Raw genomic sequence first — 72,089 nt, 5'->3', positions numbered from 1 at the left:
TCAAGGGATAATTCACGTGGTGCCCCTGAGGTTTGGCTTAATTCACGTGGTACCCCTGCTTTTAAGAATGTGCACATGGTGCCCTTAAACTTTCAGTTTAGTGCACCACTTGCCCTTTTTTTGTTTTCTGTTATAACGGCGTTAAGTTCCTTGCCTTTCCCCTCATATCCTTACCTTTCCCTCTTATTTCCCTCTGAAACTAATAAACTAAATACAACTCTACCACTTCCTCATAAAGACAAAACAAAACTACAATGATTATTGAATCCATTCCAAGTCGCCTTCGTTGTCAATTAAATCGACCTTTTGCGTCTTCGTTGAAAGTGTTTTGTTCATTAATCAGATCAGTTAAATCGCCCTTGGTGGACAAGATTGAGGTTGACAATTGGTATTCGGTTTCGATACCGCATTCGAATCATGGGTTAGGTTGTTTGATGGTGGTTGCGTATCTGGGTTCGCCTGAACTGGTAGCGACGGTTGAAAGGCGACGGTTGAAATACGGAGCCATGGTGGTCTCAGCTTGGTGGTGCAAGTCTGGTGCGACGGAGAATGGTGGTGCAATCAGATATGACCAGCCTGCCATACCTAAAGGTTGTTGTTAAAGAAGCCTTCAGAATGCATCCGCCACTGCCTTTATTTATACCCAGAAAAGATGGTGCTGATATTAACTTCTCCGCCTTTACTGTTCCAAAGGATACACAACACAAGTACTGGTCAATATATGGGGAATGGTAAGAAATCCCGATTTGTGGGAAAACCCTTATTCATTTGAGCCTGAGAGATTTATGGGTTCTGAAGAAATTTGGGATCATCTTGGAGAAAGCTCAGCATCTAAGGCAGTTCCAGTTCATGTCTAAGACATGACTAATTGTGACTTGTGAGCATTGCTTAACTATAATGTTATTTTAACGAATGCTTTTTCCAAATTAGTAAACAATTTCGAATTTGATTTGGCTGGTTGGCTCACTTTATAATACATTCTAAATTCTAATACAATCTTAAATACATAATAAATAAAGTTGCATTTTTTATATATTTAAATAGAATGAGGTTGATAAAGAAAAGAAGCTGGAAAAGAGGGAGGCGAAGTTGATTAGTTCAGGAAGGTGAAGTGTGATTGAAGAAGACAGTAGAGATATGGTTGTATAAAATGAAATGTGTGGCCAAAACTAACGCCGTTAGAACAGAAAAAAAAGGGCAGATGGTGCACTAAACTAAAAGTTCAGGGGCACCGCACATTCTTAAAAGCAGGGGTACCACGTGAATTAAGTCAAACCTCAGGGGCACCATGTGAATTATCCCCTTTTTCAATTCGTCAATATTAAAAAACTGGTATGAATTTATATTTAATATAATTTGTATGAACTTGTATAAACTGAACTTATAGAAACTGAATTGAACTTATAGGAACTGAACTGAACGAACAGAACTTGTAAGAGCTAAACTTATAGGAACTTGTTTTTGCAGGATTTTCCCTGAAAGGATCCGGCTTGATTATAAAGTAATTAGGGTATCTAGTTCTGTAAGTTAGGGATAAAATTATAGAAGAATTATAGATGGAGATCGAATATAGATAGTGTTGTTGTATTTCTTTGATAAGCTGATTACAAATCTTGTATGTAAGTATGAGTATTCAATAGTGAATAATGAGAAAAAACATATCTCCTTTACAAATTTTAAATAGTGCTATTTATATTCTTCAAAAATTAACGTTGGATACCACCCAACGTTCTCCTTGAACGTTCTCAGTTGTTAGCTAGAAAATAGGGCACGTTTCCTATTTATCCGCTTGACCCAGTCTTCTTCAACAAACTTTGGCTTATCTTCCTTTGCACGATCTGGTACGTGGAAATATACTATTCTTAGAATTGGACTTGGTCTTCCGTGATAATAGGGCATGTGTATAACTGTCTTGCTTGCTTGCTGATCAACCGTCTTGCTGGAGAGTTTCATCAAACTATCTTAGTATCATTATCAGGCTTTTCTTCCTGGACCTTAACAGCTTATTTATCCTCTGGTGTTCTTCTCCTGTCAAATAATAACTATACTTGCCCGGACCCTAGTTACCCCAGTCAGCCTAATAAGGCCAGGCTAGGTTATAATCAGACCAGGCTAAATTGGGCCTAACGGAACTGAAGTGAACTTATGAGAACTGAACTTATAGGAACTGAACTGAACTTAAAAAAGCTAATAGAAGTCCAACCGAATATATTAAACAAGATTCTCCCATATCTTCCTTATCTTCACATATTCACAAATAAGCAAAGTAAATAATTCATATTGTGTAAATTAACGTTGGATACCACCCAACGTTCTCCTTGACCGTTCTTAGTTGTTAGCTAGAAAATAGGGCACGTTTCCTATTTATCCGCTTGACCCAGTCTTCTTCAACAAACTTTGGCTTATCTTCCTTTGCACGATCTGGTACGTGGAAATATATTATTCTTAGAATTGGACTTGGTCTTCCATGATAATAGGGCATGTGTATAACTGTCTTGCTTGCTTGCTGATCAGGCGTCTTGCTGGAGAGTTTCATCAAGCTATCTTAGTATCATTATCAGGCTTTTCTTCCTGGACCTTAACAGCTTATTTATCCTCTGGTGTTCTTCTCCTGTCAAATAATAACTATACTTGCCCGGACCCTGGTTACCCCAGTCAGCCTAATAAGGCCAGGCTAGGTTATAATCAGACCAGGCTAAATTGGGCCTAACAATTGTCCCTTGACATTTTACCCGTGCTGGATCAGGCCAGGGGTGAGATGTTAATTTACCGGGCTAAACAAATAAAAAGAATCAGATTTATTCAAGGACTCTTAGACTTCTAGTGAGCGTTAAACGCTGCAACGGCTAACTGTATGATGTCATGCTGACAGTTTTGCGTTTTCTAGGGTTTTTGCACCGTTACTCCTCTTCTATAAATACGGTATTTGTGATGAGTTTATCTTTCACCAAATTTCTTCCACTTTCCTTGCTAAATTTTCTCTAAAATTCTTCCCTATTTCCCAGGAATTCCAGTTTGCTAACTTATAATTTCTCATAAAATTCATCATTATAAACAAAACAACGAAGGATATGGGAGCCAAAAAGCGTCCTGCTTCCCAGAAAGATGCTGCTGAGCCTGAACCCAAAGATATCCATGAGGAGGAGGTGCTTGAAATTGATCCTCCTGCTCGTGCTATAGCCTTTAAATATCACGACTCTATTTTTTCTGCTCTTCAATCTTTGGATCCTTATTTCCCTGAAGAAAACTTATTGAAAACGAACTATGATAGGGTTTTAAGGGAGAAAAAATTAATTCCTGATTCGGCTGAGGTTTGGATTCCCGAGTCTTGTCCATCGTCGCCAATTGGGTGTCACCTGGTTGGTTTTGTATTTATGAATGGGCGTTCAAAGCAGGTTGTAAGTTACCTTTTACTCCTTTAATGATTGATACTATTCGTGCTATGGAAGTATCACCTTTCCAAATCATGCCAATGGTTTGGAAACTTGTCCACTCTATTGAAAATCTATGTGCTAAGCATAATCTTATAATTACTATTAATGATATCAAGGCCGTATATCATATGAAAAATCCTTCTACTGGTCGTTTTAATTTGAGAATTAAGTCAAAAATGTCTCCATTAATTACTAACCTGGATTCTGGAGATGATAAAAGCTGGGCGAAGACTTTCCTGTTTATCCGGACTGAGAGTCTGGGGTCAGGCTTTGATTATTTATGATATCCTCCTTTGGAGAGTGGTAGGTTTCCTGTACTCTTAATTTGCAATTTATATTAAACGAAATTAGGATATTTAAGTTTTACGTGTGCATTTTTTGGTAATATTTGTAGCTCCTGATTGGAACTTCGACCCTCTTGACGAGGAGGTCAAGTTTTTCAAGGATAGAGGCTTTTCTTTCTATTCCCGAGGAAGAGAGGGCTTGGCTCGCCCGATCTGGGCGGGGATTTATTGCCCCGGTATATGAAGACCAAGCTGAGTGTGGTCAAAGTACCCAAAGGCAAGCCTAGCTCCACTGCTCTTTCCTGTATTTCTTCTATATGTCTTTATGTTGATTGTTGTCTTCTTATCGCTTCTCTTCTGATATTTATGTATATTCTTTATATATTTAGTATTCAGGTCTTCTGCTAGGTTGGCCTTTACGCAAAAGATTTAAAGGCAGGGGTGGCTAGGATTGCTGAACAGTCCAAGAGCCAGGAGGCTAGTGGGAGTGACAAGACGCTTGACATTTTAATTTCGATGTCCACCTCCCGGGATCCACCCAGGCTAGTATCACCGAGGTCGTTCGGGCTTCCAAAAGGAGGAGGGAAGATGTTATTCTGAAGAGGAAGGGAGAGAAAAGAGCCTATTCAAGCTCAACCAATCGGAGTGTCGGGCGTGTCTCGCTAGGATGGACGACATGGATGCTTTGCCGGGCACGATAAATGAGTTTTTCGCGCATGAGCGGCCGCTTTTATCCGCTAATACCCTTGAGTCTTCTACTAAAGTGGTTTCTATCTTGTCTTCTCTTGTGACAAAGGCTGCTGAACTTGCTTCTCAAGCAAAGGAGGTTAGTTGTAAAGGGATATTTTAACTGTTATGTGTTCTTTGTGTTGTTTTATATTTGACTGATTGAGTTTCTTGTAGGGATTGGATGCCGGGTTGGCTACTGCTTGTCGTCCCACTCGGGGATGCCTGGCTAGGGTTTCCAGTTTGGAAGAGAAATTAGATAAAGTTAATCGTGAGCTGCACACATCCAGGGGCAATGAGGTTGTACTTCAATCTCAGCTGGGGTCAGCTAGAGAGGCATCCAGGGCTGCTTTGGTTTGTGAGGTGGCTGCAAAAAACGCTGAGAAGGTTGTCAGGCAAGAGTTGGAGGCTGCAAGGGAAGAGCTGAGGATCACAAGGAAGAGCTGGCGCCGAGAAGCGATGCGGGATCAGCTGAGGAAAAATGAAGAGCTTGGTGCTGAAAAGGAGCTAGTGGAGGCGCGGCTTGCTGATGCTGCTCAGTATTTCTTTGGGAAAGGCCGGGTTGATGCCATGAGGGATCCGGAATCGGCCAAGCTAATGGGATCCGGATCGGGATGAGACAGCTCTGGACACTCAGTATCCTGATTTGGCCAATATGGGTCAAGAAGAAGAAGTGGATTCTCCTCCTTCCAAGGAGAAATCTGGTGATCAGGAAATGGTGGATGGTCGTGAGTCGGTTATAGGTTCGAAGCCTGTTTAGATTCATTTTTTTTTTTTGTCTTGGCCCATCCGGGGGGGTGTTCCTGGAATGAATATTTTTTAGGTATGTTTTGGCCCATTCAGGGGGGATGTTCCTCGAATGGATATTTGTTGGGTATGTGGTAGGACCGGCTTTTTTGGATGAATAAATATTTGGTCTTTGTTGGTTTCTTTTTGTGTTTTGATAAGGTACATTTGTAGTGTTGGATGTGTACTGGATCTGGCCAGTTATTCGACTGGATCGGGCCAGTTTTTTGCGCTGGATCTGGCCAGTTCATTGTATTGTGGGTGGAGTTATTGCCTGTCTGGAGGACTTATGTCCCCTGCCTGTCTAGAGGGCTTATGACCCATCTATGTTATACAAGCTAGGAAAAGATTTTCCAGATTTGTATATTAAATTGAGCTCAATATTTTAAGGCCTGTTTTTGCAACTGAACGTTGGGTATCAGTTGGATATTAGTGGGGTGGCCCCCAATCTTTAAGATTTGTTTTAAGTAAAGTGCAGTATGTAAAACAAATATTGAAGATTCTACTCGGTAAAAGGAAATATGAGAATATTGACAAGTATTTGGGCACATAATTGAAGAAATTATATAAGGCATTTATTCATATAATAACAAGTATCATACATTTAGTTTCATATCAGGCCAGGCAAAAAATGTTAAGATGAAAATTATACCTGACTGGGAGATATATTTTATATGTGAAATAGTTTTAAGTGTGCAATATTCCAAACTCTTGGGATCATTTCGCCGTCCAGGGTTTGTAATCTATAAGCTCCCTGGCCGACTATTGAGTCAATCAGGTAGGGACCTTCCCAGGTTGGGGCCAATTTGCCAGCATTCTTCTCTTTTGTGTTTTGAAAGACTTTTCTGAGGACAAGGTCTCCTACCCTGAATACTCTAGCTTTGACGGTCTTGTTGTAGCTTTTTGCAACTCCTTGCTGATATGCTGCCAATCTAATGCTGACTGCATTTCTTAGCTCTTCCGTCAAGTCCAGGTTATCCTCCATTAGAGGTATATTGCTTGTTATCGTATTCAGCCGCATCTGGGATGGAATGTCGACTTTCACTGGGATTACTTGCTTCACATCCATAGACCAAGGAGTAGGGGTTTGGCATGTGGATGTTTTAGGCGTGGTTCTCACGTCGGCCCAGAGAACCAAGGGGAGCTCTTGACCCATCTACCTTTCCTTCTTTCTAGCTTCTTCTTTATGCAACTGATTATTACTTTGTTACTAGATTCTGCCTGGCCGTTAGCTTTTGGATATCCTGGTGTGGAGGTTACCAGGTTGATGTTCCATTGAGCACAGAAGGCTGCTGTTCTTTTTCCCACGAATTGCGTGCCATTGTCGCATACTATTTCAGAGGGGATGCCATATCTACATATGATGTTGTGTCTGATGAAAGCTATGACATCCTTTTCTTTGACTTGCCTGTATGAATCAGCTTCTATCCACTTGGAGAAGTAGTCAGTCATTACTAGCATATAAACTTTTTGCCCGGGTGCTTGAGGTAGTTTCCCTACTATATCCATGCCCCATTTCATAAATGGCCAGGGTGCGAATATAGAATGTAGTTCCTCAGATGGCTGGTGGATATATGGTCCGTGAATCTGGCAAGCCTCGCATTTAGAGCTGAATTCCAGGTAATCGGCCCTCGAAGTGGGCCAATAATATCCTGTTCTGAGTACCTTGCTTTCCAGGCTTCTTCCGCCCTTATGATTTCCACAGTATCCTCCATGGATTTCTGATAGTATCTGTTCAGCTTCTTGTGGTTCCAGGCATCTGAGGTATGGTCCTGCCTGCGATTTCTTAAAAAGTACGTTGTTAATAATTGTATATGAAGCAGCTTTTATTTTTAGTGCCCTGGCATCTTGCTTATTTAGGGGAAGGATTCCCTGTTGTAGCCAATCGTAGTAAGGTTTTGTCCAAGAATTGGCAACATATATTGGGAAACTTTCATCTTGCTTGTTTATTGCAGGTTCTAATAAATGTACGATGGGTATTTTGTCAAAGTCAAGGGGACTGAAGTTGGATCCTAGGCCGGCTAAGGCATCGGCCTGGGTATTCAAGTCCCTGGGAATTTGGTCAATATTAAAATTGCGGAATTTTGATTTTAAGTTTTGGACAACTTCCAAATAAAGCATCATTTTTGAGTCTTTTGCAGTATATATTCCATTTACTTGGTTTGAAATAAGAAGGGAGTCAGTACGTACCTTTAGGTTTTGTACACCAAGGTCAATGCATACCTTTAATCCAGCTATTAGGGCTTCATATTCTGCCTCATTGTTGGTAGCTTCAAATGAACAGCTTATAGCATGTACTATCTTATCCCCCTGTGGTGATTTTAGTACTACCCCCAGGCCTGTGCCCCTTATGTTGGTTGCAACATCGACAAATAGGGTCCATTCTAGGTCTGTTTGGTCGTTGGTCAGTCTATTTACTTCTTTTATTAGGTCGGGTTCTAGGGCTGGACTAAAATCAGCCACAAAGTCTGCTAGTGCTTGTGACTTAATTGTTGTCCTTGGTTCAAATGTTATGTTGTATGTGCTTAGTGGGTGACCATTTGTACATTCGTCCTGGACAATTACGGTTTCCTAAGTACAGACTTGATAGGAAGATTGGTTCTGACTATTATAGGGTGGATTTCAAAGTAAGGTCTTAACTTTGTGCAACTCATAATTAAAGCTAAAACGTATTTTTCAAGCGAGGCCATACCGATCTCGCATCCGATGAGCGTTTACTTACGTAATAAACGGTGTTGTTGTCCGTCTCGCTTCTTTGACCAGGACGCACCGACAAAGAACCTGGATCGAGATATACTTGTCGTGGGTTCATCTATTACTAGTTTTGCCAGCAAGGGAGGAGAGGATAGATATGTTTTCAGATCTTCAAAGCGCTTTGATGATCGGGGGTCCATTGAAAGTCCTTGTTTTTCCTTAGCGAGGTTATAGAATGATTTGCACCTTTTCGATGATCTTGAAATGAATCATTCAGTGCGCTATCCTTCCCGTCGCCTTTTGTTGTCTTTGACTGTCTTTGGTGGTTCTAGCTCCAGGATGGCTTTGATCTGCTTAGGGCTGGCTTCTATCCCTCTTTTTGTCACCATATAGCCCAAGAATTTGCCAGCTGAGACTCCAAAATGGCACTTCTGTGGATTGAGCTTCATATTGAATTTCTCCAAAGATTTGGAAGGCTACTTCCGGGTCTTTGGCGTGGTTTTTGCCTTTTTTACTTGACTACCGTGTCGTCTATGTAGACTTCCATGGTATCTCCTATTTGATCTTTGAACATCATGTTGACTAACCTTTGATAGGTTGCACCTGCATTCTTTAATCCAAAGGGCATAGCAGTATAACAGTATATTCCTCTTTCAATGATGAAAGTTGTACTTTCCTGATCTGCAGGGTGCATCTTTATTTGGTTGAATCCACTGGAGGCATCCATGAATGTTAACATCTCGTGGCCTGCAGTGGCATCCACCATTGCATCTATGTGTGGCAGGGGAAATGGATCTTTGGGACAGGCCTTGTTTAGGTCGGTGTAGTCTACACAGACTCTCCATTTGCCGTTTTTCTTTTGGACGACTACTACATTTGCAAGCCAGTCAGGGTACATTACTTCTCTGATCATTCCCATGTCCAATAGCTTGTCAACTTCTTGGTTGATGATTTCATGCCTCTCTGCAGCAAATTTTCTTCTTTTTTGCTGTACAGGCTTAAAGGATTTGTCAATATTTAACTTATGGGTTATAATATCAGCATCTATACCAGTCATATCAAAATGTGACCAAGCAAAACAGGACATTTTAGTTTTGAGAAAGCTGACCAAATTGGGTCTGATCGAGTCTGGTGCATCTGACCCTACAAGTAACTTCCTGTCAGGGAATTCTGGGTCTAGAATGACCTCTCCTGTTTCCATCTGTGATTGTGCAATATATTCTTTCCTGACAGGTGACTTTAATTGCTATGCAAGGGACTTACCTGACTTTGAGGGTTTCAAAGCCTGGGTGTAGCATTCCTGAGCCGTCCTTTGTTCTCCCCTGATGGTGGTTATCCCCCATTCGGTTGGTATTTTCACACATTGATGGTATGTTGATGGGATTGCTTTGACGTTGTGGATCCATGGTCTGCCCAGGATTACGTTATATGAGGATAGGCAATCCATTACCCCGAATCTTTCATATGAAGCCACGTCTTCCACATAGGTTGGCAGGCTAATTTCTCCCAGGGTGTTCTTTGTTTCTCCGCTGAACCCTACCAGGACACTGGATTTCTTGATGATCTTCTCTTCATCTATCTTCATAGCTTTGAGGACGTCAAGCATCACCAAATTGATTGAACTGCTCCCGTCTATCAGGATTCTTGATACCTTAGCTGTGCCAATTTGCATGGTAATTACCAAGCTGTCATGGTGCAGATCTGATATTCCCTGCAAGTCTGAGTCATCAAAAGTAATAGCAGGCAATGACTTAGATCTAAGAGGGGGCTGAAGTCTAGACTCCCTGGATATTCTTTTGGCAGCCGAGCTGGTCAGACCACAGATTTCTGATCCTCCATTTATGAACTTGACTTCATAGATGGGGGGAGGAGGAGGAGGATCTCTGTCGTTCCCTGAATCTCTCTTGTTTTGTCCTTCATCTTTGTTCTTTGGCTGCTGGATTAAGTCCTTCAGATAACCTTTCTTTAGGAGGTATGCTACTTGTTTCCTGAGTTGGATGCATTCTTCTGTGGTGTGCCCGATGTCCTGGTGGAAGTCACACCATCTCGTTGGATCTTTCCTGGGGTTGTCGGATTTTTTGGGCCATCTGACCGTGTCCCCCAAGCTCTCCAGGCGTTTGATTAATCCTGCAGTATTTATAGAGAAGTTATATTCAGGAATAGTTGGTAGGCTAGAAAGGTTACCTTTGTGTTCTTGTGCCATGTTGACTTCAGATCGCTTAGGCCTGGAATAGGGTGCTGATCTGGGGTTGCCTCCTTTCTGGTAGGAGCTTTTCCTGTTAGTGTGTCCATAGCCTTGCTTTCCTCCCACGAGTTTGTTCTCAAGTTGAGATTTTCCTCCAATCGACATGTTCTAAGGCGATGGATTGAACAAAGGGCAAAGGTTGGGCGTGCTTTTTTGGTTAAGTCTGCATAGATGTCACTTTGTCAAGCGGGACTCCTTGCCTGAAGGCTTCTCTTTGCTTTTTCTTCGTCACACCTGGGAATGGCTACCTTCTCTTTGACAAATCTTGCCAGAATTCTTTGAGAGATTCTTCAGAAGTTGCTTTACCCTGAACAGTTCTTGGGTCTCTTGGCCATGTCTCTGCTTGCTTGCGAATGTTGATTGAAGGCATTGACCAATTCTGCAAAATTCTTGATGCCTCCATTTGGGAGATTGATAAACCATTGTAATGCTGCTCCGGTCAGGGTTGTACCAAAGCCTTTACACATGCAGACCTGCCTGAGTTCACTGGGTATTGAGGCAGCCAACATCTTCTGTTTGAATATGGCAACGTGATTTTGTGAATCAGATGTTCCATCATAAGTTCTCATGGACGGAACGATAAATTTCTTGGGGAGATCAATTTTTGCAATCTCATCCGCAAAGGGTGAATCAAATGAAGGCTGTCAACTTCTACTTCAGCCACAGGGTCTGGCACACCAGGTATATTTTCTATTTTGTTGTGTAGTTTTTGAATTTCCTGAAGCATAGCCATCATTATTGCTCCTTCAGTTTTGTTTGTTTCATCATTGGGGATGATTTGAGTGCCGGATGGGGTATCCTTCTCTGGAGTTCCAAAATTAAAGTCAATGTTTTTGATCATGGATGAGAATGGGGTTCCTGGTTCGAATCTGGTCTTGGAGCCTGAAGCCTGATTTTCCAATTTCTTCTTCAGTTAGACTCGATTCCTTCGATCTCATCGATTTCGGCTTACGCTTGGGCTGCCTTTTCTTGAATTGTCTCGATGGGGCATATTCGCACCGGCCCGACCAAGTCAACATATTGAGCAAGGTCAAGGGTATCCATAGCAAAGTCAAACGACTTAGACGGCCTTAGCCGATACAATCCATCGGCTGTCACACACAGGTCTCGGCCGACAAACTAGCCAGCCGGGACACATATCCGCGTACTCATATCCAAGACCCTCGGCGAGCCCACCACAGGTCCATCGGCCGAGGGTACAACGGTCTTTCCACCTAATGAGCCACGTGGCCACTTGGCCACTACGTGACAAAAGGTGAATGCCTATAAATACTCCTCAACCTTCATTGAGGAAAGGATCCACAAATTGACCTAATAAACACTATTCATCTGGTAATATCTTCCTTATCTCTCTACAATACACTCTTAGCCAAGTAACCACAATTTACCTCTCTAAGTTCACTGACTTGAGCGTCGGAGTGAGTACGCTCGGCCAAAGCCGAGCCCTCAGTTTGTTCATCGTTTCAGGAGACCGCAGGAAGGATTCTAGCAAGAACATCATTCTACTAGCAACGAGTGGTATCAAACATCTGCTCTGGATTTACACCCGGAACAATTGGCGCCGTCTGTGGGGAAGTCACACTAAAAGCTAGTCACATTCATTCCCAAACAACAAAAACAAAAACACAAGAAAAACCCACCCCAAAAGCTAAGAAGATGTCAAAGCAACAAATAGTCGTGACCGACGAAACCGAGCTACCCCAGGATGAGACATTTCACCATTCTGGAGTATTACAACCCTCCACCGGCGGAGTAATCCAACCGGAAGTCGGAATGCCGATAACACCGGACACACCGCCGCCCGTCAACCAGGTCACCATCATGGGGCAAGTGGTTGACATAGCAAAACAGAAGACACTCCTAGACCTGATTGGGAGTGCACCAACTCACGCAGCTCGCCGACACAAGCGCGAAACCGTCCAAAAACCAGGGCCCGGGCGTGACTCCAAGAAATTTGAACGAAGCACTCGGGAGAAGCGGACCTATCAAGACGCCGGAGGAGCCCAGAGTGGACGTGGTGAACATAAGTCCATCTCGCACTCGGGAGAGGACTGCGTCGCCGCAACATCGACGGGGAACACCCCGGGGGAACCAGCGAAGTCCGACTCAGGAGAGTCGGAGAAGAAGTCCGAGTCGAAGAAGGAGCCCTCCCCGCTACGAGGAGAGAAGCCGGACTAGGAATGTGAGGAGTCGGTCGCCGCGTGTCATTCGACACGTGATCAAACAGCCCCTCAGTGACTATGTCCTAGACACTGCCGTGCCACCCAAGCTGAAGTTGCCGGCGCTCACATACAAAGGAGATAGTGACCCAACCGACCACGCTGAGGCTTTTGAGTCTCACATGTCGGTTTGGGAGCAGCCCGACGAGGTCTGGTGCCGGGTCTTCCCAACGACTCTGCATGGGATGGCTCAGAGTTGGTACAAGGGGCTTCCCGACGGCTCGGTATATTGTTTCGCCGACCTAAAGGACGCCTTTTTAGCCCAGTACTCTTGCAACAAAAGGACGGTCGTGGAGACGTCGGACCTTCTAACTATCAAACAGGAGGAGGGCGAGTCTCTACGAAGCTACGTGAAAAGGTTCGACGGCAAGGTTCAACAGATTCGGGAGATCAACCCCGAACTGGCGGCTTTCGCACTAATGAAAGGCCTCCCAAAGGGAGACTTAAAAGACGAGCTCATCAAACACGGGGGTTTGGGCATGAATGCCGTCAGGAAGATGACCGATCGTGGCCATCAAAGTAGAAGACTACCACAAAACACGGTAGGCCCCAGCGAGACCGAGCCCTCGAGAAAAGAAAAGCCGCGGGAGGACAGCCGGAAGAAAGGCGCCGTGGCGATAATAGGTCACGGTCCGATAAACCCACCAGGAAACAGAACTCGACGGGCGCCGGGGGGAGTTCAGCACCATACTACCGAAAACAGTACAATGATCACACCCCCCTGGTCGTATCCGCCGCAGAAGTCTTCGCCCTAAGCAGGAGCGAAGGTCAGAAGTGGGAAAGGCCCCCTAGGCCGAGGGGCGACGGTGACACAAGCCAATACTGCGAGTACCACGGCTCCACCGGCCACTTAACAAACGATTGCCGACATCTGAAGGATGCCATTGAGGAACTGATCCGGAAGGGGAGCCTAGGCAAATATATTGCCGGCGGATCAATTAAGAGACCCGCTTTAGAGCGGAAAGGAGTAATTAATGTCGTCATCGGGGACAACGAGAGCGGCGAGTCCACTCGTAGGTACAAACGGCACCTAAATGAGCTATATCAAGCCGTCAACTTTGTGCCCAACTTAGCAACCCCCGCTTCCAACATCCCCGATATGACCATCGGAAAGAAGGATTACGAAGGAGTCGTCGCTCCTCACGAATGACCCGCTTACATCCCACCTGGACATAGCCAACCACTTGGTAAAAAGGTGCCTAATTGACACAGGCGCGTACACAAATATTATGTACGGAGAATGCTTTCTTGGCCTCGGTCTGAGGGTTGAAGACTTGACCCCCTGCACCAGCCCGTTGTACAGCTTCTCTGGGGCCGGCATGGTACCCCTGGGGTCAATCAGACTGCCGGTAATGTTCGGAGAGCGAGGTGCAGCCAAGAACGTTACGTCGGAATTCGTGGTCATTGACGGTTCATCCGCCTACAACGTCCTCATAGGCCGAGACACCCTGAGTGCGGCCGAAGTCATGGGTGATGTCCATCCGGGCTCTGACATTGATGTATGTCTCGGACCGGGGGGAAGCGCATAAACTCACCTCGAAGAACGAGGACGATAAGGTGGTGAATATCCAAGTATCCGCCAGAGGGTGCAACCTGCAATCCTTCAGTACGGCGAAGAAATCAGCAAAGGGGAAAAGCCCATCCTTACGACAGGATAGCAAACCCATGGATACCACCGTCGGCATGGTAGAGGGAGCGGAGACCGAGGAGGTAGAGATTGACCCAGGCCGCACCGTGACTATCGGCGTCGACCTGGAACCAAAATTCAGAGCCGCTCTCCTAGATCTGCTGAGGGAAAACAAAGACGTCTTCGCCTACTCAGCGGCCGAGATGCCAGGCGTGAGCCGGGAGGTAATTATTCACAAGCTAAACGTACTTCCCACCGCTCGCCCTGTCAAGCAAAGGATGAGAAACTCCTCGGCCGAGAAGGATGACGCCATCAAGGCCGAGGTAGATAAATTACTAGAGGCGGGCTTCATCATGCCTTGTACTTATCCTGAGTGGTTAGCCAACGTCGTGATGGTAAAGAAGTCATCAGGGGCATGGAGAATGTGCGTAGATTTTACCAACCTTAATAAAGCATGCCCCAAGGATTGTTACCCTTTGCCTCGGATAGATAGCTTAATCGACGCCACGGCAGGCTACACCATGCTGAGCCTGCTAGACGCCTTCTCGGGATATCACCAGGTATTCATGGATGAGGAGGACATGCCTAAATGCGCATTCATCACCGCGAACGGCACATACATGTACAAAATGATGCCGTTTGGTTTGAAGAACGCCGGAGCAACATATACAAGACTGGTAGACAAAGTATTCCAGAGCCAAAAAGGGCGAAACATTGAGGCCTACGTCGACGATGCCATTGTGAAGAGCAAGTCTGACAGCGAGCACCTGGCCGACTTACACGAGACATTTTGCTCACTAAGGAAATACAAGATGAAGCTCAATCCAATGAAGTGCAACTTCGGTGTCCGGGCAGGTAAATTCCTCGGTGTGCTCGTCAGTGCCAGAGGCATTGATGCCAATCCAGACAAAGTCAGAGCAATCCTAGACCTGCCGGAGCCAAGGAATCGAAAAGAGGTTATGATACTGACCGGAAGAATGGCGGCCCTAGCCCGTTTCATCTCTCGGTCAGCCGACAAGAGCACCCCATTCTTCAAAGTATTGAAAGGAAATAAAGACTTCAACTGGGGGGAGGAACAGAGCACGGCTTTCCAACAGCTAAAAGCCCATCTTCAGACTCTCCCAACGATGTCCAGGCCGATACTGGGGGAGACGCTATACCTATACATAGCAGTTACCTCGGCCACGGTCAGTGCCGTAATCGTCAGGGAAGAGGACAAGCAGCAACACCCAATCTACTTTGTCAGCCACACATTGTTGCCCGCCGAAAGAAACTACCCGCTTGTTGAAAAAGCAGCCTTTGCTGTCGTCATCGCCGCAAGAAAGTTAAAACCCTACTTCGATGCCCATCCCGTGACGGTCCTGACCGACCAGCCGTTAGAGAAAGCACTGGAAAAATTTGAACAATCCGGCAGACTCGTCAAGTGGGCGGTGGAGCTATCCGGCTTCGGCATTCAATACAAACCAAGGCCTTCAATAAAGGGGCAAGCACTTGCAGATTTTCTGGCCGAGTGCACATATCAAGAGGAGATACACCCCGGTGTATGGGAGGTATTCACCGATGGGTCCTCCACAACAAGCAGCGCAGGCGCCGGCATCCTTATCATCAGCCCAAACGGGGACGAGTTTGAGTACGCTTTGAAATTCACCTTCCCAGCCTCAAACAACGAATCCGAATACGAAGCAGTGATAACAGGGGTCGAACTAGCCAGGGCCGCCGGAGCAGAACACATTGTTTTAAAGACAGACTCACTGTTGGTTACCAACCAAATCAGAGGAGAGTTCGAGGCGCGAGACGATGGGATGGTAAGATACCTGGAAAGGGTAAAAGCCGACACAGCAAAATTGAAGTTCTTCAAAATTCAGTGCATCCCCAAGTCCGAGAACAACCGGGCCGACGCTCTCTCCAAACTTGCCAGCTCAACCATCAAGAACATCACCAAACCGTCTGGTAGATATCAGGAATACGAAGAGTATCACCGAGGACGTTGACATAATGGGCAACGTAGAGACCGAGACAACATGGATGACTCCGATAATGAAGTACAAAGTTACAAGTGAGTTACCGGGGGACCGCAATCTCTCGGCCAAGATAAAAAGAATCGCCGCGAGGTATTTGGTGTTCGAAGGAGAACTATACAGAAGGTCCGTAATAAGACCACTCTTGAAATGTGTCGGTCCAACCGACGCAGAGCTAATACTGACAGAGATTCACGAGGGCATATGCGGACACCACATGGGGGCAAGAACGCTAGCCCACAAAGCTCTCCGAGCCGGCTACTTCTGGCCCACCATGCTTCGGACTCGAACGAAGACCAAGAAGTGCGCAAACTGCCAGATGCATGCCCCGGTGATACACGCTCCTTCCCGAGACCTGCAACCGGTGCTTAGCCCCCTCCCCTTCGCACAATGGGGGATGGACATGCTAGGGCCATTTCCAACGGCCTCCGGAGGAAGGAAGTTCTTGATCGTCGCCGTTGATTACTTCACCAAATGGGTTGAAGCTGTAGCGGTACCGGCGAAGACCACAGCGGCCGTCAGAAAGGTAATCTGGGAAAATGTTATAACCCGTTTCGGATTGCCCCAAGTCATGGTATTTGACCACGGCCGGGAGTTTTGGAGTGACCTAATAATGAACTGGTTAGAAGAGCTTGGCATCAAGTTTGCATACTCCTCCGTCTCGCCACCCACGAAAGCAACGGACAAAGCGAGGCGACCAATAAAAAACGATCCTCAACGGTTTGAAGAAGACAGTGGAAGACCTTAAAGGAAGGTGGGCCGATGAACTACCCGGCGTCCTATGGTCCCTACGAACCACGGAGAAAGAAGCAACGGGGTACTCCCCTTTCCACTTAGTCTATGGATCCGAAGCAGTCCTACCAATTGAAGCGACGGTGCCAACATTCAGAACGGCTACCTTTAACCCGGTCGAAAATGAGGAAGGCCTTAAAGCCTCCCTAGAGCTGGTCGAAGAGAGCCGGGATACAGCACGCCTCAACTTAGCAGTATACCAAAACCGTATGAGAAGGGCCTACAACCGAAGAGTCCACAAAAGGGACTTACAAGTAGGAGACCTAGTCCTAAGAAAGTCGGCCGCCACCAACAAAGGAAACATTCACGGTAAACTGACGGCCAACTGGGAGGGTCCCTACAAGGTGGTTGAAGAAATGAGGCCGGGTACATACCGGCTGACAGACATGGAGGGTGTGCCTTTGATGAGCCACTGGAACACCGACAACCTGAGAAAGTACTTTGTGTAGCGGCGGAGGTGTCAAAACCCAGTGTGGACACCCCAACGCATAATCTTAAATAAAGAAACAACCAAGTTTTCCATCCAAGTGCTTGTCCCCTCCATAGTTGCCACCCAATGAAGAATTGCTGCCGAGCCATAACCCCGTTACCTTGGCAATTGGCCGAGAGCGACGGGGACACAATGACCGGCACGCTTGAAGAATTGTCTTTGCTTAGAGCCATGACCCCGTTACCTTGGCAATTGGCCGAGAGCGACGGGGACACAATGACCGTGCGCTTGAAGAATTGCTTTGCCGAGCCATAACCCCGTTACCTTGGCAATTGGCCGAGAGCGACGGGGACACAATGACCGTGCGCTTGAAGAATTGCCGCCGAGCCATAACCCCGTTACCTTGGCAATTGGCCGAGAGCGACGGGGACACAATGACCGCACGCTTGAAGAATTGCTGCCAGCCATGACCCCGTTACCTTGGCATTGGCCGAGAGCGACGGGGACACAATGACCGTGACGCTTGAAGAATTGCCGCCGAGCCATAACCCCGTTACCTTGGCAATTGGCCGAGAGCGACGGGGACACAATGACCGTACGCTTGAAGAATTGCTGCTTGCGAGCCATAACCCCGTTACCTTGGCAATTGGCCGAGAGCGACGGGGACACAATGACCGGTACGCTTGAAGAATTGCTGCCGAGCCATAACCCCGTTACCTTGGCAATTGGCCGAGAGCGACGGGGACACAATGACCGGCACGCTTGAAGAATTGCTGCCGAGCCATGACCCCGTTACCTTGGCAATTGGCCGAGAGCGACGGGGACACAATGACCGGTACGCTTGAAGAATTGCTGCCGAGCCATAACCCCGTTACCTTGGCAATTGGCCGAGAGCGACGGGGACACAATGACCGCACGCTTGAAGAATTGTCGCGAGCCATAACCCCGTTACCTTGGCATTGGCCGAGAGCGACGGGGACACAATGACCGTACGCTTGAAGAATTGCTTTGCGCCGAGCCATAACCCCGTTACCTTGGCAATTGGCCGAGAGCGACGGGGACACAATGACCGTGACGCTTGAAGAATTGCCGCCGAGCCATGACCCCGTTACCTTGGCAATTGGCCGAGAGCGACGGGGACACAATGACCGGCACGCTTGAAGAATTGCTGCCGAGCCATGACCCCGTTACCTTGGCAATTGGCCGAGAGCGACGGGGACACAATGACCGGCACGCTTGAAGAATTGCTGCCGAGCCATAACCCCGTTACCTTGGCAATTGGCCGAGAGCGACGGGGACACAATGACCGGTACGCTTGAAGAATTGCTGCCGAGCCATAACCCCGTTACCTTGGCAATTGGCCGAGAGCGACGGGGACACAATGACCGCACGCTAGAAGAATTGCTGCCGAGCCATAACCCATAACCCCGTTACCTTGGCAATTGGCCGAGAGCGACGGGGACACAATGACCGGTACGCTAGAAGGATTGCTGCCGAGCCATAACCCCGTTACCTTGGCAATTGGCCGAGAGCGACGGGGACACAATGACCGGTACGCTTGAAGAATTGCTGCCGAGCCATGACCCCGTTACCTTGGCAATTGGCCGAGAGCGACGGGGACACAATGACCGGTACGTCAGTACATAAAAGACGTTACTCAGTTGAGATGTGCATTCAAACCGCCTCGGCCATACCAAAGGTAAAAATGAAGGCACTCAATTAATAACGCAAAAGGACAAACAAAGGTGGTTGATCAACGCCTCGGCCAAGCCAAAGGCCAAAAGGATAAACTTTGTTAAAAGAGCTGAGAAAAGAATACAGACGACGGCCGTCCCCATAGGGGCAAGCCTAAACACAACCTACCAAGAAAGTTGTTTTTTTTTTTACAAACAAGGAAAAAGAAAAGCAAAAGATTACAATCATATCAATTGAAGCGCCAAAAGGTGGCAGGGAGGAAAGGCTCAATAGTTGGCCCCCGAACAGCTAAGGCTATCCGAGACGCCGGGTGAGTCTGGTGACAACCGCCCGTCTCCCTATGCCTGATGCTGCCCTCCATCAGAGGCAGCAACGTCTACGGTGGCCGGCTCAAAAGAAGGCCCGACATTCTCAGCCTCCTTTTCGGCCTCCTTTGCCTCATAGGCCGCCTTGGCCAACGCTATCTGAGCCGCCTTCGCCGCCTCCTCCTTCTCAGCAGCCGCTGCTTCCGCAGCCTCAGCCATCTCATCAAGGAGCTGGTCATATTTATCCCACGGGAAGCCATCGGGGACAGAGCCTGCCTCCACGAGCTTCCTGATTGCCGCCTTAGCCGCCTCCTCAGCTTGGCCCCGGAATTGAACGCACATGTTAGGGAGGAGATCATCTTGAAGCATTTCAATATCCTTCTCCTTTTGAGCAATGATAGCCTGTGCGTCCCCGAGCGCCTCCGCCTGTTTCTGGAACTGATCCTTCCACTCGTCCCTCTTGGCAACCACGGCGTCATAGGTTTCCTTATACCTATCCCGCTCCGCCATCATCTTGGCCGTGGCACCATCAGCCTCCTCAACTTTGGCCCTCTCGGCCTTCAAAGAACTTCTCGGCCTCCTCCACACGCTTCTCGGCAAAGCAACGAGATCGCGCTTAGCCTTCGCGGCTTCCCCTCGCAGCGAGAGAGATCAAGCTTGAGCTTTGCAATCGGTGGCCCAGTTGGGCCGCGGCCTTTTCCTGCTCCGTGACGAGGGAGCCGGCTAAACGGATCCACTTCCCCAACTTCTTGTATAGTCTCTCACCCTCCGCCACGAGCTCGGTGGGAGGAATTTGCTGAGCTGAGGAGTCAACGGTGACATTTCTATCACCCGCCTCTTCAGGGACCTTCTCAGGCCGCTTCTCTGGTTGCCGTGCAGTCAGAACGCCGGCTGCCGATGATGGATCTACAAAAAATTTACACAGAGCATCCATGTCACCATGCATTGATACATCGGAAAGTCTGTCATCAGGAACGTCCAACGAACCGGCTAAATCCGAACCACAAGTTAGATCCGTACCAGTTCGGACCCTCTTACTCTGAGGGCTGGTGGAGGCAGGTTCCTCCCCGGCAACGTTGGAAGCAGACGGTGGGTCCTTCCTCTTCTTCGGAGAAGGGACCTTATCAGCGGTCACCTCCTCCTCAGGAATGTTGATCACCTCCACATGATCCTCTTGGACCACCAAGGGCGAAGAGGGAGTTGGCGTTGAAACCGCCGCCGACTTCGACGCCGCCTTCTTCGATCTTTTCGGCACGCCTACAAGAACCCGTGCCTGGGCCGTCTCCCGATCCAACCCCCTAGTCTGCTTTTCCATGACTTCGTTGGGGGATAGCCTGCGATCTTTCGAATCAGCCGTAGGACGCAGATTGACAATCTTCCCGTCCTTGTCAAGCCCTAGCCTCTTCAAGTCCTTCTCAGACAGATCCCGCCCAAACCGATCTGCAAAAATCATCAAACAAGAGTTACATAAAGGAAGTAAAACGAGGCTCTGAAAAAGGAACATAACAAGCAAAGGTGGGCCTCACACCGACCCCACTCACCCCAGCTGAGGGCCGGTATGAGGCCGACGCGGCATAGCAGCTCATCCTGGACAATGATCTGAGTCGGGGGTATCCATCCCTCCTTAGCATCAAACAGCTGCACCGCCCGCTTCTCATCCACAGTAAGGGGGACAAAAGAAACGTCCATCTTAACTTTGCCGCCCCGGATGATGTGTTTCTCATACTCATCCCGGGTCTCACACCGTAAGTGAACGGGGCTCTGGAATGACCGGGGCAATGGGTAGTCATCCGGCACCTGGACGTACACCCATCGCCCGCGGCGCTTTGCAAGAGGTGAGTTTGTTCACGAGAGACGTGCCCGCTCCGCTTTGTACGCTGTACCACCCCACTTTGCCGGATTTAGACGGCCGAAGACTATGGAGGCGGCGAAACAAGTTAACTGATGGGACCTCCCCCCTAAAAAGACAGATCCATACAAAGCTGACTATCGTCCTCATGGCCAACGGATGCAGTTGGGCCACGGCGACGTTCATAGCTTTGATAATGGCCATGACGTGCTCATTCAAAGGAAACCGGAGCCCATACTCCAGATGCCTAATGTACACGCCAATATGACCCGGGGGAGGACAAAGACCGCCCGACCCTCCTTAGGGATAACAATCTTATACCCCTCACCAAAGGAGAAATGATCTCCGAAAAGAGTCTCTCCGGAATCGCCTTGCGAATTTATTTGTAAATGCACGGTCGAGGCCGATCGTGCGAGCCTCACCATGATCCGGGACAGTCGTCCTTCCCCAACAACGGAGCCCCCTCATCATCAGCATCATCCTCATCCTCCAACTCCTCCCGGAGGGGCGAACCAGCAACGGGAGAGAGAGACCTAGGGCCCCCAAACCTTAACGGGACGGCTTCTAGTATCTCCTCTTCGTCAAAATGCGACGGGGAACCCCTCGGCGCAGAAGTACTAGCCCCGGCATCAACGGAAGACATGTTCGCAAATTACTAACGAAATAAGAGAAAATTTGTTTGATTACCTTGAAGAAATACACTCGCCGGATCGAAGACCGAAGATTTGAAGAAAGGAAAACCCTTGAGAGTTTAGAGATGAAGATTTTGGGAGAATTTTCGAAAATTTGAGGAAATGAAAGTAATGGCCAAAATCACGGAATAACTACCCTATTTATAGGGGAAAGCCCATGAAGAGGGACCAATCAGGGAACGGCCCATGAAGCGTCAACCAATCAGCAAGCAGACACGTGTCGGACATGCAACCACGGAATGTCAATCGTTGCAACAGTTGAATGTCAATCAATGCTACAGTTACCAAGCGTATTCAACACGCTCATTCACATCTCTTCGCCTGTTCATCTCCCGCAACAAATTCCTAAGCACCCGCTCTCCGCCGGCCACACGATCGACCAAGCCATGAAGCACCGGCCGGGGGCAATCAGAAATGACCGGCACTCTCAGCCCTGGTCTCGGCCGGCATCATCATTCTTTCCCACATCGGATACCCTTCACGCATCCATGTGGAGGGGGGATATGGTAGGCCTACGAATGATCAAGCCGATGCATCAGAAGAAGCCGACGCAGAAAATTTTTTGCATAACACTTGCGCAGAATATACACTCAACATACATCGGAGCCATGCCACGGCATAGACTACGCTGGGGCAAATTGATGGGGCATATTCGCACCGCCACCAAGTCAACATATTGAGCAAGGTCAAGGGTATCCATAGCAAAGTCAAACGACTTAGACAGCCTAGCCGATACAATCCATCGGCCTGTCACCTGGGTCTCGGCCAGACAAACTAGCCAAAGGGACACATATCCGCGTACTCATATCCAAGACCCTCGGCGAGCCCACCACAGGTCCATCGGCCGAGGGTACAACGGTCTTTCCACCTAATGAGCCACGTGGCCACTTGGCCACTACGTGACAAAAGGTGAATGCCTATAAATACTCCTCAACCTTCATTGAGGAAAGGATCCACAAATTGACCTAATAAACACTATTCATCTGGTAATATCTTCCTTATCTCTCTACAATACACTCTTAGCCAAGTAACCACAATTTACCTCTCTAAGTTCACTGACTTGAGCGTCGGAGTGAGTACGCTCGGCCAAAGCCGAGCCCTCAGTTTGTTCATCGTTTCAGGAGACCGCAGGAAGGATTCTAGCAAGAACATCATTCTACTAGCAACGAGTGGTATCAAACATCTGCTCTGGATTTACACCCGGAACAGTCTCCAACTCTTTGATTTTAGCCAAGGCAGCCGTCAATTGTTGTTCAGGGGTGAGTTCTACCATTTTTGTATGTGAATATTAAATGAAGAATGGCAAAAGAAATTTTTTTTTGATTAATGAACTAGATGCCCCACGGTGGGCGCCAATTGTTTTTGCAGGATTTTCCCTGAAAGGATTCGGCTTGATTATAAAGTAATTAGGGTATCTAGTTCTGTATGTAACACCCCGATTTATGAAGGAGCCTTTAGCAAGACATTCCCTAATAAACCGGACTGTTACCATCTCGGTTGCCCGAGGTAGTGAATAACAAATTAAACTCCAAGGCAAATTATATAATTACTTTAATTTAATTATTACAAAACCTCTTTTACATCAAATTACAAAGAACTAACATAAAAGAAAGTGAAAGTCTTCTAAATGATGATCTAGCTACTAAGTCTTCTGATCCAGTGTCTCACGCCCATCAAGCTCCCATCCTGTCTCATAAACTCAAAGACCGCTCCCAATATTTGGATCGTCACAGGTGTTCACGAATACACAGGGTCAACCACGAGGTTGAGTAGGGAATACAATGAAACAACAAAATATGATATGCATGCTCCTCCGTCACCTCCATCTCCATCTCAACTCATATCTCATAACCCGGAACACCCAGCCATACCGATCCCCGGTAGACTATATATCGACCGTAGCCGATCTGCCAGCTCGCACCTGAGGACACCAGGGCAAGTCCTGCAGAACCCGCCTGGGCCTTATCACAACATCATCTTCACCACACCACATCACCACAACATCCTCCATCTCCAATGCATATGAATGCTCGAAAGAAATTAATGCAACACAATATATATATCATTGAACTGATCAATCATAAAATCATGCCGGTTACCAAATGTTGTGATAACATACTTAATACGATCAATTCAGTCAATCACCTTCCAGTATATGAATCATAACGTAAATCAACAACCACGAATCAAGTCAACGTTCACAGTTTGGTCATATGAAACACAAACAAGTCAACACAATTCAACATCAACGATAATAAGTCAAGTGTATTTCCCTACCTTTTCGCAATCCAAGCACGCACAAGCAATCAATTATGATCCTTCACATATCCATCACCTACATAACATAATTATGTATAATTACCACCTACTCAGTCAATTAATCATTCACATAACCTAGACTCATCGTAATTTTAACAGGAATATCAACTTAAAGAACAAACACGACTTTTCCTGATTTTCCTGCACATGGCAGACTCAGTATAAAATGAATAACTAATTCCAGAAATTTCGAATTGATGCAAGGCCAATTGAATTGGAACCCCATGAGTCTTAGCTACAAATTATATCTAACGTGTTTTTCTCAAATTCCAAACTTATCAAGGGTTTTCAGACTGATTTCCAAAAACTGACAGGAACCGTCGCATAAAAAGTATTGATTCATAAAACGAGTTTGACAAATGATTTTTAAGTAAAACCAACGCCTAACACATCTAAACTCTTTAAATTAAATATATGAAAAAGACTCAGCACCAATTCAATATCTAAATTATGTTTTAGAAGTAATCTTTTAGCCTCTACTGATTCGCGGACTTTTTAGATAGACGTTCACAAATAATTTCTTTAGGAAAAACTACACGGTGAAATGCTACCAATTTTCACAGGCATAAACTAGGCTTGGAATAAATATGAGTCTCTTTTTTAGCTTTTTGCATCCCACGACTTTAAGACAGGTAAAACACTCAAATAACACAGACCAACGAATCTGTAAATTGCTGTAACTATTCTATTCATTTATCTCATACAATTTATAATCAAAACCCCCAAACCAATTTCTAGGGTTACGAAAACTATTCCAATACTACTATAATTATGCTAATAATTGAATAAAGAGGTAATAGGATAGTCTACTTACGAAATAGGATGAGAATAGGTTGAGAATCGCCTCGCAATGCCTCACGCGGCTCCCTTCACACACGGCTCCCTCTTCTCTCTTTTCTCTCTTTTCTCATGATTAAAGTGAATATGGTGATAGGGAGATTAGGGTTTGGTTAGATGAGTTATATGTATAGGATAGTTGTTATTAAGACGATACGGGCCTAGCTCAGTTAGATTAATTAAAACCCGAGTCACATAGTTACCCGAGTCACAAATACACTACACGACCCAGCTGGTAACTCGGCCTAATATAATATCATATTAAAATACCGGGTATTACAGTCTACCCTCCTTAAAAGAAACTTCGTCCCGAAGTTTACCCTCTCTTCCAACCAACGCAAACGAATTATGAAACACATATACAAAAGTATGTAAGGCACCCACCAAATTGAATATTAAACGCAGTATTACATTCCACCCTCCTTAAAATAAACTTCGTCCCCCGAAGTTTAACCATAACAAACACATCATGTAACACTCCAACATAACCCACACAACGCATAACCAATATAGCCAAACTGAGAAATCACACATGAAGGTATAAAGATTTTACAATCCTACCCTCCTTAAACATGGTTACGTCCCCGTAACCTTCATTATTATAACAAAAGTTCTCAAACTACTGCTAACAACTGAAAGAGGATAAAAGATTCACATCTCACGCTCAAGTTAACTAATCCCTACTAAAGACAATCAATATACAAGCTCTCCCCAGGAAGCTACGATTCACTTTGCCTGACCCATCGCCACGGATCGGAGCAAAAGCCACGTTGAATAACTTAAGACATTTCAGTATTAATCTAGACACTCTTCATATCAATCAATACATGCAATAACATTCACAGGATCTGCTTGTCAATCTAATTTATACATTACTACTCAGGTTATAAAGATGAAGATGCCTAGGTGCTCACATATGGTTCATGTCAAATAACATCATTTCGTCAAGGTTACTAAGCAAGATCACTAACGTAACATACCACGATAATCCTATCCGGCGTATTCTCGTGGCAGCATATTTTCCAAGAAATATTGGTAACATTTATTCATGTGAATAATCAAATTATGAATGGAACAATGCTTTACAAGGTTACCAGCAAAATCATTAGTAATTATTCATTTCACTAATCATTGTAATCTCATACCTTAGAAACATAGGGAATCAATCAACATAAGAAAAGAATTAGGGTCACAACTTAATAAATTGATTTATGAAAATTTGTAACCTAATAGGTCCAGTCTGACTGTCCTCTACATAATCTTGTCTGATTTAGGTCAAGACACGAATCACCCATAAAATGAAGACAACCAGTTTAAGAAAGACTTATCGTCCTAGAAATATCTTTAATCCTCATCACAAAGGGTTGGGATTTATTCACGAATGATGAATGCACATTGATTGGCAAATTTTACAAGCTTATTGGTCGAGTCAATCAAGCGAGTAAACAGCGATATTGGAAAGTTAACATACAAGACTATCATACATAAAATTTTGTTCTTGGTGTTAAATATATTTAAACTGCACCCAACACAATGACATAAAAGATTAAATGTATTTAACTACACCAATTTTACAAATATTCATTACATATCATGCTAATATCAACATACCATGTTAACACATAACTCACTTAAATCACCACATTACATTTCCCGTTTTGACATTCGTAACTAACCACAACCCACCAATTCACTACATGAACGAACAACCTGACTAAATTAACCCACTATTTGTGACTCCGTTCTAGCTTCATTCCTCCAGACTAGCAAATATCATGAAACCATACAACCGTATTAATCGGCCGAAATCTCATTCCGAATTTATACTCACACGACAAAATTTAACTTCATTTTCAAAACTTTTACTTTCATACTGGACGGTGAATAACTTCCTTAACATAAATCTTATAACAGAGCCGTCAGAGAATCCATTTAACTCAAAATCAGATAAACTTAATTCAATTCCTTCAAACAATACAAGCTTAGGTGTCGACTCATATTTCATAATTTACAGGTTCATCTCATTCATTTCAGTCCTATCTTTACTAATGAACGACTATTACCTCAACATCAGGATTTTAGTCGCACTTCTTTACTCAGTTATATTCACGGCTAACACGACTCCAGCATTTAATCGGAGACCTTTTAGATAGTACACATTCCCTGGTGACGTCTCATCAAAGCATACGATTCGTACCATAATGTAAAGCGAGTAACTACAAATTAACTGTGTTCAATCAGAATTTTACCTCTTTGTTACAGATCTATTTATCACAGGTTGCATGGTCACACAAAAGTATAAGTACCAACTCAATCACATGTTAAATTTTAAAACGATTTATCACGTCATAAGAACTAGACAAGAGTCTAACCATGTAGTCAATATAAGAAGATTATTAGTTTAGATCGGAGGCACATTATAAAATTCCCAGTTAAACTCCTTACGGAACCATCGACTGTGCGTCATGAGTAATTAACTTAATAATGTAGAAGTCAAATAACTGAAATTACAATTGAGTATTAATAGTTATATGATTCACAATAACAACAAAATTACTTCCATATCACACATATGTTTAACATTTTAGCAACCATACCATTCAATTGTATCCATCAACTCAGTATAATTCATTTTCAAAGAAAATAAAAGATATCGCATAAACAACTTAAACATGTACATATACCATCATATAACTTGTAAAACATTATCTATGACAACAGATTAGCAAGGTGAACAAGTTCTCTGGTTTGCACGGTTTGAACAAATAGGCAACTCGCGGCTCAATTAAACGTAACTATAACGACTATCATTTAAACATACGCATGGCATGTGAATCATCAAAGGGTTATCACATTATAATTCGACGGTTCGAGAATATATTTCAAATATCGTAACTATATCAACTATATTTCAAATATCGTGACAATTGCAACAATCACCTTAGCATTTCATGACAATACAACTATGAGCATATCCAAAGAAGAAACAACAACACTATTTTATTATCATATCATAAGTTTAGGCTCAACTGAAATAGATTAATGCGATGAAAGTAATAAGTATAACTATAGGCACACAGACTCACATAAAAGACATTAGAACTCAGATGACATCCTACATGTGTGAACATTTAGACATACTCATTACTACCATCCATGTGTAAACATTTAAACATAATTATTATAAATATTCATGCGAGTATATTAGAACAATCAAGTTAACATTTAACGCCACCAACTTTACCAAGATATGACAATATAGTTTTATATTTATATATATCCGACCACCATACAAAAATGATGAACACACCAGAGATATTACAACATGCCAAGCATATATAACATATGCAAACAACTGGGCTCGTATAAAATATTTCACCCTCGATTAAGAATCAAATTAAGCTATTCAATTTCACTCATACTATCATGCCAACAATGTTTTCAACTAAACTTTAATTTTATCACTTGTTAAGATACATAACTACTGAACATGCGTGCTACTATCATCATATAAAAACATTATAAGGTCACATTAATAAGGCTCATGAAATAACCAAACAATTGTATGAAGACTTAACATAGAACGCACATTTTACAAGTCATGATTCACGTTGTAACTTCCAAAGACCACGAACAAATAGCCGTTCGATTAAAACTTGATTCATATTACTTTTATAAAATACGGAGAGTTAAAAACACAGGGGAAAAAGAATTAGGTCTAAAGCACAAGAATTCCATTTTTAAAGAATTTTACAACTCAGTTGGTCCAGACAAGTATGTGACAGCAATTGGTCCGAAACTTGGGTCAGTTTGCAAAACTTACCATTTAATATAGAGACATCAAGAATTTTCGTGGCTTATAAATTTGAAAACATATGCGAATCTTCTGATCGATGGAGTTGGAATTATGCAAAAATTATTTCTACAATTTAAATGGGGATTTTTACAAAATCGTTGGTCAAAACATCACTGCACAGGAACTTCCTGACCACAACCCACTAAAATGTTTATTACTCCCAATCCGTATATCCTATAAGCATGAAACCAACGCCAAATGAACACTAACTCACGATGATACCTCTCATAAAATTTTCATCCATAGACAATAAACAGAAAAGAAATGGCAGTAAGGTCAGTTAAAGAGTAAAATCAAACAAAACGAGTTTCAACACTAGGTCATTCTTTACTATGTTACAAGCTCTTATGAACATACTATGTATATTAACCCATCCCAAATTAAATCTCACACTTTGTACTTACGTAAACATCTATCCCATAGAATCCCTTCGCATCTCGATCTACTCCTTACATCTAAATCACGATTGCTATGACTAGAAACATGCAATTCAATAGTGTTTCTGATTACTATCACAATACTATACTAGCATGGCTTCGGGATCACATAACCGCATATCGCTAGACATAATAGCACTATCAATACGTCATTCAACATCCATCCAGATAAATATCATCAATTCGCAATTATTTTCACGCTCACGATTATCACAATCCAACACTTCATTGATTATCAACCTGAACACGAAAATTTATTTCTCATCTCCACAACATCATATGGGTCTTAAGGTGTACACCCACTCGATTATATCCAAGGTTTTCCTTCTAACTACCCCATTCACTCGATTTCTCTCGGGTTACTTGGTTCAAAACTGAGAGGCAAAAGAGCACGCATTAAGGGCGCCTTCTTAACCGCACTGTGAGCTCCTAACAGTTTATTCCCAGGGGTTCATTTTATTTAGACACGTCCTACGTTCATTGGGTTCATTGGTTTAGGCCTGAGGATCGTTCTCTCTGATACCACTTTGTAACACCCCGATTTATGAAGAAGCCTTTAGCAAGACATTCCCTAATAAACCGGATCATTACCATCTCGGTTGCTTAGGTAGTGAATAACAAATTAAACTCCAAGGCAAATTATATAATTACTTTAATTTAATTATTACAAAACCTCTTTTACATCAAATTACAAAGAACTAACATAAAAGAAAGTGAAAGTCTTCTAAATGATGATCTAGCTACTAAGTCTTCGATCCAAAGTGTCTCACGCCCATCAAGCTCCCATCCCGTCTCATAAACTCGTCAAGATCGCTCCCAATATTTGGATCGTCACAGGTGTTCACGAATACACGGGGTCAACCACGAGGTTGAGTAGGGAATACAATGAAACAACAAAATATGATATGCATGCTCCTCCGTCACCTCCATCTCCATCTCAACTCATATCTCATAACCCGAACACCCACCATACCAATCCCAGAGACTATATATCGACCGTAGCCGATCTGCCACTCGCGGTGAGGACACCAGGGCAAGTCTGCGAGAACCCGCCCGGGCCTTATCACAACATCATCTTCACCACACCACATCACCACAACATCCTCCATCTCCATTGCATATGAATGCTCGAAAGAAATTAATGCAACACAATATATATATCATTGAACTGATCAATCATAAAATCATGCCGGTTACCAAATGTTGTGATAACATACTTAATACGATCAATTCAAATAATCACCTTCCAAAGATATGAATCATAACGTAAATCAACAACCACGAATCAAGTCAACGCGTTCACGTTTGGTCATATGAAACACAAACAAGTCAACACAATTCAACATCAACGATAATAAGTCAAGTGTATTTCCCTACCTTTTCGCAATCCAAGCACGCACAAGCAATCAATTATGATCCTTCACATATCCATCACCTACATAACATAATTATGTATAATTACCACCTACTCAGTCAATTAATCATTCACATAACCTAGACTCATTGTAATTTTAACAGGAATATCAACTTAAAGAACAAACACAACTTTTCCTGATTTTCCTGGACATGGCAGACTCAGTATAAAATGAATAACTAATTCCAGAAAATTCGAATTGATGCAAGGCCAATTGAATTGGAACCCCATGAGTCTTAGCTACAAATTATATCTAACGTGTTTTTCTCAAATTCCAAACTTATCAAGGGTTTTCAGACTGATTTCCAAAAACTGACAGGAACCGTCGCATAAAAAGTATTGATTCATAAAACGAGTTTGACAAATGATTTTTAAGTAAAACCAACGCCTAAAACATCTAAACTCTTTAAATTAAATATATGAAAAAGACTCAGCACCAATTCAATATCTAAATTATGTTTTAGAAGTAATCTTTTAGCCTCTTCTGATTCGCGGACTTTTTAGATAGACGTTCACAAATAATTTCTTTAGGAAAAACTACACAGTGAAATGCTACCAATTTTCACAGGCATAAACTAGGCTTGGAATAAATATGAGTCTCTTTTTTAACTTTTTGCATCCCACGACTTTAAGACAGGTAAAACACTCAAATAACACAGACCAACGAATCTGTAAATTGCTGTAACTATTCTATTCATTTATCTCATACAATTTATAATCAAAACCCCCAAACCAATTTCTAGGGTTACGAAAACTATTCCAATACTACTATAATTATGCTAATAATTGAATAAAGAGGTAATAGGATAGTCTACTTACGAAATAGGATGAGAATAGGTTGAGAATCGCCTCGCAATGCCTCACGCGGCTCCCTTCACACACGGCTCCCTCTTCTCTCTTTTCTCTCTTTTCTCATGATTAAAGTGAATATGGTGATAGGGAGATTAGGGTTTGGTTAGATGAGTTATATGTATAGGATAGTTGTTATTAAGACGATACGGGCCTAGCCCAGTTAGATTAATTAAAACCCGAGTCACATAGTTACCCGAGTCACAAATACACTACACGACCCAGCTGGTAACTCGGCCTAATATAATATCATATTAAAATACCGGGTATTACACTGTAAGTTAGGGATAAAATTATAGAAGAATTATAGATGGAGATCGAATATAGATAGTGTTGTTGTATTTCTTTGATAAGCTGATTACAAATCTTGTATGTAAGTATGAGTATTCAATAGTGAATAATGAGAAAAAACATATCTCCTTTACAAATGTTAAATAGTACTATTTATATTCTTCAAAAATTAACGTTGGATACCACCCAACGTTCTCCTTGACCGTTCTCAGTTGTTAGTTAGAAAATAGGGCACGTTTCCTATTTATCCGCTTGACCCAGTCTTCTTCAACAAACTTTGGCTTATCTTCCTTTGCACGATCTGGTACGTGGAAATATACTATTCTTAGAATTGGACTTGGTCTTCCGTGATAATAGGGCATGTGTATAACATCTTGTCTTGCTTGCTTGCGATCAACCGTCTCTTCTTTGGAGAGTTTCATCAAGCTATCTTAGTATCATTATCGGGCTTTTCTTCCTGGACCTTAACACTTATTTATCCTCTGTGTTCTTCTCTGTCAAATAATAACTATACTTGCCCTGACCACAGTTTACCCCATCGACCTAATAAGGCCAAAGCTAGGTTATAATCGAGACCAGCTAAATTGGGCCTAACAGAATCAAGTGAACTTATGAAATCGAACTTATAGGAATCGAATCAACTTAAAAAAGCCTAATAGAAGTCCAACCGAATATATTAAACAAGATTCTCCCATATCTTCCTTATCTTCACATATTCACAAATAAGCAAAGTAAATAATTCATATTGTGTAAATATAGCTAGTGTATAAATCTTGTCTATAGGCTCTTTATTCTAACCTAAATTAGAAGTCCATTAGTCCCTATATATACCAATGTAAATATCAGTATAATGTATCCTTTATACATTCAAAACAACTCTTCCTATAGAATATGGCCTTGCTCACTTAAAAGAGAAATTATTCCGCGGTCTTTCGTTCCAAATCTCTTCTTTCAAAGTGCAAACAAGGCCTCGCGAACAATGTTTCTGGTCTTGTAAATGAGTTAGCTATTGGTTCTGACTTCTGGGACGAATACAATGGTTGGGGATATTACTCACTAGTTAGTACGAGTACTTAATTGCAAAAATCTATAGAGTACTTTGAATTTATCTTCATTATAGTTTTTGCTGAGCAAATGATTACAATGTTGAAGATTTCGTATTAATAATGCTAAAACATTTTATTGATAGGAATATGAATCATGAAATAATAGGGGGAATATAACAAGTAAATAATCTCTTAATCTTAGGCTAACTAACAGAAGGTATGAAGTAAATCACATTGTTGACACAACAATTGTAAGCCTTGCTAATTTTCAAGTCTTTGCCAGTGTTCTTCCAGATGCCCAGGAGTAAACTTCAGGAGGCGTGACTCTTCCATTCGCCATCAAATTCTGGTATTGATGACGGATACTGTTCTGGTAATGTTGATTCTGGGCCCCACCTTCATTATCCTCGTCGCAGAGCGGCAAACGGTCAAATGACGCATTCATGAATGTAGCTGCCATGATCACTACCGGGCCGGAAGCAATGAGGGCTCCGACCACACCCCCTCCAGCCACTTGACCCTGAGGGCCAGCCAAGTAGACAGTAAGTCCAGTGACGCCCGGTGGAGCTGCTGGTGGTGGGAGTATTGACCCGAGTAGGGACAGAATCTCGAACCGACCATGAAGGGTCACAATTGCATTTGGGCCAGATGAGGTTGGGTGTCTAAGGGTCACATTGGTGACATACCCTGACCCACTGAGGATGCAAACACCTCTTTGCTTTTTCCTAGCAAAGGTGATCAAGCTCTCATTGACATCACATCCCGGACTTACCTCCATGGCGTGGGCCGTAAGCGTGTTCGGGCTATCCCTTGTAATGATAATGGGTGGTTTAGGCTTGTTCTTAGACCCCGCTGGCCTGCCACGAGGCCTTCGGATAGTTTCAAGTGCTCTTGAGTCGTGTCCTGGCTTGTAATGGGTCTGATCCTTGATCCCATTTTGTTCGACCGAGTGTAAAGTCATGTTTGTGCTTCCTGACATTTAATTTTATGTTAGAATGACAATGGATTATGATTAGAGCAAGGGAATTAGGGGGTTTAAGTAGTAAAATTATTTCGATAAATTAATGTATAGGAAACTGAAAAAACCGAAAAGAATGATCAAGGAATTAGGAGAGAATTAAGTTACACCAACTTTAATAATCTAGTTATATATAGGTGTTACCTGCTAAATTCTGAAATAATGAATTTATCATATCAATTGTGTTTCTCAACAGACACTTTAATCTATATAATTAGCAGTCCTTATTAGGAATGTAATGAGCATGTTGTGTGCTCTTTTCATACTATAATTGGAATTAATCGACTCATTTATTTGTTACAATCAAAAGTTACAAGGAATGACATTAGATTCGTCGGACTTGGTAATGGTAGACGGGTATGGATCAAAATTTTATACCCGGTGTATATTAGGATGTAGGATAATCGAATCCCGATGTCTTATTTAGGATCTTAACTCATTCAAGAGAGAATTCCTCGGAACCCGATGTGAATAAACTTGTTTTTGGTTAATTAAGTTCAGAAATTTTGTACGATTTCCCGGTTAATGCACCGACAGGGTACGATTCAAATTTGTTTCGTTCCTCCAAAACTATTCCACATGTAAAAGTCAAGCACCCCAAAACTTCGTTCAAACTTGTCATCTACGGAGTATGTATAATTTATACTCCTTACCAACTACAAGTACTACGTCCGGGCCCATCTTGAACTCCGGATGAAAAGTTATTTTCATTTTGGGACGTATTTATCCATAGTTATCTATTTCCATTTTAAATAGTTTTTTGTGGCTCATCTCCCACGTGCAAGTGGAGTATGTGTTTTGTGTTGTCCAACATACCCATTTCATTTTCCTTAGTCGAGCAAGCAATAGATAACTATTGATGGAAACGGTGGGAGTAATAAATAATTCCAACTATATTCCTATTAACTACACTACACTCCAATTCATATATAGTATAGCTCACTAGGTTACATAAATATCATTATCATTATGGCCAACTCTTCATCAATACTATATCTAATCCTTTTGGCCTTCCTCCCCACCTTGACAATCTCATCTACCCACCACCACGACCGCCACCGCCACCATGGGCTAAAATCCATACATTTCACTCTCTACCAACACGACGTCGTTAACAAGACCGACTTCTTAATAGTTCCATCTCCCTTTGGAACCAATATAACCCAAACCACATCTCCTTTTGGCACAGTTGGAGTTATTAATGACAAACTCACTCTAACACCCGACCCGACTTCAAAAGTACTTGGCAGTGTTCAAAGCATATCCATAACCTCGAGCTTTGATGGACTCGATAGCTTATCAATTTGTAGGATCAAGCTTGAGTTGGAAAATGGGTTAACGGGTTCGCTTTCGCTTCTTGGTGTTGTTAATGCACTTAAGACTTCTGATAATCCTGTGGTTGGTGGTACAGGTGACTTCTTGTTTGTTCAAGGTTATGTGACTGCTTCCCCTGTTTCATTTCAGGGGTTTACTTATGTTTATAAGCAGGATTTTCATTTGTTTTGGCCTCCATATGTGATGGGGTTAAGTTTAGATCCAAAATAGATGGATTTGTCTTTTTGAATCAATGTTTGATTTCAACTTAATGAGATCTCGAGTTCAAGCATAATCAAACAATAATGTGATGATCATTTGGATGGACGAATATGAAGTTGTTAGTCGAAATAAGTTTCTCGCATGTGTGACATTATTCGGCTCGAATCAAACAAAGTGAAATGGTGCAAAGACAAAAATTGTTTTTTTTTTTTTTTTTTTGTTATTGTAATTAAGGAACAAAACAATATAATTGTATGAAAATTAATGAGTTGATTGGAGTATTGTGTATATTTTGATCATTGTAATGAGTCCGTATTTTCTACCCATTTCGTGTTCCATGTTATGTCCCGCTGTCTCATCATTTAACACATAAGCATTAAACATTAAAAATAAGTATTTACATATTATAAATGATGAAGTGTTAGAAGATTGAGGCCATGCGTAACAAAATAGGACACAAAGTAGACTCCATTATGATGGGTTTGCTTAAAATTGAAAAAAAAAATCCATGTAAAATAGAATAATGGAAAACGACATTAAAAGCCCGGCCCAAGTTACTCATAAATTATTGCTATAAATTACAAAACAGCAACTCTCCTATAGAACCGTCCTATACTATAGGACGGATCCAATAGAAGACTTAGCCCATTAACAACAATGAAAACCGCGAACAAAATATAACCCACGCCACCTTCTGACCTTCCCCTACCCTCATATGCTTCATTAACTCCATTCAATCTCACCTCCATTAACCCCATCCCAGCCCTCTCCTCAGTCCCTGCCTCCATGACCCCTGTAGTCACCGAATTTTTGCCCATTACCTTCCCCCTACGAACTACCCCATCACCCTTCCATAGAAGAACGTTGACGCACTCGACGGCAACGATCGTCTTTTCACCTCGGAGCCATTGTGATGACGATTAACAACAATCAGGTTTGAAATATAATGGTTTTAACTTGATTAATCATGTATTTATATTGAAAACTTTTGATTTATCATATTATGGGTTTTCTATTTGAAATGAATTACTGCAAAAATAGCTTTTGATTTAATGGGTTTCAGATTTTAAAATTAAAATTCAATGCTTCTAAACTTAAACACTTATACTTTTATATTACAAACTCGGAATTTTAAGTTGAAAACTAATAGGTTCCAAATTACTAACACTCATACTTTTATGTTGCAAACTCTGAATTTTAAGTTGAAAACTGATGGTTCCAAATTACTAGCACTCATACTTTTATATTGCAAACTCTGAATTTTAAGTTCAAAACTGATGGTTTCAAATTACTTTTAAATCACGACTACATTTAACTCTGGATTTTAACTTGCTCATAATACAACCAAAATTTTAAATTTGAGAATTCCTAATTTTATACAGTAGTATTTTGTTAAGAATATTGCTTTATTTTTATCATATACTAAAGCTTTTAGATATTGGCTACTAATTTTAATTTGAAACTGAATGTTTTAAAGGAGAAATTCATGGCCGGAGTTACGCCAAGGGGTAGTCTGGAGTTACGTCAAGGGGATAGTTTGCATCACTGAGGTGGTATCACTGGGATGACGTACCATGAGAGCAAACATTGAAAGGTTGAGAGAAGGGAAGTTAATGTAAAATCGTGGGGTGTTGGTTTCGTGATTTTGTTTTTAATATTGGGCTATTGGAAAATGGAATGGTCTTATATTAAGAGACCGTCTTATACAACAATTTGTGATTATAAATTATGTATTTTATTCCAATCATTTATTTATATTAAATAAAAATATGTTCTAATAATAAAAGGATGAATAAATAATTATGAAGGATTTTGTACTTTACTTTGTTAATTTGGCATATTTATACAGCCACATGCCAACGTATAAATAGGCGGTGGTTCGGTCAATACTAGAGAAATTTTGTGTTTGCATAATAAGTTCATGATGTACCAAAATTGGTTGGGGGTGAATTGTAAGGGTTCTTATCTTTTGAATAAGTGATTAGCTGTTTGATTTTTGACTTTTGCGAATGAAAAAATTAAATTTGGGAAGGGTATACCCATTAAGTTGTCTTTAGTATTCTGAAAGAGATTGTTCCAACTGTCGGGAGGAGATACTCCTAATGAAAAAAAAAATTAAGTTCATCATATCTTGTGTGGCAGTGCAAAACCAAACTAATAATGGATTTAAAATTCATTTTATAATGATTTTGCAGAACTCTTCTTACAGTTTTAAACTGGATAATGAGTCGTCCTTTGGATTTAAAATAATAAACAAATATGTTTTGGAACAAGGCATACTTATTTAATCGACTTTTAAGATAAAACAAGCATTCTTGAGAAAGTGTATTCCAAAAGTAGATTGAAAAGCAAGGGTCCAACCCAAAGGAAGGTGGTTTTATATTCGGTTTTCAATTATTTAATTAGAACAATGCAATTAATTAACAAAAGAAGTATACAAAATGAAATTAAAAGCAATAGAAGGCAAGCAAGCAACTAATTGATGGAAATTATCAAGTTTTTGGGAAGAACTTAACCCAACTCAATTGATGAGACACTTTAGGTGATCATTGACACAATCAATCCCTTAATCATATATTATTGCCCTATTATTGGGATAAATCCCTTAATGCTCTTAATAGAAGGCAATAGCAAAGAAATCACACTTAACCAATGATCCAACTTGCTAATCCCTCTAGTAGAAATCACATACATAGAGTAACAAACAAGAAGATGAAGCAATATGATCTAAATAGGGGTGATTAACACAATAAGCACAATTAATGAGTACTCACAAATTAATCTCTTGCTTGATTATTAGGCCAAAAAGAAATCACATTCATTAACCTAATAAGAAGAGGTTGCAAGAATGAAATCACAAGGAAAACACACTTAATGATTCCAACATGTAAATTAGGAACTTGATTTGATTAAGCAACAAGGAAATCATACTTATACAAGAGATTAACAACAATAATAATAATTAAGGAAAGATTAAAGTGTCTTACAACCAAAGATTACACCTTTGAGTTGGATTAAGAAAATGGATTAGTTCTCCATTCTATATCTAAAAACCCAATTGAAATGTAAACAATCTAAATATTACACCTTGATTACCACAATAATGTCTAAGATAATGAAAACCAAATAGTATCCATCTATATATAGTCCTAACATAAGAAGGAATAATGGGCTTTAAGATAAGTGCAAGCCCGTAATCACCAACGCCTATTCCTAGAAAAACCGCACGGTGCGGATTTTGAGGCTGAGAAAACCGTACGATGCGGATTCTCTGCCGGAGTCGTGTCTTCAATTTTTCTTTTGTTTGTTTCTTTGGATGACTTCTGTGGACAGCGGGCCGCCCACGGGGGCGCTTGGGTAGGAAAAGAGAAACACGCGTTTGCATTTTTGTATGGAGTCGCCACCAATTTTTATGGGAAATTGGAACCGTTTGAATACCTCGTGCCATGTCAAGACACAAAGTAAAGACATGAACACTAAGCAATCGTTACCCTTAGCATTCTATGTCTAGAATGACTCTCGTGGATGCCAATGAACACGGGTGTTCACAGATATCTGGAGTAAGGGGTGAGGGTACGTATTAGGAAGCTCTTTTGATCGAACACCTAATCCCGCCCGCCTCGATAGCGGCCTCTACTAATGATTAGGGAAGTTATTCATACTTGATATATCGTCGGCTATATGCATGCAATGCGACATCCAAGTTTTAATCCTAGCATGTGAGAATTAATACTAAGTCGGTAAACACGTAATTAGCATACAATTGGGTCGAAGTAGGATTTAATGTTCAATTACATGTGAAAACATACAAACAATAAAAGAAATACAATAATTATAAATTACAATAATGAAAATTACAATAATTACAATGGATTAGGCGATTTATGTCGAAAATACCTTTAAAACGGATAATTTGAGAAAACGAATAAAAGAAAGAAACAAATTAACGAACAGGAATTAGCGTGATATTACGGATAATAGTTAGTTAATATGTAAACTAATTAAACTACGTCAAGCGAAAACGGAGTTCGGGGACGAACTCGGCCCGAAACGAGCGCAGTGAGCTGCGTCCTTTGGAATAGCGCGCGAACAACGCGTCTTTCCTTGCTGGCTCGGTCTGTGAAGCCGTAATTGCAAGCCGTTAATGTCAATTGGTAAATTTAATGATTGATTAAATTATTTACTCGGATGAAAGTTATTAATAGATTATTTACATGCGATTAATGGGTCATAAAAACAGTAAAATATGAATGAGACGGATTGAACGAATTAACACAAGATGGAATAATGACAGAAGTGAAAAATATTAATGAGTCAAAACAAATTAATTCAATTGATTAGGTTAGATACGGTGGATTAATGACGAATATGCGACGAACATGGGAATAAACAGATGTAAACTATATCAAAGACGAATTCCAGAAACTCAATATGAACAAATTGAATCTCCATAACCCGGAATTGAATTTAATGACGAAAACCCACAAATATTGGATTATTAGGGATTTAAATCGGATTTGTGATGATTAAAACATCTCAATGATGATGGTTATAATATACATGTGAAATATATACGATTATGATGAAGAATTAACAAACAAACGAAAGGAATTTTGGACGAATAACAGAGGACGAACGAAGAAGAAAAAGGAAGCGAGAATCTGCGCGGCCTCACGAAGAGGCGCGGCGAGAATCGCGCTCCTCAAGAGGCGCGCGATTCTTTGCGCCCTTTCTCGACAGTATCTACCGAAAATCCGTAAAAAAAAAGGTTTTAAAGCATGGTTTTAGAAATCGGTTTTAATGGTATTTTCGACGTAAACCTTACAATGGATGATGCAAAAAGTAAAATACAATAAATAAAAGAGATATTATACACCCTCAGACTTACATGTTGACGAAACGAGAAGGACTAAGATATCGATTAGTGATGCTCGACGCGAATGCAAAGAAAGTGCCCTCGTAAGAGGAAAACGATTAATTAATTAAGTTGATTATGTGTAGTTGGTCAAATTGGTCGGTCATGCAAACGGGGAGGCTGGTACTCAGAAGGATCCGAGCTTACGTGGTCGAATGTTCAAGCACGTAGACGCCAAAAAGTAAGAACAAAGTCTAGAATGCAAAGGGAGAAGAGAAGGGCGGACACTCGCGTGAGAAATATGAGGAGCGAAGGCTCCTATTTATACTAATCACGTGAAGGAATTAGGGTTTCGGAGACTCTTTGGAAGTGAATCTCGGAAAGATATGAAAAAGATACGAGAAACATGCGAAAAGGGCACGGGAAGAGGCGCGGCGAGCCCTGCGTCTCTTGGAAGAGGCGCACACCTCTGCGTCTGTTCCCAAGGGGTTTCCTCTTGTAGAAGAAAGATCTCCGTGTTTGAGTTATGGTAGGACGGAAATAATTCGATTTTCCTTAATATCTTATGCGAATATTACGGGAAATTACTTACTAAAAGATAAAATTTATGAAATATGGAATAGAAATATCCGGAACATTCCAGAACATTCGACTCGGGATTTAACGGTTATCGAAAAATGGAGACGGTTTTAGGCCGGACTCCAAATGTACTCTAATTATCACAAACGACCGTATCGGGACGTAGATGACAACTAAGAGGTAGACATTAATATTTGAGCAATCACTTGACGATAATCTTACGAATTGTCACAAATCGTTCCGCGTATCAAACATGCGGCCCAATCATCACCGGGTGGTTTGCGGGAGGTGCGAAAATGAGGTATCTCTGAGCCCCCACTTTGACTGAGGCTTGGACAAGGCGAAAGTCAAAGTATAGCCATCAGGTCAATCGAAGATTACAATCTGACGACTATGGCGACGCGAGGCGGCTCAAGGGGTCTGAGCCAAGGACCTGTCGTCGGGAACATTTTAGAGTCTGTCGACTATCGGGGAGGGTCGTTTAAAGTCCATTAGACTACGTAAGGAGGCTCGCCAGCCATAAGAAGAGACCATACCTGAAACTTCTTCTCGAGATGCTTCCGGAGGTGCGTAAGAGCTAAGGGTAAGACCTAAAAGATAAGTAAGGATTGGTACTAGGGTGTGGGACCCTAAAGGAAAGCATTGACGGGAAGGAGGCCTAAAGTAAGTTCAACTTAAGGGTAACTAAAGCTTGGGTATAGGAACTCTATTGGTTTAGGAACTTGAAGGCCTATGAACCTAAAAGGATTGGGATCCTATAGTTAAAAAATCCTAATTTCGGGTTTACGAGCCCAAGAAAGAAGGCTTTGGTTTGGGAACATCTGGAGAACGACACTTTTGTCGCACCCTGCGGGGAAACAAGAAATATTGCGAGTAGCAGGACATAGGCGGGAACTGCTGAGGAGAAAACTGCTTGGGGAGTCTTCGGGAAATAATTGCGAGTAGCAGGACACAGGCGGGAACTGCTGAGGGGAAATCTGCTTAGGTAGATGTCAATCCTCGTGTCTTGAGAGAGACAGTACGTCCGCTTACTCTCGCTAGAGACACGATTGGGAGTTATTTTTCTTGTCATGAGAGGGAAAGTATATCCGCTTACTCTCATCGGAGTGTGTCGAATTCTGTGAAGGAACAAATGCTCGTTGCGACAAACAAAAGGTCTTGGACGGGATAAATAATATACGGCAGTCTGTTGCGGGCTTGGAAATGCGGGCCGGAACGAAAGAAAATCGCCAAACGGACCAAAAGAATAAAAATAGCATCGGGGAAGAGGCGCACCAAGGATGGGCCCACAAATAACGAACTCATAACGAATTTTTGAAAATCCGTATGGAGGGAACAAAAGGAAGAGGCGCAGCAAGAGCTGCGTCTTTTGGAAGAGGCGCAGCGCCTGCTGCGTCTATTCCCCAAATTGATTTTCCTGCGTAAAAACGCGAAAATCAGGAGGCTTTGTTCATTTTTATTCGAAACATAAATCACACATTTCTCTCTCAAATCTTCACCATTTCCGCCAAGGTTCGATCCAAAAGCTTGCATTAATCATGACTAATCGAGGTATGTGTCTCAATCTTGCATTAATCGTCTACATTTGTCCAATTTTGAGCCGAAAAATCTAGGGTTTATGACCCATTTGATCGAAAATTTGGGGCTTTTCCCCCAAACGCATTTGCCTTGTCAAATTGACATTAGAAATGGATAGTAGGTAACATTAGGAACATAACCATGTATTTGTTTCGAATTTTCATCAAGTTTTGAGCCTTTGAGTGAATTTTGAGACGGTTTTACAGCTAAATCGTAAATTGCTTCGAAAATAGCCTTAGGATTGCCCATTTGCGACGAAACTTGATATTTAGAATCCTTGAATGATGGTTAAACTTTCTACCATTTCGAAATTTTGGTTTGTGACGGCTTTTTCAGGGCACTTTTCTAGGGCATAATCGCCATTATAGCGAAATGCTGCCGAAATTTCGACTCGAACCCGGAACTAGGCTTCAACTAGACTTGACTTGACCCAAATTACCACATGAGTGATCGGGTTGGTGGGGATATGGCCAAAGATGGCGAGTAAAGAGCGGTTTCAGGGCTTTGAAGGCTCGAAAATCCCTTAACCAAGGCTCGTCGTCACGTGACGCGGCCTAAATTTGCTTTAATATTGCAGGTGATGAGGCTTCTACTTCTGGGAGAGCCCCCATGGAGATCGACGCTGCCACTGTTGAGGAGGCTTTAGAGCAGGCCTTCACCGCTGCGGTGATGGCTGCTGGAGACGAGTTTCACGAGGAGGAGGCCGTTGAGGAGGAGGAGGCCCCGAGACGGGCCAACGTCGGACGAGGAGGTCGTCAGCTGAGAGGGGCTCCCGCATGGGCTGAGACTTGGGAGAGCAGGCATCTGGTGTGGGCTGCAGAGGGTCACCTGTCCTACAGGACGGTGAAGAGTCTGGTAAATAGGAATTCACTACTCATTACTCATCCTCTTTCATTCTTTTATTCAAATTTCTTTCAAACTTCATTCAAAACTAAAGATAGCTTTGTTTTAAATCATAATAGGAGGCCGGGAACATCAGGTCGTTCTCGAGCTACACGACAGCGATGGAGCACTACGAGCAGCTGTCGGCGGAGGAGAGGGCCATGATCGAGCGTGGAGCGTTCGGTCCTTTGGTTCAGGTTTGGAGGGATATCGCGAAGAGGAAGTTGCGGGCTAACCTTAGCCTGGTCCGTGCTTTCTTGGACCGCTTCTGGGATACGACTTCCACATTTCACATGCCTTTTGGTAAGGTGGGAGTCACTTTGGAGGACTACGGCATGATTTACAGTGCCGTGTGGGGCCGAGGAGGTGGTGTGGCGGAGACCCGCCATGAGGGCGGACTCGGCCGAGGCGAGGAGATTGATCGGTTGGAACTTGTCGCCGAAGGCTGTTACGATCTTGCGGGTTTGATACCCGTTCTTACGTTCGAGACTACTTTGCGGGAAGACCCGTGGCGGTGACGATTGACGGGAGGGAGACGGCTCCTCCTCCTGTCTGGTGAGCGAGAGGGCTCGTCGTGGCTTTGGTGGTTTCTATCTTCGATTTACCTCGGAGACAAGGGCGAGAGACTGTCGACGAAGCTTCTCCCCTTCCTTTCTGACCTGAGCTCCCTAGGACGTTGGGACTGGGTCACTGCTGGTTTTGCGGTCCTCATCCGCTTTATGAGGGCCATGGTTCGTCCGGAGTTGATGGAGAAGGGGACTTCTCCTGGTGCCGTCGGACCTGGACTACTGCTGGAGGTATGAACCTACCTTTAAACTAGAGTAAATTCCTTTCTTTATCAAATCACGAAAGATCGTCATTGATTATTTTGTTTTACAGGCGTGGGTGTACTCCTACTTCCCGAGCCTCGCGCCCAAGAGGACGGAGCCGCTGGAGAGGGCCTATCCCGTGGTGAGGGATTGGGTGATGTGCCGAACGAAGAGCAAGCGTTCTTCTCATAACGTCTACCGGCGGGACGTGAACGCTCTTCAGCTGAGCAGCGTGATTATCTCACTTATATTCACTTGCTTCTTGCTTTTAGATGATCATAGGAATGATCCTTGGTTTATCTTGTCACAGTGGGTGCCCAGACCTTGGGCGGAGTACGCTGGAGCGCCTCCTTTCGTGGCTGAGGTCATTCGACCTAGGAGCTCGAGCCGGCTGCTGCTGAGGACGTCGATGGGTCCTGTATGGTACTTGGGCGAGCGTTTGGCTCGTCAGTGCTCACGGGACGTGTTGACGGTTCCCGTCGATCCTCCCAGGACGATGTTTAGGGAGCCTTCTGAGGCTGAGTGGGAGGCGGACTTGGCTGGTGCCAGTGGTGACGACCTTCTTCTCCTTGGCGAGGACTACTCGGCGTTCCTTGACGGGAGGTTGGCGTACGGGCCAGTAGTGGTGAGTATCTTTTATTTTGATTTGATTTTTGAGAATCATGATGAAAGATCATCGATTGATGAAAAACCATTTGTCTTTGTAGGAGGTCAAGGCGGCGGGCATCGAGCCCCCAGAGTACCCCGAGACCCTCGAGTACACTGACGCGACCGGGAGGACGACGATCCCCGAGCTGCGTGACTTCGACGTGGCTGTGACGGATGTTGGCCTGGACGACTAGCAGCATCTGATTCGGAGGGTGAGCCTCTAACTTGTATAACCTTTGTGTAAGAACACATTTGATTGAGTTTGTTCAATTGTTGAGAATTTCTTTTTGAAAATGCAGGTTGCGCCGTCTCGGTTTGTGGCGTTGTGGAGGGTGGCCAACCGGCTGCGAGCTACTGCCGTCGAGGCCCTTGTCGGCGGTCGAGGTCGTCAGGTATGAATCTTACGCCTATTTCATTTTTGATTTTTTTTTTATTTTTTTTCGAAACGATTGACATGAGACAATTTATTGTTTACAGGGTGGCCGCGAGCTGGAGTGAGAGTTGGCCCAGTCTCGGGAGGAGACGGCTCGCTTGTTGAAGGAGCTCGAGGTTCGGGACGCCGAGATCGCCGTTCTTGTGGCGAGAGTTGCAGAGTTGGAGGGCACCCAGCAGTAGTTTTGTGTAGCTTTTGTCGTATTTTGCACATTTGTACATTGATTTTGAACATTTTTTGGACTTTGTTTGGGGCTCGAGCCCCCAGTTTGTTGTACATTTCCTTCATTTGGTATATATACGATGTCCCGAGCGCCTTTCTTTCTTTGGATTGTGTTGCTTGTACCTGCAGGTTAGTTTCGAACAGGTTTGGTAGATGACGGTTTACGCCGTCATGCTGCCGAAAATTACATAGAAAACATGCAAAACATACATTTGTATATATATATGGCCTTGATTAGCGCAAAATGAGAGACTCGAGAGAATGCAAAAAATGCAAAAATTTTGCCGAAAATGACCGGATGGTAGGGAGGGTTACCCCCAAAAAAAAAAGAAAAAAGGAAATTTATAAGTTAGAAATGTAGAAATGAAATTAAGAAATTAATATATACAGGTTGAGATTCCTTAAAATAAACGAATTAAAATGAAAATTATTTCCTAAAAATGAAAATGAAATTTATAAAAAAATGAAAATGAAATTTATTTCCTAAAAATGAAAATGTGCACATGTGGTAAAATGGCGAAATGTCGATGTCGTCTCGAAATGCGTGCCCGCGGAATTAGGAAACTTGAAACATGGTAATCGTCCCGTATTTACCAAAATAATAACCCGTAGGAATAGGAAATTATTCGTCATGGAATTAGGAAAGATCCAACGCGGGAAATCACGAAGTGGCGAGGAAGAGGCGCGGCATGAGCTGCGTCCCTTTGAAGAGGCGCAGCGGGTGCTGCGCCTGTTCCCAAAGTGTTCTATTCTGACGGATTTTTGGAAACAGCAATTAGTATAAATAGAAACGTCGATAGAGCTTATATTCACACAAATCTTCCGTCTCTTCTTCGTCTAAATACATAAAATTCTCAAGACAAAATTTTCATCATGAATACTTTGGAGATCCGCTTGAAGGAATGGACCAACGAGTTTTCAAATATGGAGAAGCATGATATGGGCTCTTATAATTTTGGGTCGTTGTTGAGTTTGAAACTCATCAAGGTTGTTAAACCGTTTTTGGATTCTTGCCTTGACTACTGGGACTTGAATTACCATGTTTTTGCGTTCCCGGGGGTGATATTTGCCCCTTTCCTGAAGAAATTGCTGCTATTGGTGGATGGGACCCCGAACATTTGCCTGCTATTCCTTCTACTTCTCAAGGGTACAAAAGCAAATTTAGATATTTGCTTGGATTGACTAGACTTGAGGTGGACCGTCTAGTTACCTCAAAAGGTGTGAGAATGTTGGACTTCATAGATCGATTCATCAACAGGGCCGACCCCACCGTTTCTCATGTTGCTAGGTGGAGGGCATTTGGCTTTTGCTTGTTGCATGTATATGTCTTCCAAGGGCATGTTGATGAAGACTTGAGAGGTAATCCCCGTCTTCTGGGCCTTGTTGAGCAGATGGAACTGCGTGAAGCCCGGCTTGCTTATGCTTAGGAGAGATTATTTTGGGCTTGGATAATAGGAAATCCAACCGTGATCTGCCATTCTTGGGGAGTCCCGTCATTTTGCAGGTAAAAGACATCTTCTTTTTCTTTTTTCTTCTCTTTTCGTTTTTTTTTTTTTTTTTTTTTTTTTTTTTTTTTTTTTTTTTTTTTTTTTTTTTTTTTCCGATGTCTAATACCCGCTTTTGGTAGGTTTGGCTTATGGAACGGCTCCGATTGATCGAGCCCCCAGTTCATGTGCTCTCCTATCATGCTCGTTCGATTGCGATGAGGACGCGGTTGTACATGGTGGACTTCACCCGGGTCTGTGATTATTGGAAGAACAAGTTGAAGAGTGATGATGGCCCGTTGATCAGGTGGGTCGTGCCGTGGTGGCACCTTAAGTCCGTCACTGGAGTGTCTTCTTTGGATCCCACTAGGTCCGTGCGCATTCCTGGATTGGAGTTTATGGTGTGTATCTTCCCGGAAAGGCTAATGAGGCAAGTTGGGCTGAAACAGACGATCCCGAGGCTTGATACTGTCCCGCAGACTGCTATGGCACTTGCTACAGAAAGCCGAAGGGAGTGGGCTATTAAATGGGCCCAAAGAAACATGTGGTTCTTGAATTTCTCCGCCAATGCTTTATGGGTGTCGGATTCTTATCTGAGATGGAGAAAGGCTACCACTCCGGAAGAGCGCGAGAAATTGAGGAAGCGCGAGCCCATCGACTACAAGGTGCGCGAGGGAGAGAAAGAGAAGGAGAAGCATCTGACAGAGGGAGAAGAAGAAGCCGGGTTTCAAGTCATTCATCCTTCGAAGAAATCAAAGACTACTCCTGTCGCAGAAATGGTGATTGGCAAGAATGGAAAAGTTAGGCCTCGAGAAAGACCGTTGGTGATTAGGTCTGAAGTGGCGCAAGAGCGTCCGGCTCGAGGTCGTGACAAGAAATATGACAAGAATGACAAGGGCAAGGGGAAGATGGAGGAATAGCCCGAGTCTTTATTTATTATTTGATTATTATTATTATTTGTTGTTGTAATAAAAAGGTGGGGTTTTTAGAATCCTAGCCTATTCTATTTTTATTATATAGCGTACTATTATTATTAGAAAATGAATAAAAAAGGTTAAATGGTTATGAAACCGTTGTGATTTTCCTTTTATTATTCTTGTCGAATTTCAAATGCAATGCAAATGTCCTTCTATTTACATTTTAGATATGATGGGTTGAATCCCGTGAAGGATTGCCTACGTATTCACTTAAAAAAGCGAAATCAAACCCTTGCGCGTAGTTCGAGTAAATGTAAAAGAATAATTGTTCTAAGCAAGAGCTTGTAATGAACTTAGAAAAGAAGCATGAGCCTTTGCTTACTCTGAAGGTGCGAATTTAGTTTATTTGATGATACGAGGATGACAAATTTGTCAAAATGCAAGAGCATAGTGACATTAGCTTATTTCAGCTTGGCCAGGGGCCGTTTATTTAGTGCCACAAGAGCGACACGTGGGGTTACGCGAGGCGCGTTTTTTGTTCCTATTCTAGGCATAGTATCGTTTCAGTTGGTCAAGGTTTGTTGGGTTTGAAAACTCGTTCCCGTCTAGGTCTGTGATTCTTACCGCACCCCCTAGGAGTATGGATTTGACTAGAAATGGTCCGGCCCAATTAGGTTTGAATTTTCCCCGTGGGTCAACAGGTAAGAGAGCTCTAACCGATTTGAGCACTAAGTCTCCTTCTTTGATGTTCCTTGGCCTAACCCTTTTGTTGAAAGCCCGTTTGATACGTGCTTGATATGTTTGGACATTATGCAAGGCGCGCAGCCTACGTTCATCCAGGAGGATGAGTTCTTCATATATATCCCTCTTCCAATCGGCTTCCGGAATTTGACTTTCGAGTAAAATACGCAAGGATGGTATTTCTAGCTCGACTGGTTGTACAGCTTCCATGCCGTAGGTCAAATAGAAAGGAGTAGCCCCAGTGGGCGTCCTGACAGATGTACGATACCCCCATAAAGCAAAGGGTATCTTGCTTGGCCAATCTCTATAGTTGTCGATCATTTTCTTAAGGATCGTGACAACATTCTTGTTTGCCGCCTCTACCGCGCCGTTAGTCTGTGGTCTATAGGGCGAAGAGTGGTGATGCTTAATCTTGTATTTGGCTAGAAATTGCTCGGTCTCGGCCTGGAAATGTGATCCATTATCGCTAATGATCTCATGTGGGCATCCATACCGACAGATGATGTTGTTTTGTATGAACTTTGCCACATTTTTAGCTGTAAGACCAGTGTAGGAAGCCGCTTCTACCCATTTGGTAAAATAGTCGATTGCTACTAGAATGAAACAAGACCTCTGTTCGGTTTGGGGTTATCTTCCCGATTATGTTAATTCCCCATGCAGAAAATGGCCAAGGAGATGTCATTGTATAGAGCAATGAAGGAGGGACATGTTGCACATTCCTAAAGATTTGGCAATTGTGGCAATGTCTTACGTATTTGATGCAATCGGATTCCATTGTGGTCCAGTAATATCCCAAACGTGTGATTTTCTTTGCCATCATGGACCCGCTCATATGAGGACCGCATTCTCCGTCGTGGACTTCTTCCATCACCTTTCGTGCCTGTGAATGATCGAGGCAACGTAGGACTACACCAAGAGGTGTTCTTTTGTATAATTCTCCTTGCATGAGGACGTATTGGGAAGCTAGTAGGCGTATAGCACGTTGTCCCCTCTTGTCCATATCTGGTGGATACGTACCATTAAGCTTAAAATTCAGGATTGCTTGGAACCAGGGTTCCTGTGCGATTTCCTCTTCATCGGTGATTTGGTGGACATAAGCCGGCTCTGACCATCGTTCGATGCACAAAGGCATTTCCACCATGTGGTCTGGCATATTAATCAATGATGCAAGTTTCGCAAGAGCGTCTGCAAATTGATTTTCCTCCCGAGGTAGGTGTAGGTAGGTTACGTGATCAAAGAATTGAGCGACTTGGTCTATTCTAGCCTGATAAGGTGCGAGGCTTTCGCTTCGGATTTTCCAAGATCCTGTAACTTGGTTGATGATCAGTGATGAATCCCCATGTACTCGGAGGTTTTTAATGCCTAAGCTCACTGCCGCTTGTAGTCCAATGAGACAAGCTTCGTATTCCGCGGCATTGTTTGTCACCTCGAAGTCGAGTTTGACAGCAATCGGTGTATGCTCACCTTCAGGAGAAATGAGCAACACCCCTATTCCAAATCCTCTTAAGTTTGATGCTCCATCAAAGTACAGGTCCCAGGAGTCTACATCAGTTTGGAGTATATCCTCGTCCGGAAATGACCAAGTATCTATTGTTTGCGCGTCATTGATAGGATTTTCTGCGAAGAATTCGGCGACGGCGCGACCTTTTATAACTTTCAGTGTCACGTATTTGAGGTCGAATTCTGAGAGCATCAGGGTCCATCTTGCTAGACGTCCGTTGAGGACGGGTTTCTCGAAGAGGTATTTGACTGGATCCATTTTAGAATATATTTTGACGGAGTAGCTAAGCATGTAATGGCGTAGCTTCTTCGTTTCCCACACAAGAGCGAGGCATGTCTTTTCGAGTTGTGAGTATTTGCACTCGTACTCCAAGAACTTCTTACTAAGATAGTAGATAGCTCTTTCTTCACTTCCTACGGTTTGAGCTAGCATGGCACCCATGGCTGTTTTGGTTACTGTGAGATATAAACCAAGAGGTTGATCTCGTTGTGGTGGCATGAGCACTGGTGGTTTAGCCAATATCTCCTTGATTCGATCGAATGCCTTTTGACAATCATCATCCCACATGGTGTGGTCTGTTTTCTTGAGTTTCTTGAAGATAGGCTCACAAATCATCGTAAGTTTCGATATGAATCGACTTATATATTGCACCTTTCCTAGGAATCCTCTGACTTCTTTTTCTGTTTGAGGTTGTGGCATTTCGATCAGAGCTTTGATTTTGGAAGGATCTATTTCTATACCTCTTTGACTAACGACGTATCCCAGGAGTTTGCCAGATGTTACCCCGAATGTGCATTTCTGGGGATTGAGTCTCATGTTGTACTATCGTAGCCTTGCGAAGAACTTGTGAAGGTTCGCACTATGCCCTTCTCTTTCCTTGGATTTGACAATCATGTCGTCTACATATACCTCAACTTCTTTGTGCATCATGTCATGTAAGAGTGTAGTTGCGGTGCGTTGATATGTAGCTCCGGCGTTGATCAATCCGAACGGCATTACCGTATAGCAGTAGGTTCCCCATTGGGTGACAAATGCGGTCTTATGCATATCTTCCATGGCCATTTTGATCTGGTTATAACCCGCATACCCATCCATGAAGGATAGTAATGCGTGGTCTGCAGTATCGATCGAGAACTTGGTCTTTGTGCAACTCAGTGGTCGAGTAAAATGTTACTCGATCGAGCATCAGAGGGTGTAGAAACCACTCGATCGACTGGCAAACAACTCGATCGAGTGATTATGTCTTCATTTCAGCTCACGTCTTCACCCAAGTGCCTCGTAGTGCGTGCCATGACGCTTCCAAATGCAGTATCTCACTCTGGACAATCCCGTCTCCTCTAAATGCATGCAAAAAGGACAAAAAGGAGTATGGTTCCACTACTTTCGCGATCATTCCTACAAAAAGGACAAAGTACACCAAAGTAGCCAATTCGGGGCAAAATACCATAAAAACAGTATAGAAATGCATAGAAATACGTGCAGAAATAGGCCAAAAAAGACTACACATTAGGCACGTATCACCCATCCATGAAGGATAGTAATGCGTGGTCTGCAGTATTGTCCACCAATATGTCGGTGTGAGGTAGAGGGAAGTCGTCTTTTGGACTTGTTTTGTTTAAGTCCCTAAAGTCAACACAAACGCGGATTCTCCCATCCTTTTTGGGTACGGGTACTATGTTAGCTACCCAGTCAGAATACTCGGAAACTTTGATGAACCCGGCTTTGAATTGCTTGTCAACTTCTTCCTTAATCTTTAGAGCCCATTCCGTTCTCATTCGTCGAAGCTTCTGTTTCACAGGTTTGAAACCCGGCTTAATCGGAATCCTATGTTCAGCGATATCCCTGTCGATCCCTGGCATATCTTTGTAGGACCAAGCGAAAACGTCTTTGAATTCATTTAGGAGATCTATGAAATCGGCCCTTTCGGTAGAGCTCAAGGTAGTCCCTATCCTAAGTTCTTGGGGTTCTAGTTCGGTTCCTACATTGATGGGTTCGGTGTCTTCTATTACTGGTCCCCCTTCCCCTTCCTGCAGTATTTCTCTGGCTACGTAGGGAGGTATTTGGATTGAGTCTGGGTTTTGGTCATCCTCATTATCATCGTAAATAGAATTGCACTCAAGATAACACAAAGAGTAAGCAGAACCTGATTTATTCATATTAAAATTTGAGTAAAGTTGGAACAAAGAAGCCAACTGATCCATGGTCAGTGGCGGCAAAGGGACAGTGGTTGGGGCATTTCCGAACTACTGTGACTACTCGAGGCTAAGCTAGGAGAAACGAAGGGAGTGGGGATGACGACATGAGTAGACTCCCTAATGACTTCTCTAGACTCCGACTCTGACTCCGACTCCGACTCGAACTCATCGTCTTCTGGTTCTCCTTTGAACATCTCTCCTTCTCCAGTGGTGAGCTTGAAGAGTCTTCCTTGATTGTTGGTCCATTTGATAGATTTTCTCCATCCTTTCTGCTGTTTTGTGTCGGTTTCTGTGATCAACGCGGTGGGGTTGAAGCGATCGTCTTGAAGTATCATGGTAATGATCTCATTCTGCGCGGCCCTAACGAATCGATCTTCTCCAAACAATAGGCTAACAGCTTGTTCATCCAAGCAAGGTGCTTGGCGGGTTTTAACGGTAGGAACCGTTTCTGGAGGGATGAAGTAGCAATCGTGAAAGATCTCGATTCCGGCTAACTTCCTCTCGAGATAATGCCAAGGTTCGGGAAATCCGTGAAAAAGTTCTAGACTTCCTTCTTGAACAAAGTACCATTTTAAAGTAGGGAGATAGGGCCTCATTTGGACTCCTACGTGCTTGCGGTTTTGGACTTGGGCGAGCATTTCGATAACCTCTTCTTTTGTGGGTTTGTACCCTAGTCCAAGTGGTATCCTTGTTGAGTTGCCTTCCTTGTATGGTGCGAAGGTATTCTTCCGAATAGGGTTCAAGGGCATTCCAGGGAAGTATCCCTGGGTTTTAAGTATGTGGTTGACCACCAAGTTGGAGTAGGGATTATAGTATAAAGGTGCCAACTCACTTTCTATTACACTTACACTTTGGAAGCCCCCAAGTTCGTATATAGGATCTGCAAGGACTTGATTGTTTGATTGTTTTTCGATTATTGCCTTGATGGGTGACGAAGTGATCGTCACTACTTTGCCATTTAGTGGGATCTTGATCTTCTGATGAAGGGTGGATGTTACCGCTTTGGAAGCGTGAATCCAAGGCCTTCCCAGAAGTATGTTGAATGAAGCCTCAATGTCCACTATTTGGAAGTTAACCTCTCGTTCGATTGGCCCTGTGGCTATGGTTAGGTTAGCAAGTCCTACTACTTTTCGTCGTGTACCGTCATATGCACGCACACCTTGATTGGTAGGGGTCCAATCCGACTCTTTCATGCCTAGCTTGTATGCCGTTTTGAGGGGTATGACGTTGACCGCGGAGCCATCATCCACCAAGGTCATTGGCACATTCTTCTTTAGACAAATGACAGTTATGTATAGAGCAAGGTTGTGACTAGCGCCAAAGGGTGGCAAATCTTCGTCCGAGAAAGTAATAGGATTACTTAGCTTCGGTGATTCTTGGAAGACCAAGTTGACTACATCTTCAGGAGTGGAGTTATGTGCTACATTTAGCTTGGCTAGAGCTTGCAATAAAGCTTGGCGATGTGGGAATGAGCTTGCTATTAATTGCCAGACTGAAAGATCAGCCTTTGTCTTCTGTAATTGCTTGAGCAAATGATCAGTGGAGTCATCTTCGTTGTCATTTGGTGTGATGACGTTGGTTGGACCGTTTTGAGTAGTGTTTTGATATGGACGACCCGAATGAGTTAGGTGATCCACATCTTGGTCTTCGCCCTTTTGGATTATTTCTTTGACTAGGGAGTTTTCAATGAGATACTCGTCCTCATCATCATCGGCCCAAACCCCATTGACTGCAGCTAGTTCCCTCATTCTCATGATATCATCTTCTAGTCGTATGATTTGATCGACTAGTTTATCAACCACGATGATTATTTCTTGCATAGTGGCATTTTGAGAGAAGATTAGTGGCACATGTTCTTGGTGTGCGTTGGGATTGCGTAAAGTTGTTACCATGTTTTCTAGTTCCCAAACTTGTCTATCCACACTTCTTGCCCATGTGATGAAGTCGGAAATAGTAGGGGAGATAGTAGAGTAGAGCCCTTCATTCTCGATTGCATGAATTTCATTTTCGATGGGAGAAATGAGGTGTGAGCAATCTAAGGTAGATTCATCACTTGTGATCACTAGAACTCCAAGAGGATTCTGAGTGTTGTTGGGCTTACCTCCCGGTGGTATTGGCAATCGACTATCTTCAATCATGTCTTGAAGCACGTTTTTCAACTTGTAGCATTTTTCTGTGTCATGCCCCTTGCCCCTATGGTATTCACAGTACGAATTTTCGTCCCAAAACTTGGACTTCCTCTCGGGTTCGGGAGTAGGTCCAATGGGTTGGAGTTTACCTTGTTTCATTAACCTTTTTAGAGCGTTAGAGTAAGTGTCCCCAAGGTTTGTGAATTTCCTTGGTGGGGTAGTTTTCTTGGATGGCTCGAGAAGGTTAACTTCATCGGTCTTGCTAGTAGAGCCGTATGAACGACTTGTGGACCCTTGATATCCTCGACCTACCGTTTTGGACAAGAGTCCTTTACGGATGTCATCTTCAATCCTTGTTCCTAGCACGGTCAAGTCCTTGAAAGTCTTGATGTTTTGGTATCTCAAATGATTGGCATAGATGGGCTTGAGATTATCCACAAACTTCTCCACAAGAGTAGCCTCATCCGGGCATTCAACTAGTTGAGTGCTAGTTTTCCTCCACCTACTGAGGAAGTCGGTGAATCCTTCTTTGTCATTTTGAGTAAGAACCTTTAGGGTATGCATGTTGACTTGGATCTCGGCATTATCCGCATATTGCTTAGAGAACTCGATTGCAGCATCTTTCCAAGTAGCGACCTTCTTGTGATCTAAAGAGTAGAACCATTGTCTCGGGATGGTATCAAGAGACGAAGGAAAGATCCTTAAGAACATCTCGGGTTTGATGCCTTTGATAGACATGTAATCCTTGAAGGCACGGATGTGGTTCAAAGGGTTCTCGTGTCCCTTGAACTTAGGGATATCCGTCATACTAAAGTTAGTTGGCAATTTGGAATTGACGGCCTCATACTTGAGATTGTTCTCCCTATAAATGTCATCACCCTTAAGGTACATCAATTGCTCCTCTAGGTATTGGGGTCTTTTCTCAGCTACAGTCATCCCTATGGGAGGATTCTCATCCCTAGACTCATCATCGGAGTTACGTAGTACTTCATTTTCAAGAGGAGGCAACCTTCCCTCTACGGCATAGATACGGCCTTCGATGAGCTCAAGGCGGTCATAGGTTTGCTCTTGGGTAGCTTGCATTTGGGCTAGCGCGGCTAGGATTCGATCATTACCATTTTGAAGTTGGTTGAAGTTCGTTTCATCACTTGATCCGGGCATCTTGAAGACTGGATAAGAGATCGGCGACGAATCAAAACATGATCGACCATTCTAACACACTTGCTAAAAGAGGAAATGTTTTGACTCGTGAAGTGGGTGTGTGCCACTTGTGTTGAGTGAGTTTTGAAGAAAGACAAGGTCTTTAAAAATGTGTGTCCTAGTCAACTATAGTGTAGTTGTAGGAGTGGACTCGAAGTGAGGTTTTGAAATGGGCTTGTGGTCCGAATTTTGACACGACAAACAGACAGAGTTTTGACCGGATTTTGCGCTAATCAAAAGCCTTTTCGAAATTTTTGTTTAAAAAAGAGGGTTTTTATTTTTGAAAATCGTCATGGTTTCGTTTAGAAATGGTGATCACGTAAAGTATACATATTTATACAAGCATTATAACGGGATGCTGAGTGCATTTAAAAGGGATTTGGTTTAAAAGGTGGGTTGCCATACCGAACCATCAAACCCGAAGTCTGTGGAGAGGCTCGTACCAAACAAGAGTAAGGCCGATTCCTAGTCCATTTCCTCAAGTAGTGAAGGCCCTTGATACAAACAAGAGTAAGCATCATGGTATGGATGACGTCAATCGCTATCCATCCTTAGGCCCAAATAAGAATTAGGACCGTTTAGACGGGACGATTGGTCGAATGGGTTGGGTTGCGCCTAGGAAGGCCGAATAAAACGGTCTAGGAAGACCGAGTTATGAAAACCGACAATTGTCTTGTACAAATTATTCCCTAACCTTGTTCAAGTTTCACCCTTGCTACACGTAAGTGTATTATCCCCAGCGGAGTCGCCAAACTGTGGACAGCGGGCCGCCCACGGGGGAGCTTGGGTAGGAAAAGAGAAACAAGCGTTTGCATTTTTGTATGGAGTCGCCACCAATTTTTATGGAAAATTGGAACCGTTTGAATACCTCGTGCCATGTCAAGACACAAAGTAAAGACATGAACACTAAGCAATCGTTACCCTTAGCATTCTATGTCTAGAATGACTCTCGTGGATGCCAATGAACACGGGTGTTCACAGATATCTGGAGTAAGGGGTGAGGGTACGTATTAGGAAGCTCTTTTGATCGAACACCTAATCCCGCCCGCCTCGATAGCGGCCTCTACTAATGATTAGGGAAGTTATTCATACTTGATATATCGTCGGCTATATGCATGCAATGCGACATCCAAGTTTTAATCCTAGCATGTGAGAATTAATACTAGGTCGGTAAACACGTAATTAGCATACAATTGGGTCGAAGTAGGATTTAATGTTCTATTACATGTGAAAACATACAAACAATAAAAGAAATACAATAATTATAAATTACAATAATGAAAATTACAATAATGAAAATTACAATAATTACAATGGATTAGGCGATTTATGTCGAAAATACCTTTAAAACGGATAATTTAAGAAAACGAATAAAAGAAAGAAACAAATTAACGAACAGGAATTAGCGTGATATTACGGATAATAGTTAGTTAATATGTAAACTAATTAAACTACGTCAAGGCAGAAACGGAGTTCGAGGGACGAACTCGATCGAACAGGAAGCGCAGCGAGAGCTGCGTCCTTTGAATAGGCGCGTGATTAACGCGTCTGTTCCTTGGCTCGCCTTCAATGTGAAGCGTAATTACAAGCCGTAATGTCAATTGGTAAATTTAATGATTGATTAAATTATTTACTCGGATGAAAGTTATTAATAGATTATTTACATGCGATTAATGGGTCATAAAAACAGTAAAATATGAATGAGACGGATTGAACGAATTAACACAAGATGGAATAATGACAGAAGTGAAAAATATTAATGAGTCAAAACAAATTAATTCAATTGATTAGGTTAGATACGGTGGATTAATGACGAATATGCGACGAACATGTGAATAAACAGATGTAAACTATATCAAAGATGAATTCCAGAAACTCAATATGAACAAATTGAATCTCCATAACCCGGAATTGAATTTAATGACGAAAACCCACAAATATTGGATTATTAGGGATTTAAATCGGATTTGTGATGATTAAAACATGTCAATGATGATGGTTATAATATACATGTGAAATATATACGATTATGATGAAGAATTAACAAACAAACGAAAGGAATTTTGGACGAATAACAGAGGACGAACGAAGAAGAAAGGAAGCAGGAACTGCGGCAGCCTCACAAAGAGGCGCAGCAGGAACTGCGCTCCTTCGAAGAGGCGCAGCAGTTGCTGCGCCCTTTCTCGACGGGTATCTACTGAAAATCCGTAAAAAAAAGGTTTTAAAGCATGGTTTTAGAAATCGGTTTTAATGGTATTTTCGACGTAAACCTTACAATGGATGATGCAAAAAGTAAAATACAGTAAATAAAAGAGATATTATACACCCTCAGACTTACATGTTGACGAAACGAGAAGGACTAAGATATCGATTAGTGATGCTCAACGCGAATGCAAAGAAAGTGCCCTCGTAAGAGGAAAACGATTAATTAATTAAGTTGATTATGTGTAGTTGGTCAAATTGGTCGGTCATGCAAACGGGGAGGCTGGTACTCAGAAGGATCCGAGCTTACGTGGTCGAATGTTCAACCACGTAGACGCCAAAAAGTAAGAACAAAGTCTAGAATGCAAAAGGAGAAGAGAAGGGCGGACACTCGCGTGAGAAATATGAGGAGCGAAGGCTCCTATTTATACTAATCACGTGAAGGAATTAGGGTTTCGGAGACTATTTGGAAGTGAATCTCGGAAAGATATGAAAAAGATACGAGAAACATGCGAGAAAAGGGCCTGGAAGAGGCGCGCAGCAGCCACTGCGTCTCTTGGAAGAGGCGCAGACACTGCCGCGTCTGTTCCCAAGGGGTTTCCTCCTGCAGAAGAAAGATCTCCGTGTTTGAGTTATGGTAGGACGGAAATAATTCGATTTTCCTTAATATCTTATGCGAATATTACGGGAAATTACTTACTAAAAGATAAAATTTATGAAATATGGAATAGAAATATCCGGAACATTCCGAACATTCGACTCGGATTTAACGGTTATCGAAAAATGAAGACGGTTTTAGGCCCTGACTCCAAATGTACTCTAATTACTGTCAAAACGACCGTATCGGGACGTAGATGACAACTAAGAGGTAGACATTAATATTTGAGCAATCACTTGACGATAATCTTACGAATTGTCGTAAATCGTTCCGCGTATCAAACATGCGGCCCAATCATCACCGGGTGGTTTGCGGGAGGTGCAGAAATGAGGTATCTACAACTTCTTACTTGATCTTTTGTAGCTTCTTCATATGCCTTCCTTGGGTCTTAGTTGGACTCCATGCACCACTTGAAACCTCATTAAATCTTCATTATGATCTTGACACTCGGAGTTGGTAGAAATGACATAAATCACATAAAACCGCTTCCAAATGTCGACTTATTGTGCTCAAAACATGACGAAAAGATGGTAGAATTACGAGCTTATCAAACACCCCACACTTGAGCCTTTTTTCGTCCCGAGCAACCTATCACAAACCCGATTCACCAATTGAATGACTCACAAGATAAGCATGGGGAAGCTCAAACAAACAAGCCCTCTTCTCTCACGCCCTATCCTACTTATATCACCCTCATCATATGATCAACATGGTCACTAATCTATCTAAACATCCTCAAAAATAAATGACCCAAAACCTCCATAGTGAACACTCTTCACTCACACGCCCTCTATATGCCTTCCCTCATCTAACATGATCCTAACTTCCACCAATTCAATCTCATTTTCACAATCCAACATAACATCCTCCTTATTTATCCTCCTTATCACTCCATCCATTTGTAACACAAGGTTATCTAGCATCAAACACCTCCAAACTCAATAATTAGACAACCTCAAAATCTTCCAAAACATTTCAACACAATCCATGACAAATCATACAACAACAACATTACACTGTACTACGCCAAATCTGGCAATCAATAAGGAGTGTATCACAACGATTTAATGCATTAAATAACGACACTTAAATTACCGCTTTCCAAATATTGGCGGAAACCTAGACCGCGATAATGTGAATAACGGTTTCCCACGAAAACCGTCGTTATTATAATGTGACAACGGCTACTTAACAAACCGTTATAAAAAACGTTTTAACGGTTTCTAAAAGCTCGTTATAAAATCTCTCTTATCAACGGTTGTTAGACAACCGTTACCAGTTTAAGAAAACGGCATTTCAAAAACTGTTACTAAATTAGCACCAGCAACGCTTTGTGGTACTCGTTGTTATGTTATAGATACGGGTTTCTTGTAACCGTTATCATTTTCAATTATGAAAGAACGGTTTTTCAATTCAACTGTTGTCACTATTTGATTAGATTTCTTAGTTTGACCACTGCATGTAAACTTTATCAGAACTTTAATAAATATTCAATTTGACCAAAATAATTCTATAAATATGTCTTCATAATGTTTTAGGTCAAAATCTAAATTATCAAACATTTACTCTTTAATTTCTCTCTAAAAAAATATGGCTGGTGTATCGGAGCTATAATCACGTTATCGTTACGCATAGCCTTTACTTGCATTCTCCATAATCTCCCGGTTCGCTATGATGGGAATGGAAAGGGTTTAAACCCTAATTTTGGGTGATTGACGCAAATGCTTCATGACTCCGGTTTCACTGCGGTTAAAAAAGTGTATCCTGTGTCTACAAACAAGCAAGATTTTGTAGGCTTCACTTTTATCGAGTTTGACGAAACCAACTGCCATGATAGTTTTCGTTAGGCAAGAAAATTAAGGGCTAGATTTGCGCGAAAAGAGGACTTCTATTCGGATGCTAGACAAAAGGGCCCTTATCTATGGGTTGCGGCCCATGTGGAACATCTTCTGCTGACATATTACAGGAGGCATCACATTCCTGCCACCATGCCTATGTTATGGGAGAAAGAGGTCATTCCACCTGCGCTGCCTCCTGATGATGAAGAGTCGATCTACGACTTGATCTATGCCTAAATTGGGCATGAAGACTATCCTAATACTTCATCAGATTCTAATTAAGTCTTTAATTATTATCTGACATTATGAGTTGTATTTTGATTATGGTGGTTATTTGAATTAAAGTTTAACTATTTCTGTTATTTGTTACGTTTTAATTAATTCCTTACACTCAAAGGCAATCGACCAAATAAAATATTATAATGACTAACTTTCTACTTATAATAATAAAAAAGAATGGAAACGGCATAATAAGATAATAAGAATTGGAACCGTTATAATAATAATAAGACAAAATGATAACGGATCTTTGTTAAGCCGTTATCATATTACATATATCAACAACGGTTATTTTAAAGCCGTTGTCATATTACACCAATTAACAACGGTGTTTCTTAAAACCGTTGTAAAATCCACTGTGAAAACTGAAAAGTTTGTGATTTTAGTTTACCAATGCATGCCCTATTATTATTGGTTGTTTGACCATTATTCACCTCATGCATGCATGCACAATTACAACGGTTCTTATAAGAATCGTCTTAGATTATGCAACTCTAAAAATAAATGAAATTTCAAAGGTATTAATAATAGAAAGACTGATGGTGAACAAGTCATCTTTGCCGTCGTCGCCATCATTAATCTTTATAGCTTAAAAAAGGTAATCCCAATTTTATAGCTATTGGCTTATATATGGGTCGTACTTGGATGATTGATGGTGAAATTGGTGATCCCATTTATAATAATGGAATTGCTGAATTTTACAATTTCGTTAGTGAAATTTTTATCTCCACTCATCAATCCCCTGCCCTTGTAATAGATGTGGTAATATTAGGGTTTTGCCTATCCCAGATGTCAAAATACACTTAGAAAAGAATAGTTTCAGTAGAGATTATAGGCGTTTGATTTTTCATGGAGAATTAGAGGATGAGGATGGGGAATCTGATGTAGAGATAAATAATCATACACTTGAAGCTGCTGGTTTAGATATAGGGGATGGGGCATATGATATGTGTGTAAACAATCGTTCACCTACACCTGAAGTTGTTTTAGGTGAGAAGTTTGCTGAAGATGATGGATTCGATGATTTTGAAGAGACCGGTGATGGGGAAATAAATGCTGATGATTTAATTGAGAAGTTGAGTCAATCTAAAGTGCCTTTATTTACTGGTTGTAAGAAGTATACCAAATTGTCCGCGGTGGTAAAGTAATATACCTTGAAGAGGGCAAAAGGGTGAAGTGATAAGAGTTTTACGGATCTTCTAGCTTTGCTATGTGACATGTTTCCTGACGGTAATGTTCTTCCGAGTCGGACATATGAGGCTGAAAAAATGATTAGAGAATTGGGCATGGAATATGAGAAAAATACACGCTTGTCCCAATGACTGCATATTGTACCGTAAAGATTATGAGAAATTATCATATTGTCCGCGCTGCTCTGTATGACGTTATAAGACTAAGGAAGGGATCACAACTAAGGTGTTGTGGTATTTTCCAATAATACCAAGATTCATAAGGATTTATTTGAATGAAGAAGATGCAAGAATATTGACTTGGCATAATAGTGGAAGGATTGAAGATGGAAAATTAAGACACCCAGCGGATGGTCAACAATGGAAAGAGTTTGACGCTAAATATCCTGACTTCGCCAAAGAAGCAAGGAACTTGCGCCTAGAGCTCTCCACAAATGGAATGAACCCTCATGGAAACATGAGTACCCAACACAGTACTTGGCCAGTTGTGTTGGCCATCTATAATTTGCCCCCATGTGTTTGCATGAAACGGAAGTATCTGATGTTGTCTCTGTTGATATCTGACCCTCGACAATCTGGAAATGACATAGATGTGTATTTGGAACCACTTCTAGATGATCTGAAGATTTTGTGGGAAAGAGGGATACTAGTGTTTGACGGTTATAAGAAGGAAAGTTTCAATCTGAGAGCTATGTTAATGTGTACAATATGTGACTTTCCGGCGTACGACGATCTTTCTGGACATACTGTACATGGGAAAGAGGCTTGCCCATTGTGTGTGTGTGTGTGTGTGGGGGGGGGGGGGAGGGATGTTGAATCAGAATATTTGAAGCATTCTCGCAAGCATGTGTACATGGGAAATCGTCGATGGTTATGCCCTGATCATCATTATCGTAAGCTTCACAAGGCGTTTAATGGGTGTCCTGAGCAACGTGGGAGTCCTCAAACTTTGAATGGTCATGAAGTGTATGAGAAAGTGAAAGATATTGAGATAACGTATGGGAAGAAGGGACCTAAGTTGTCTACTCGAGGTTATAAAAAAAAACATATTTTTTACCAAACTTCCGTACTGTTGTGACTGATACCGTCGTTTAGTACCAAAAATAATATTTATAACCTAAGTACTACTAACAGAAGCTAGTGGCAGTCAGGGTCGAACCACAGGGAGGAAGGGAATTTCAGTTGTTCTATATTTCAGTCTAGAAGTAACAAGTAAGGGTGGTGTTTTGAGTTGTTCTATACTAATGGCAATAAATGAACAATAAAAGAAACTGGATTAAATCAAATATAAAAAAAAAGGTGCTAAGATGGTCGGTTCACTATAGCTGCGATGGCATAAAATCCTAGGTAAGTCCGAAATAAAGTCGTGTAGATGGGTAAATAACAAGTCCTCGCGGTCCAAGTTAACCAGTAGCTCCTTTCGGCCTACGCTACTAGCCCCTAAGTCTCACTAATGCTAGCTCTCGCACTGAAAAGTGATTCTTAAAGCCTAAATTACCTGTCTTTCGATCTTAGCAATTTAGTTGTTCTAATTCATTAATTATTTCCCTCCCCTATCTCGCGATCTTAATGGGTTGGTCGATACTAAGCATTTAACAAATAGCCTCTCGGTCTCGCTGTCAAATACTGCTATTAATAAATTAAAAACGATGCTAATCAAACACGCGTCACCGATCGACCACTATAGGCAGTCGATCGACCAACTAGCACATTCGATCGACCAGAGAAGCCAGTCGATCGACCAATGCCCTAATTCAGGTCGCCTAATTCTACGCCATCTACGCTATAGATCTCCTACATCCTAGCACAAGGGATTTAGCTACTCATGTCTATGACGAAAATAACAATAAGATTAAAGCATAAAACTACTGAATTCATGATTGGAATAATTGAACAAACAAATAACATAAAATGATAAATTCGGCTTCGGGAAACTAATATACCAATTCTAAACTAAGAACAAAAAGAGTAATGAAACTGAAATAAGAACAAGAGAATACCGAATGGAATTGCAGAACAAAGATCCAAAACCGAATGCAAAACTAACTTGTATTGAAGGAAATAATTATAAACTAAAGAACCCTAGAATTTTTATGATGAAAACTCGATGTAAAACTGAATGATAAAACTGAAAGCTAAAGCTACGTTATATAGGAATATCACGCAACTCTTATTCCTAAACCTAATATACAATGGGCTTAATAAATCTCGATCTTTTAATTCTCGTCAGACCCGTGGAGTGGTCGATCGACCACCTGGACCAGTCGATCGACCAACAGCGCTGTACAGAATTGCATTCTGACGATTCCTGCAGCGCGCACCGATCTTAAAACAGCTGCCATTCCTTCGTTACTTCGTCAAATCAGGCGTTCTACGCGGCGTTGGAAAGCTAAGAGGATAAGCTTTCACCTCCAATTGGAATCACTCGATTATCTTCTCTAGAACTCGAGATATAGCCATATGAAACAGCCTGCAATGTCGTGAGGTGCTTCTTTGCTTGTTAAACTCGTACGCACCCATGCTTTTGCTATCTTCAGGCCTTGAAATGCATTCTAAACTTCAAGTCCGAGTCAAATATTCATGTCCTTACTAAGATTAGCTTCCGGGGTCAAGATTTGGTTCATTTTCTACCCATTTCCGGAATAATCTGCAATATTACATAAAAACACGAGAGTAGACAGAAATAGGGGAAATAGTAGAATAAACTACATCTAATAGACATAAAATGCGCGGAAATAAAGATGTAAAACATCATATTATAGACACGCATCAAACTTCCCCAAACCAAACCTTTGCTTGTCCCCAAGCAAACTAAATGCAAAAACTAAATCTAGATAGAAAGGAGCAAAACATGGACAAACTGAAAATCGTCTACTTAAACCGATTTAATGCATATGAATCAACTACTAATAGCTCAATGTCATGCAAACGAATTTATGCATATTTCGAAAAGATGTTGAACGTTTGACCTTGCAAGACTTTCAAGATTGGACTCTCCCGGGTCACTCTTCTCTCAACACAGCAAATGGTAAGCAATTTATATGTAAGAGAGAAAGAGACAAAAGTCGCTCACCTAGACCCAACCAACATGATCATGCATGCAATATAGTATGATAAGTAATTCTAGCTACCGTGCACATACATTCCAACCATTCAGGGTCCATCACATGCCGAATACTTGCAAAGATTTGGATATGTGAGGCTATGGGTAAGAAGAGGCAAAACAATATGGGAATGAGAGGGAAATAGCCAAGCTAGCATCCTAACAAACCGAATAAAACATCCACTTCTAACTCAATGAAATGAGCTCAAATGCCTTAATGAATTAGGCAAACACTTCATTAATCCAAATAACACTCCTCATAAAATATAAAGCAAACATAGGAGTAAACTTTTTTCTCCTCTTTTTTTCATTTTTCTTTGCCGTTTCTTTTTCTTTTGTTTTCTTTTTTTTTTTCCGTTTTTTGTTTCTTTTCTTTTTTCTTTTTCGGCAGTCACTATTTTTCAATTTTTTTTTTTCATTTTTCTTTGCCGTTTCTTTTTCTTTTTCATTCATTACCAACTTCATAGAGTGCAAATCGAGCCAAAATTGATACAATACAACGAATACCACTAAAACTACTAAACTAGCTCAGCAAAAGGGTAGGCTTAGTTTATGGATTGTAGCTAAAGGGTCAACTAGCAATTTTTGGCTAATGTGAAGCTAATGGGTAAAATGAACAAAAGGGATTTTCGCAAGCATTCTCCAAACATACAATACCAACCACTAACCCGAATGTATGCAGGCAAAAAGAAATTAAATGTCATACTTGTGCAAATTAATGTTACACGATATGCAGGGAGTAACTACTCACAATCCTAAATGAAACTGGTCATGAATGACACCAGTTTATAAAGCTCTAATTCCTTAGAAAGTTTTGTAGTTTGCCAAAATTTCAAGTCAAGTCTAATTGTTCAACAAATTTTGAAACGAAATTCGAGATTTTGCAAAAACTTTTGCTAAAAGATGTGATAAAATGCAGGGTTTAAGCAAATGACAACTATCAGTAATGAATACTCCAATCTGACTCAACCTAACATGCAAAATTAAACGTGAAATTTTTGATTTTTTTTGAAATTTCTCAATTTTTTGGATTTTCTGTATATATAGGGGAAAATAAACAACAATGCAAGACAAAAATGTAAACGTGTAACTGAAATGCAATAAAAACAATGCAAATGCGACGCAAAACCCTTCCCCAAACCAAATCACACAATGTCCCCATTGTGCGATATCATGTATAAAGAAGCAAGAGGAAATGGGATTTTGCGATAAATAGCTAAATAAGACATGAAATTGGGACTCGGAAACTTACAAGATTTTAAGCGCAAAAGGAAACCTCCCCAAACCAGCGTGAGCTAGGAGGTTTCAGTAGCCAGCAGTGCTACCAATAAGTGCCTGAAAAGACAAACAAAAGTACCGTGCGTAAATCCGAGAAAACAATTTATTAAACGCAAAATTATGTGTAAAATAAAGAAATGGAAGAAAACAGAAATAAATCGGAGAATAAAGTGGAGAAAAGACTCCCTCAACTCCGCAAACCGACCAAACACAAAGCAGGAATGATCGATAACAGTGTCTGCAAAGAAAAAGTGGTCGATCGACCACATCACCCAGTCGATCGACCAAGGTGACACGAACAAAAGCTTCTGTAACTGTAGCAGTCAGTCGATCGACCACATAGGCTAGTCGATCGACCAAAAACCCGCTCGTAATCTCGATTTCTTCAAATTAGCTCAATAACTTGAGCTAATATGGTCTATAAACCTGCAAAAGCACATAATAACGCGCCCAAAAATTGCGCACAACCCAAAGTAATAGTTTAAAGCATAAATAAATCCTAAGCAAACTTATAAAAGCGAAGTCTCGCAAAAACCAAAAACAAGAAAAAAGTCTTAAATGCGATAAATTGTCTTAAAAACTCAAGCATTAAAATATTTATCCGCGAAAATCGCGGGATAACTCCGACCATGGCCTTTGGCTAGATGCGATCGCCTCAAAGAATACTAATCTCGGCAGATGGAGACCACCCATCTCCGTCATCTAGGTAACTAAATGGATTGTCGCAGCTCTAGCCCTCCATGCTCTAGTATCGTCCACTCATCGAACTCCATATCATACTCCATGCCTCGCTCGACTTCTTCAAAGCCGGAAAATCGGTGGCTCTTTCTTCCCAAACCAAATTTCCAAAGCAAAAAACAAAGAAAATCTTCCTCCATCTTGCTCCCAATCTGGGGCGGAGGTGTTAGAGCAGAAAGAAGGGTAGGAATAAAAAATGGGACATCATCAATATGCAATCGATAGTGTACCTCATCCGCCGATTTCGGAGCCGCTCAGAAATGGAGGCTTTATCGACAACTTGGCCCGCTCTTCTACTTCCTTCCTTGAAACATCCTTTGAATTAAGGACCTTGTCCTTATCAACACGTGGAAGCGACTTCATGGCTCGCTCTATGAACGACACGTCAATAACTCGGGCCGAAGTATCACGTAAATCGACAATATCGGACTTGTCCATGTTCAAAACCTTCGTCACGTCATCATTAGCTGTCGAATTTTGCAAATTAAATGACGGTTTTGCGTTCTGCTCAGGTATACTGGTCGGTCGACCAGTTGTGGTGGTCGATCGACCATGAGCACTGGGAACGTGATCTCTTTCCGCATCAGAAATTTTAGTAAGCTTCTCCATATTTCCCGAATCCTTTCCTTGCTGATTAGCCGCTAAGATTGCTATTTGGCTTTCAATTTTCACCACATGGGCCATAAGAGCTTGACCGCCGTTCTCAATTCTCGCAATCTCATTGGTGTCATGAACCGAAGCATTCTCGCTCAGAATTTTCTTGCTTCAATTGTGCCACCTCAAGCTTTTCAGATTGAGCGTTAACAGAAGCCTCAAGTGCCACAACAGTACTCATCTCTACACTTGCTTTCCGCGACTGTCTATTCTCCAGCTTGTCAGATTTTGCATTCTGAGCTTCAAATTGTGCTACAATTCTGGAGACATTAGACATCTTGGTGAAAGAATCAAAGGTACTCAAGCCTTCCCTTTGATGTTCTCCTTCCAAAATCCTGCTTAGATAGGACCTGAAAGACCTATAAAAACAAAACTAAAGGAAAAAGATGAGAACTGCCTCAAGGAATAAATCCCTTGAGGCTAAAGACAAACTAAAATAAAAACAACTAAAACTAGCGCTACCTCCCCGGCAACGGCGCCAAAATTTGATACCGTCGTTTAGTACCAAAAATAATATTTATAACCTAAGTACTACTAACAGAAGCTAGTGGCAGTCAGGGTCGAACCACAGGGAGGAAGGGAATTTCAGTTGTTCTATATTTCAGTCTAGAAGTAACAAGTAAGGGTGGTGTTTTGAGTTGTTCTATACTAATGGCAATAAATGAACAATAAAAGAAACTGGATTAAATCAAATATAAAAAAAAGGTGCTAAGATGGTCGGTTCACTATAGCTGCGATGGCACAAAATCCTAGGTAAGTCTGAAATAAAGTCGTGTAGATGGGTAAATAACAAGTCCTCGCGGTCCAAGTTAACCAGTAGCTCCTTTCGGCCTATGCTACTAGCCCCTAAGTCTCACTAATGCTAGCTCTCGCACTGAAAAGTGATTCTTAAAGCCTAAATTACCTGTCTTTCGATCTTAGCAATTTAGTTGTTCTAATTCATTAATTATTTCCCTCCCCTATATCGCGATCTTAATGGGTTGGTCGATACTAAGCATTTAACAAATAGCCTCTCGGTCTCGCTGTCAAATACTGCTATTAATAAATTAAAAACGATGCTAATCAAACACGCGTCAGTCGATCGACCACTATAGGCAGTCGATCGACCAACTAGCACATTCGATCGACCAGAGAAGCCAGTCGATCGACCAATGCCCTAATTCAGGTCGCCTAATTCTACGCCATCTACGCTATAGATCTCCTACATCCTAGCACAAGGGATTTAGCTACTCATGTCTATGACGAAAATAACAATAAGATTAAAGCATAAAACTACTGAATTCATGATTGGAATAATTGAACAAACAAATAACATAAAATGATAAATTCGGCTTCGGGAAACTAATATACCAATTCTAAACTAAGAACAAAAAGAGTAATGAAACTGAAATAAGAACAAGAGAATACCGAATGGAATTGCAGAACAAAGATCCAAAACCGAATGCAAAACTAACTTGTATTGAAGGAAATAATTATAAACTAAAGAACCCTAGAATTTTTATGATGAAAACTCGATGTAAAACTGAATGATAAAACTGAAAGCTAAAGCTACGTTATATAGGAATATCACGCAACTCTTATTCCTAAACCTAATATACAATGGGCTTGATAAATCTCGATCTTTTAATTCTCGTCAGACCCGTGGAGTGGTCGATCGACCACTTGGACCAGTCGATCGACCAACGATCTTTGTCTGCACTTGCATTCGACGATTCTGCGCAGCGCGCACCGATCTTAAAACAGCTGCCATTTCTTCGTTACTTGGTCAAATCAGGCGTTCTACGCGGCGTTGGAAAGCTAAGAGGATAAGCTTTCACCCCCAATTGGAATCACTCGATTATCTTCTCTAGAACTCGAGATATAGCCATATGAAACAGCCTGCAATGTCGTGAGGTGCTTCTTTGCTTGTTAAACTCGTACGCACCCATGCTTTTGCTATCTTCAGGCCTTGAAATGCATTCTAAACTTCAAGTCCGAGTCAAATATTCATGTCCTTACTAAGCTTAGCTTCCGGGGTCAAGATTTGGTTCATTTTCTACCCATTTCCGCAATAATCTGCAATATTACATAAAAACACGAGAGTAGACAGAAATAGGGGAAATAGTAGAATAAACTACATCTAATAGACATAAAATGCGCGGAAATAAAGATGTAAAACATCATATTATAGACACGCATCAGTGACCTCCCAGTTAGACATTGCCTAGATTTTATGCACATTGAAAAGAACGTTTGTGATAATATAATCAATACTCTGCTCGGACAAAAGACAATAAGGCAGCTAGGGATGATATGGTTGAGATGGGTATTAGGTCCGAGATGGCAGCTAAAAAAAAAAGGAAATCGGACTTTTTTGCCGCCTGCAGCTCATACTCTTTCAAAAAAGGAGAAAAAAGAGTTTTGTGAATGCTTGCATGGTATTAAGGTGCCAGAGGGCTATTCGTCTAATATTAGAAGCCTCGTTGTGCTGCAGGACCTAAAACTTACTGGTTTAAAGTCACATGACTGTCATACATTGATGCAACAACTACTAGCTGTGGCCGTTCGTTCCATTCTACCTCCAAAGGTTCGACATGCTATAATTATATTTTGCTATTTATTCAAATCAATCAACAGTAAAGTCATTGATCCCGATGAATCGGAAACTTTGCAGGACATCCTCGTCACCAGTCTTTGTCAGTTTGAAATGTATTTTTCTCCCTCATTTTTCACTATCATGGTTCATTTGACTGTCCACCTAGTCTGGGAGGTTTTGTATCTCGGGCCAGTGTATTTGAGATATCAGTACCCACTCGAACGATTGATGAAAGTTTACAAGGATTACATATCTAATAGGTATCGTCCAAAGAGGTGTATTGCTGAGCGAGCAATTATCGATGAAACTCTTTCGTATTGTTACGCGTACCTCTCCTTGGATGAGTTAATTGGAGCTCCTACGAATCGTCATAGTGACTGGATGAATGGAAAAGGTGTAAGGGGTGGTGTTTCCAAGGATATGTCATCTGACATGCGACATAGAGCTCATACATACATTCTTTTTAACGATGATCATGTCCAGCCTTACAGTATGGAACACCAGAGTTACCTTAAGGGAAAACACCCTCTTAAGAACGAAATGTGGTATGCAAATGAGCATTACAAGCAATTTAGTGACTGGTTTAAGGATACTATTTACGATGATGACAACCCAATTGATGATTGCTCAACCAGCCTACGGCATCTCGCTTTCAGTCCTGATGCTCGTGCAACTTTTTATAGCGGATATGCGATCAATGGGTACACTTTCTACACCCGCATTCAAGATGAGGCGAGCACAATGCAAAATAGTGGAGTTTGCGTAGATTCTGAGGCAATATAATTTGCTAGTTCAAAGGATAAAAATCCTATTTGGGGTACAATGTAATATTATGGAGTTATTTAAGAGATATTGGTTTTAGACTATATGGATTTTAAGATACCTCTATTTCGGTGCAAGTGGGTTGACAACAACAATGGTGTTAGAAAGGATGATTTAGGATTCACATTAGTAAATTTTGACAAGGTTGGAAACAAGGACAACCCTTTTATATTAGCGTCACAAGCAAAACAAGTGTTTTATGTTACCGATCCTATGAATAAGAAGTGGTCAGTTATTCTATCTTGCCATCGCTGAATTCCAGATGATGAAGACGTCGAATTTGAAAGACTTGATCACAGTACTATATCGCAATTTGGTAATGATGTTGAAAATGTTAACATTCCAAACATATATACACGGGGTGATCATGATGAAGGTATTTGGGTTAATGAAGAGACTAGCAAATCCAAAAAACGTTCCCTGATCATATGAAAATATCAAAGAATCCAATCAAGATATCTTACGTCATGTGTAATTATTGTCTTGCTGTTATATATCAAACAGCTGTTGTAAACTTTTTTTGCTGTTGCAGCGGGCGGGTTAGGGAAAAATCGTACCAAATGATGCTTTATTTCTTGGCGGTAAAATCAAATAAAATGAATTATGAAATACAATGGTTATACCTAAACTGTTGTTCAGGACGTGTACAGTTATAACGGTTCAGGCCGTTAGTATCTATATAAAAATGATGCTTTATTTCATGGCGGTAAAATCAAACAAAATGAAATATAAAATAAAACGGTTATAACTAAACCATTATTTTGGACGTGTACAGTTATAACGGTTCAGGCCATTGTTATGTATATAAAAATGATGCTTTATTTCTTGGCGAGAAAATGAAACAAAATGAAAATATTTAAGACAACGATTATTTCTAACCCGTTGTAGATAGTACTAATCAATTACGTTTTCAAACAAAACCGTAGTCTGTTTGGAAACAAAATATAACGGTTTTTCTTATACCGTATTTATTACTTTCCAATAAACAAGGTCTTGCAAGTGTTGTATTATATATATATATATACTCCGAGCTTCCCCTCCCCCACATAATAACCTCAAACGCTGAGCTTCCCCTCTACCACCAGCCTACCCCATCGCCGTCGCAGTCATCGTCATCATCGCCATTGCCGCCGCCAGATCAATCCAGATTCTCCTCTTTAAAGAAGTAATAAACACTCCT

The 72,089-nt window shown here is 42.0% G+C and overlaps 2 protein-coding genes across 2 annotated transcripts; one reads left to right on the top strand and one right to left on the bottom strand.

The window, feature by feature from the left end:
* Nucleotides 1-32,959: 32,959 nt before the first annotated feature.
* Nucleotides 32,960-33,960, bottom strand: LOC141653574 (AT-hook motif nuclear-localized protein 16). Its single transcript, XM_074461392.1, has one exon. It carries the CDS (start codon nucleotides 33,822-33,824, stop codon nucleotides 33,114-33,116), a length of 711 nt encoding a protein of 236 aa, XP_074317493.1. The 5' UTR covers nucleotides 33,825-33,960; the 3' UTR covers nucleotides 32,960-33,113.
* Nucleotides 33,961-34,832: 872 nt separating this feature from the next.
* LOC141651647 (pterocarpan synthase 1-like) lies at nucleotides 34,833-35,408 on the top strand. Its single transcript, XM_074459348.1, has one exon. It carries the CDS (start codon nucleotides 34,833-34,835, stop codon nucleotides 35,406-35,408), a length of 576 nt encoding a protein of 191 aa, XP_074315449.1.
* Nucleotides 35,409-72,089: the final 36,681 nt, after the last annotated feature.

Source organism: Silene latifolia, chromosome 4 (genome assembly GCF_048544455.1).
Source record: "Silene latifolia isolate original U9 population chromosome 4, ASM4854445v1, whole genome shotgun sequence".
Lineage (NCBI taxonomy): Eukaryota > Viridiplantae > Streptophyta > Magnoliopsida > Caryophyllales > Caryophyllaceae > Silene > Silene latifolia.
The sequence above is the reverse complement of the archived record's forward strand: the minus strand, read 5'-3'. Positions and strand labels throughout refer to the sequence as shown.

What these genes read in the sequence shown, in the direction of transcription:
- LOC141653574 (XM_074461392.1), bottom strand. Translation starts at nt 33,824, where the DNA reads ATGTCAGGAAGCACAAACATGACTTTACACTCGGTCGAACAAAATGGG.
- LOC141651647 (XM_074459348.1), top strand. Translation starts at nt 34,833, where the DNA reads ATGGCCAACTCTTCATCAATACTATATCTAATCCTTTTGGCCTTCCTC.